This window comes from Danio aesculapii, chromosome 7 (genome assembly GCF_903798145.1).
Source record: "Danio aesculapii chromosome 7, fDanAes4.1, whole genome shotgun sequence".
Lineage (NCBI taxonomy): Eukaryota > Metazoa > Chordata > Actinopteri > Cypriniformes > Danionidae > Danio > Danio aesculapii.
This window is the reverse complement of record NC_079441.1, coordinates 52,086,759-52,158,847: the sequence shown is the minus strand read 5'-3', so window position 1 is coordinate 52,158,847 and position 72,089 is coordinate 52,086,759. Positions and strand designations below refer to the sequence as shown.

Here is a 72,089-nt window from a genome sequence, read left to right as displayed (position 1 = left end):
TTTATATAGATGTTATACATTGTTCTCTTTTCTGTATTATGTACATGCATATGTTGTATTGTTTAATGTTCACTTTACTGTAACACTTTTCATTCGTAATAGAAGTGTGCATTCTAATTGTTAAGGGCCATTTAATTTCAATATAATTATCCACAAATAGGCATCATTACATTACACATTACAATGCGCACTTTTACATGTTAGTGACCTTGTTTTGTACAAGGCAACCCAGCATCTAAGGAACTGACACGGGCCAGTAAGCAATCACCCAGAACAGTCTAACAACTCATTATATATACATCAATCATCCAGAACACCTTAGCCAATGTAGACACTCCCAAAAAATACTGAGAATATCACGGCAACTACTGTACCTACAAGCAGCATTGGTGATGAGTTTTACACAGGCATACATTTACTTCAAACTGTACTAATAAACTTGATTACTCTTTGAAGGTTATTTGTTGAAAGGACCAGGAAGAAAAGAAAACCTAGATGCTGAATGTAAGGAGACCCTGATGTCAAAGCACTTAATAAGGTTCTCCTGTTTCTCTCTGTAGACCCAGTTCATCTAGTTACAGGTAACCTGAGAGCTGGTTTAAGGACAGGTTGAACGTGACAAAAACAAAAACTTGATTACAGAAGAGTAAAGATTCTTCCAAACACCAGCTGTTCACCAAAACCCTGTAGATAACCGTGTTGTTGTTTATCCAATGTGGTAAGCATGGGTCGTCACTGGTTCAACTGTCCCAGCATGCTTACTGTTCAGGCACCATCATCTGTCTACAGGAGATTACAGCTAAGCCCCGATATTCATTAATCTGTGGATCAAGGGTTACAATCTCCCAATGTACATATTTGACTAAAGCAATGATTCATGCAGTGTCTTAGATTTTACCTCTGCAAAGCATGTTCTAGGTTCACATAAACACCCCTTTCCATATGGTTAATCAATTGTTTAATAACTTGTTAAATTTATTGATTCTAATTAATAACAATAATTAGAATAATTCTGTAAAATTTTGGAATATTTTATTCTAACTCAAGTATGTCTTATGCAATCCAACAAGTAAACGGAGTTATAATGCAATATTATATAATTATAAAAAGTTGATATGTAGTCATAGGTGAACATTGTGCATTCATTCAGAATGTATAGCTTGATCTATGTCCTCAATAACCTACAACAATTCATTGACAATTAAGCTTTATCAGTCAAATTTAATCTTACAATTAAACATTCGGTTAAATCTGTTGGGAAAGCAATTAAGTGAACACAACAGACATATTTTGACTCCTCCACTTTAAATAAACTTAATGTTTACAGTGATGACATGGTTCTAAAATATTTTATAGTTCTCCTTCTTTTGACGCATGCTGTTCCTCAAGTATAACTGGACGCGCGCGTGCGCGCACAACCGCTGGTGTTTAATATCCGAAAAGCACAGGGATAAACAACAGCGGGGTTCTGGAGGACATCAGTGTTAGATAATCGGCTTTATTCCCGAAAGCATTTTTTTTTTTTACTCAACCTTTTTTCCCCAAGCTGACTGTGATAGATATTCAGGTGATCTTTATGAGACAGCCAGATTATTCCTGTCCATCAGAGCAGTGTCCTGAAAGAGACGCGCAAGAGGAGCTCATGGCAGCGTTGCACTGCAGCAAACGAACTTCCAGGATGGGACGAGGAATATCTATTGACTTTTTAAACTTGGGTGATATTCCTTACTAATTGAACTATTTGAATAATATGACAAATGAGAAAAAATCTAATAGGATAAAAATGCAGGTAAGTCCTAAGACTTTTTGTTTGTTCTGTTTTATGAAATGGTTGCATTGACACATTTTAATCTATATTGCATAGTCATAAAGCACAAAACACTATAGAAAAAAAAAAAACACATTTATAAACCATAAAGGTGCTTAATTTGGTCATAGTTGAATTTTACATTTTCTCTTTACACATTTTCTTTCTGGTTATGCTAACTTATAGATTTTAAGGGATGAGGGTGTAGAAATTAAATATATAATTTATCCATATACAATATGTCATAATGTATTGTTTTTAATAAGCATAAAAGTAAATAGCTAAAAGTAAAAGATAAAAACAGGTTATAAAGGCATCTTACAGTGAATCCATATGAATGAAGTTGATACAGTCGTAAAATAAATATTACAAAACTGAATCAAAGTGATACCATAGAAGAAAAAAAATTCCCTTTAGAACCTTTCAGTGAACATTTCTTACAAGAAAATTTCTTTCTTAGTGTGAAGTATACATTTTAATAATCTAAAGAACCCCTTTTTGTTATGGAAAGTTTTTTTGGATTTTAATTTGAAAGTTTAATTTTGTATAATTAAAGTGTTGAGTAAACTGAATTCTTAGTTTGTGTTTATGTGCACACATTTTAGTTAAAAAAATTAGAAGTATTTTTAGAATAGAAGTTTATTGCATAATTTATGTTGCCCCATTTTCAGAATGTAACTTTTTAATAAAGAGGATGTGGACTTACATAACTGAAAACAGCTGAATGGAAAGTAATTTTTAAGGGTCAGATCACATAATCTGCTGCTATTTAAAAAGATTCATAGCCATGTATGGTGCCCTGTAGGCACAGATCTAAATGCCCATATGGTTTATTAATTCTTTAGATCATGTAGAAACTCAATAGCGCCTCCTTTAGAAAACGTGGCAGTAGAACAGTTTTCCATTCTATGGTATTACAGACTGATAACTTTGTATTGTATTGTATTATGTGCTAATTAGTTGTATTAGGTGTAAATGCACCGTAAGCAGTTTGGTAAATGACTGTATGACTGGTTTGTTTCCTATAAAATATAACTCAAAGGGATAGTTCACCACAAATGGAGGATTCTGTCATCATTTGATCACTCTTCTCTTGTCACAAACCAAGTTTCTTTCTTCAGTTGAACACAAAAGATATTTTGAAGATATTCTGGAAAAAAGGCTGGAAATCGGTAACCATGGACTTCCATAGTTTTCAGCTTTCGTCAAATGTCTTTTTTAGATGCAACAGGAAAAGGAAACACATAAATGTTTGCAACCACTTGAGAGTGCCTCAATTGTGTCAATTTTAAATGTGATCTAGTGTACAGTAAGAAGACAGAGTTATGAGGTCATCTGCAGGACAATCGGCAAATTACACCTTTGGTTGATTCAAGAGCACTGGATAACAATTTGTAATAGCAATTATCTCAGAAAATTCCATGATCAGTTTTGACTTCAGAGAAAATTGCACAAATTTCTGTCAGTACTCCACTTTTGTGACTTGGCTGTTGACTTGTTCTTGGCTGTAATGTATCCAGTTGATGAAGAATCCTCGCTCTCATTGGCCCTTGCCAATTCAATTGCCTTATATTGGAAAAAACAGATATCGCAATCTTTTATTTTTCTGTAATATATTGTGATATAACAACAAAAATAAATCAGCAGATAAAAAAAAAATTATTAAAAAATGTATATTAGGCATTTTGCATAAAATGTAATAAGCTAATAACAAGCATTGTTAAACATTGCATTCACGTACTTATATGTATTGATTTAATGTAAAAAGTATTCTGCATAATCTTCACTTTGTAAATTAATTATTGTTAATTGTTTTGTTAAAAATTATAAACATCACAATTTTGGCATCTTAACAGGCCATACAGCAGGCCATAAAAGCAAATGGAAATGAAAAACTCTCAATCTATTAAACTTAAAGTTCATTCATTTATTAATATTATTTTCACCTTAGTTCCTTTATTAACCAGGGGTTGCCACAGCGGAATGTACCGCCAACTTATCCAGCATATGTTTTACGCTGCAGATGCTCTTCCAGCCACAACCCAGTACTGGGAAACACCCATACTCTCTCTCATTCACACACATACACTACAGCCAACTTAGCTTATTCAATTAACCTATAACGCATGTCTTCAGACTGTGCGGGAAACCCACACAAACACAAGGAGAACATGCAAACTCCAGACAAAAATGCCATCTGGACCAGCAAGGGCTCAAACCAGCGATCTTCTTGCTGTGAGGTGACAGTGATACCCACTGAGCCACATTGCTGCCCTACAATTAATCTACTACTTGCTAGCAAGTCACTGCTAACATTATACATTGTACAGTCCTAATAGCAGGCAGCCTAATCAAGGATGTGTGGTGTTTTTTAGTATTGGATCAAGGAGTAGTAAAATAATAATGACTCCAAGTTGAAGATTTTTTTACCAAAATAATTGTTGCAGCAAACTTTAAAATGGACCCCTGGTCCGTTTGTTTGGAAGGGTGGGGTGGCTCTGGGGGGTTGTGGTGTCAAATAAGGCTCTAAATCTAGGATGACTGTTTTTTTATATAACCAATAATAGATTATAATAGTATTAAAAAAGTTTAAATAAATTTTTTTTTCACTGTTACGCTAGCCATGTGGCACCCACTGACAGGTAAAAGCTGCTGTTCTCTCTCTCTCTCTGCTATTGCCTTGATACTAAGGGATTGAGATGCACTTGCCAATGTTTGTGTATGTACAGTACATGACTGACCAATATGGAGAGAGATTAGACTCAATAATAATTCACGCAAAAGACACGATGTACACATGCGTAGCCAAATTCACGTACGTAAAATATTTATTTATACTTACAAAAACAATTCACATGCACAAAATAAAAATACATTTTCATAAAATACATTTCACAAATGCAAAACACCATTTGCAAATATATAAGAGTGCACAAAAAGTTTTGAATGTTTAAAATTCACGAGTTCATCCTGAATGAGAATGTGCAAATCCTCTCTCACGTACGACTCACCCTGAATACGAGTGTGTGCATTTTTGAGACTTTCCTGTCAGCACACACCTCCCACGTGAGTCAATCGTGCCCTGTAGCCAATAAGATGCGAGCTTACTGTTCAACCAATCACAACCAATCACAACTCACCATTTGCGCAGTCTGACTTAATTAACGGAGATGATCCTCTAAGAAGAAGAATACTCCTCTATTTAGCATGGCAGGTGAAGAGCGGGATGCGCGGGTAAGTGGTTACTTGATTTCTATAGTGGTTTATGCAAAGATTAAGTATCAAACGTTTGTTAAAGCAATGGCTGCTGTTGTTTATAATGTAAACTTTATAACGTAAATTAAGATCATCTCCGTTAATTAAGTCAGACTGCGCAAATGGTGAGTTGTGATTGGTTGTGATTGGTTGAACAGTAAGCTCGCATCTTATTGGCTACAGGGCACGAGTGACTCACGTGGGAGGTGTGTGCTGACAGGAAAGTCTCAAAAATGCACACACTCGTATTCAGGGTGAGTCGTACGTGAGAGAGGATTTGCACATTCTCATTCAGGATGAACTCGTGAATTTTAAACATTCAAAACTTTTTGTACACTCTTATATATTTGCAAATGGTGTTTTGCATTTGTGAAACGTATTTTATGAAAATGTATTTTTATTTTGTGCATGTGAATTGTTTTTGTAAGTAAAAATAAATATTTTACGTACGTGAATTTGGCTACGCATGTGTACATCGTGTCTTTTGCGTGAATTATTATTGCGTCTAATCTCTCTCCATAGACCAATGGTGTGCAACAAGGCATGGCTTAAAACGCAGGTAAACATAATCCAAAAACACATACAATTAATGATGACTGTAGAAAGCAAAACTGAATTCTGGACATTTTAGGAGATTTAAAAATTCTTAATTTTCTAAGTTTCAAAAAGAGGACACATGGTCACCCTATGAAATCTGGCTTTGAATTTTAAAAACTGTTGATAATGCTAATTCATTTCAGTACAATTGCATCTCTTTTTCTTTACAGTGTTCCTTCAACTCCGGTGCTCTGCTTCCTGTTTAAGCTACGTAAACTGCATACCCACATATACCACAGTAATTCAAATCCAACAGCCCAAATGCCACCATGCCCATCATCAGCAATGCTAACCACGACTTTAGCAATCTTTCGGTCAGCACAGACGACAGCAGTCTTGACTTGTTCTTCACTGAAATCCCAGAGACTGAAACCATCAAAGGCGTGTACTTTCAGCGGGCCCAGCGATTATGTGGGATCTCCACCCTGAGAGACGTAGATCACAGTAAACTAGCCCTCATTAATGTTGGAGGGGATCGCTACACGTTCCCCTGGAGCACACTGGATGAGTTCCCCCTCTCTCGGCTGGGACAGCTGCGTCACTGCAGCAGCCCGGATGATATCGCCCAGCTCTGTGACGACTATGACGAGGCCCGACGGGAGTTTTTCTTCGACCGCAGCTCAATAGCCTTCAGGGTCATCCTAAACTTTCTGGCCGCAGGGAAACTGAGACTGCTGCGGCAGGTCTGTGCTGTGTCGCTGTCGGATGAACTCACATACTGGGGCATCGACCCTGTTCATATGGAGCGCTGCTGCCGGCGTAAGCTGCTGTCTCGTGTGGAGGATGTGGCAGAGAAGAAGAGGAAGGAGGATGAGAGGAAGCAGAAGAGGCATGCCCTACAGAGGCCTCTAGCGCAGGACAAGGGCTACATCCGGCTCATGAATCGACTGCAGGAGATAGTGGAAAACCCTCATTCCGGCTGGCCCGGGAAGCTCTTTGCATGTTTCTCTGTGGTCATGATTGCAGTGACGGTTATCAGCTTGTGTATCAGCACCATGCCTGATCACGAAAGCAAGGCAAGTCTGGGGATCCAGGGATGGGAAAACTTGATCCTCAAGGGCCGGTGTCCCTGCATAGTTTTGCTCCAAGCCTAATCAAACACACTTTCTATTGATTTTCTAGTGTGTTTAGGTGTGTTTGATTAGTGTTTGAGCAAAACTATGCAGGGACACCTACCCTCAAGGATCAAGTTTGCCCATGCTTGGGGCCCATTTTAGAAAGGAGGTTAAGTGAAAATTTTAACCCTGAAATGAGAGAAACTCTGGGTTTTCCGTTTCAAAATGGCAGGTTTGTTAAACTCGAGAAAGCAGGGTAAGTCAAGCCTGTTACTGAAAGAGAGGTAACTTTAACTCAGAGTCAGTTACTGTGGTAACTTACTCTGTGAACCTAACCTGGTCAGGAGCAGGTTTTATTCTCTAAACTCTGAGTTTCTGTCAGTCTCCTCCCCTTTTTAAAGACCAAGCAGTATTTCTTGCTTTAGCCTTGCGTTTCCACCCACCTATTTAATGCTCATTTTGGAGATGCACATAAAACGGATTGATGGAAAAGTCATGATGCACATAACTTTTGAAAACACGCATAAAAACACGCGCATAACTGAGTAGGGTAAACTTTTATTCAATAGAAAAGATGCGCATAAACTACGATGTAAACACTTTTACTGAACAAATTACAGTGCATTAAAAAAGGTTTGTTATAAGAGATGTTCATGAAAATGTGTGTGAATGGACAAACCAGCAGGCTGAGCACACTGTAAAACATCTGAAATGTTGTTAATGTTAATATATTATTAATGACCTCCAGAGCGTCTGTTCTCCGCGTCTCATGGCTTCAAACGCCCCCACGTGTTCATTGTGAGTCAGCATTCTCTTCTGAGGTGCAAGTACATTTATTAAATAAAGAAACGATTGACGCAGTTTCTCCTACCGCAGTAAATTCTGTTTATACTGTTGATGTTTGGCGCTAGTTAATTAGGAAGTGTTGATTTTGTTCTCTTTGACTCGTTGGATGGAAACGCTGCTTTATTCACACATCTTTTATGCGTTATTCCAGTTTTGCACATAAATTTAATTCATATATTTGGATGGAAACATAGCTATTGCCTACATTTCAGTCACACAAAGAACACAGTCAGGTACAAGAATGGCTTGTCCTTTTTTAATAAATAATTAGCTTAAATTCACTGACCTTCGACAGGGACATGTACTGTTACTAGATTACTGGAATCATTATTCTTTCTAAAAACTATTGTTTAGTTCTGCTTACATTCTAAATGTCATATCAACCTCTATCACTAGTGCACTAAATCTATTAATACTGATCAACATGTATAAAAGTGGGACCGTATGTAAAACTTTTATAAACGTCACATATAACATTACTCATTTTATTATACTAAAAAATGTTTAAATACTTTAGATGTAAAATTAAGCATTAACTTGAGCAGCTATGTTTCCCCGCGCTAACTGTTTCCCTGATGCAGTGGTGTTGCTTTTTAAAATATATGGTCATATTTGCTATAACTCTGCACAAGCACATCAAGTTCAGCTGGAGAAAGAAATGGTGATCTCTGTTTTAAGATGTTGCCACGGTCACTCATAATATCTGCGCTCCATTGATAATGCCTTTTTATAGTTGCGGTGTGCGCGCTTAACTCTGAGTTGCTCTACTCAAAGTTGATTGACCTAACTCAGATCGGCCATTCTGAAACCAAAAACTCTGAGTATTTAATCTCTCGGTAAATCAACTCAAGAGTTCAAGTTTTAACTTTGAGTTGGTTGAACCAATCACATTCATAATCACTGTTGTATTGTGTTTGTGAGTTATATTTATATTGTGAAGAAGGGTCTGGCTGCAGACCAGATGTTTAATAATGTGTACACCTAACCTTACCCCTCAAAGTGACGTCACTAACTCTCTTGAGTACATGTGTCTGAGACTGCAGGTCTGAGCTTGCATGTGCAGGTCTGCAGCCAGGTTCTATTGTGTTTGTGGGCACTTTATGGTATATCATGATACAAAAGTAATGTCAAAAACATTGAATTTAATGACATGACGTAACTTTCTTGATTCCCTTAGTTTACTTTATACATTTATTCCAACAAATGGCACATTTTTTCAAATAATATCATACCATTCTAGGGTTTCAGTCTTCTTTCACAGAATTATATGCTGAACAGTTATAATAGTTCATTTATTCATTCCTTTTTCTTCAGCTCAGTCCCTTTATTCATCAGGGGTACCACAGCAGAGTGAATCGCCAACTTATAATGCATATGTTTTACACAGCAGATGCCCTTCCAGCTGTAATTCAGTACTGGAAAACACCCATGCACTCTCATATCCACGCTTGCATACACTACGGCCAATTTAATTTATTCAATTAAGTATAGAGCATGTATTTCGACTGGGGGGAAATCCAAGCCAACACGAGGAGAACATGCAAACCCCACACAGAAATGCCAACTGACCCAGCCAAGACTCGAACCAATGACCTTATTGCTGTGAGGCGACAGTGCTAAGCAGACTATAAGAACATGTCAGACTATAAGAAAATGAACTATTGTGAAGGCTTTTTCCTATTATTGATCAATTAAATGTTGCCTAATTGAACTAAATCACTTTCTAAATAAAATTATATGATTTAAAGGCATTTAGGATTTTTTCATTAAAATATATTCACACAAAAAACAATACAACATTTTTATATATTTTGCTGATTATATACTTTAACCCAGAGAAATAAGCAATTTTACTAATGATGCTAATGACGTCAAATACCCTTGATTTCCTGTTTGGTTTAATAGAAAACAGGGAAACACCAAAGAAGCTCTATTATGTTGAGCATTTTATTAGACTGCGCACAACAACAATATAACAGAATCTTAAAATGTATTTAGTCTAATAAAACAGTGCTGCGGTCGCTGGTTTGAGCCTCGGCTGGGTCAGTTGGTATTTCTGTGTGAAGAGTTTGCATGTTCTCCCCATGTTTGCATGGGTTTCCTCCGGGTGCTCTGGCTTCCCCCACAAGTCCAAAGACTTGCACTATAGGTGAATTGGGTAAGATAAAATTGTCCGTAGTGTATGTGTTTGAATGGGTGTGTACGTACGGATGTTTCCCAGTGATGGGTTGCAGCTGGAAGTGCATCCGCAGCACAGAACATGTGCTGGATGGGTTGGCGGTTCATTCCACTGTGGCGACCTATGACTAATAAAGGGACTAAGCCAAAAAGAAACTGAATGAATGAATGAAACAGTGCTGCTTCTTCCACACATGAACATGACTGGAAGACGTCCACTGTGGCATAATAAAAGCTCTACTGCATTTATGCCGCACTGCTTCATACTACCATAATAATAAGTTTTGAATACTTAAGCTCACCCATGAACATGATTTCTGCAGGAGCACACAGCTGGAAGCTCAGCCCTCATCCTCTAAGATTTCAGTGTTTTGATTGGGTGGACCAGCTGTCTTTTGATTTCCAGCATGGATATCCATAATTCCTAACTTTTCGTAAAGGCATTCCACCCCCCAAAAAAATTTTTTTGACGTAATTTACTTACCATTAAGTTGGTCCAAACTTGTATGAGTTTATTGGTAACACTTTATTTAGATGATCCATTTAAGTATTAGTAGACTGCTTAATATCTGTTGATATGCTCCTTCAACAGACATTTTAGTTTTAAAACGCCATTTTAGAATGAAAACGATCTGCGTCCACACTGGCGTTTCACGTAGCGTTTCTGAACAACTCTCTGTCTACATCACACCACTGAAAACGCACATCACGTGACCACACACACATTCTGGCATGCTCTGCAGCGTGCTTTGAGCACATCTACCCATATGAGAGGATCAAGGATCTACCACTGGATCTAATCTCACCATATTTGTTAACCGTGATATTAAATTCATCTTATTCTCTATATCTAATGACATATTCCCCAAATTTGGTCTTCTAAATCTATCACTTGTTTTCAGGTAATGTTTGTTGGCTGAGCACAAAGATAAGTTAGGTTAATATATTAAATAATGTAACAGCGGACACTGATTCGGCACATTGACTGATCTACTTGCCTTTATTTCCTATATTGTATACATTTATTGTACATTATACTTTTATAATGGCCATTATTGATTATTAAAACTGATATTTAGCAAAAGAGACAGGGTATATATGTTTTCGTATTTTCAATGAAAATGAAAGGAGGCAGTAATGTTATAGGCTCCGTTTTGTTATAAATATGCATGAAGATGACGGTCATATAAATATGCAGCTACACAACGCCTCAACATTTTTATTGTCTGTTAAGTTGCTAATATCCAAAATGAAAATAGGCAGTTCCTCATATCTTTATTGTTAAGAAAATGAAACAACGTAGCCAGGGTAATGTGAATGAGGTTATAAAGTAATCCCTTTGAAGATTTTCCTGACGTCTCCTCTGGAGGAAAGGATGCAAGGCTGAACTAAATGTAGGCTACTTAATATTGAGGAAAAATTCCATCCACACTGAGATGGAGCAGCAGCATTTTAAAATGAAAACGGCCTCTTCAGCGTTATCAAAATGCTCCGTTTTTGGCGGATACTATTTAGCCTTTTCACTGTCTTCCTGTATTTGTTTTTTTGCAGGGTGAATGCTCAGAAAAGTGCCGCAACATATTCATTGTGGAAACGGTGTGTGTGGCCTGGTTCTCCATGGAGTTTTTGTTGCGGTTCCTGCAGGCTGAAAGCAAAATGCAGTTTCTTCGAAATCCACTTAATGTTATCGATGTCATAGCCATTCTACCATACTACATTTCTTTGGTTGTCGATAGCGAAGATACTTCTGATGAAGCTGAGCTTAATGGTGCCGGGACAAGTCATGGATATTTAGATAAACTGGGTTTAATACTGCGGGTCATGCGGGCCCTGCGAATCCTCTATGTAATGCGACTGGCAAGACACTCATTGGGCCTTCAGACGCTTGGTCTTACAATGCAGCGAAGCATGCGAGAGTTTGGACTCCTGCTACTTTTCCTCCTCGTTGCTGTGGCTTTATTCTCACCTCTTGTCCACTTAGCAGAGAAGGAATTCAGCAAGGGCAAAGCCACTGGTCCCAATAGCTTTAGCAGCATCCCTGCGTCCTATTGGTGGGCAATCATATCCATGACCACGGTCGGCTATGGTGACATGGTGCCATACAGTATACCTGGCCAGGTTGTGGCCTTTAGCAGCATATTGAGTGGTATTCTCATTATGGCTTTTCCAGCAACATCCATCTTCCATGTTTTCTCTCGTTCATATCACGAACTGAAGCGTGAACAAGAAATGATTTATAAAGAAGAGCGAGTGGCCATCCTGGATGCCACTGCTAAAGAGGATGCCCAGAGACTCCTGAAGAGAGACTCTTTTTCTTGGGCCATTGCTAACAGAAATAGCCTACGTAAGGACAATGGCACAACTGCCATTCAGCCAACCCTCACTGCTGCTGCATGCTGCAATGACATCTGACATGTTACTTCCATTTGTCTTTCTGTTGGATTTCTGTATGTTATTATGAGTCTGTTGGAAAGAGTTTGTGTAATAAATATTAAGTTTATTGAAATTAAGTTTTCAGAGATTTTACCTACCTAAAGGGGCTCCTTCATTCACCATAGACAGCAATGGTTCCAATGTGTTCAAGAAGAGGAACCAAAAATATTGCGTAAACATTTCATGTGACCTCAGTGGTTCAACTGTAATCATATGAAGCTCCATGAACAGTTTTGTGCGTCAAACCCTGTAAATATGACTGTGCTCACCTACAGTTAGGTCCCTAAATATTTGGACATTGATACAATTCTAACATTTTTGGCTCTATACACCAACACAATAGATTTGAAATTAAACGAACAAGATGTGCTTTAACTGCATACTGTCAGCTTTAATTTGAGTATTTACATCCAAATCAGTTGAACGGTGTAGGAATTACAACAGTTTGCATATGTGCCTCCCACTTGTTAAGGGTCCAAAAGTAATTGGACAGAATAATAATCATAAATCAAACTTTCACCTTTTAATACTTGGTTTTTAAGTTTTAATAATGGCTTTTAAGCCATTGGCCAACAAATTTGTTTTTATTTTATATTTTTTTTTATATTTGTTTTAGCACATTGTGATTACAGTTGAACTATTAAAGTCACATTGAATATTTTGATAATGTTTTTAGTTCCTTTTCTGCTATTTAAATTTAATGGTCTCTGAACCATTCTGACATAAATGAAGGTCTTGGGGGGTCAGAATGACATGAAGGTGAGTAATTGTTAAGATCATTTTTATTTTTAGTGAACTAACCCTTTAATTATACTTACTTTCCCTACTAACTTGAATAATATTTAACTAACAAATCTTTGCTTTATTTATGTAGTAGCAAACCAGACTATTACACTTTAGAAAAATCTACTGCATGGCTCAATAATGTCATAAGATTATGTCCAAAAATTTTCTAAACTGTATCTTGCTTTTCCCAAGCCACATTAGTCTAATATTTATGTTAATAATTATATAGTTTGACAACAAACTGCGCTAGATAATTGCTTAATTTTTTTTGCCTGTTTTTATTATTAATTAAATTTGTTAAAAGAAAATGAATGAATGAATGAATGAATGAATGAATGAATGAATGAACGAACGAACGAACGAACGAACGAACGAATGAACGAATGAAAGAAAATCACATTTAACTTATACCTGTTAAGCATTGTTCCCCTATAACATTACATAATTACTATAATGTTTGTTAATAAATGGGAACAACCACAGAACTGCTTTTGAAACAAAACACAGAATACTTACCTATCTATTTTTTTAATTCAATTCATCTTTTTTTCTATGGTTTCTTTTGAAAAACAGAATACTCACCTATCTTTTTTTAAATTCAAGACATCTTTTTTTCTATGACGCTTCTGCAATGTAGATTGTTGTTTAAGCAGCTTAACATAGACGTTTTAGTAAATTGAAACTGTTTTCAGAGTTGAAGTTCAGTTTAGTTCAGTTCAGTTCAGTGTGGTTTAATTTTCACTGCTGAAAGTTCCAACACTGAAGAGCTTCGATGTGCTGCTCCACAAGTCTAAACTGTTTAATCAAGGGTAACGGTGAGGGTGGCTAACATTTTTGCTAAGTTTACCATTTCATTAGTTTTTTTTTTTTTTTGAAGTGTGATTTTTTTTTTAAATGACTATAATGTACAATTCCAAGCACCACAAAAATGCTTGTCCCCAAAGCCATGTATAGGAAAAGTGCTTTATTTTGAGGTCACAAAGAGTTTTTTGTATCATTTAAAATGCTATAATGCACTTGCAACAATAGTATATATATAATATACACATGTAAATGACATAAAAAGAAAAATTTATACATCTTTATAAAACATATAATAAAAATACTTTTTTTCTTGAAATTGTGTCACTGGTGATGCTGTCTAATAAAAATCTATTATTTTGAAATCACTCTGGTTACATAACTTGACTTTCTTCTTCCTAGACCCTGAAGATCTACGAAGAAAAACCCATTGTAACTCAACTTTCATTTTTCAGTTATCATAAATTTGTCATATTTACTTCATAATTTCATATGAAGCTTTTGGTTAGTGTCACTGGCGACCTCTTTTATTGTTCATTCATTCATTCATTTTCTTTTCGGCTTAGTCCCTTTATTAATCAGGGGTTGCCACAGCGGAACTGAACTGAACTTCTAACTTATCTAGCATATGTTTTATGCAGCGGATGCCCTTCCAGCCGCAACCCAACACTGGGAAACACCCATTCACACTTGCATCCACACACATACACTATGGCCGATTTAGTTTATTCAGTTCACCTATAGGGCATGTCTTTGGACTGTGGGGAAACCGGAGCACCCAGAGGAAACCCACGCCAACACGGGGAGAACATTCAAACTCCACACAGAAACGGCAACTGACTCAGCTGGGGCTCGAACCAGCGACCTTCTTTCTGTGAGGGATCTACCCACTGCGCCACAGAGTATATACCAGTATGTCAACATGTGGTTAGATACCCTGCACCACACATTTATAAAATCTAATTTTCATTGAACTTCACACTAGTATTACGGTCAGTGGCAATACTTATGTCCTAAGTAACATCACCGTAGATCATTTGTCATCATTTGATCATCATTTGTGTCTTTGGGGTTATTGTTGAACTCACTACACTACAACAGAGTCTAGTTTCCATGCTGTGGCAACACACACATACCTAGTTTCCAAAATAGCCTGAAGGGATTGTTTATGTGGAAGAAAGTCTGTGGACTGACATCCCATGTATCCTATATCCTTTGTATTCTGTTGGTATCCAAATGTCTTTCGCTTTGGAAATGAAAGCATTTTTGATTATGTAAAGCTACTGTAACTTGAACAATGACCTATGGAAGGCGATTAAGTCCAAAAATCTTTAGACACTGTAATGATTCTTAACCAACAGTGTTGTGTTGAATATTAAACTTTTACTGCATGCGTTTGTCACATTGTAGTAAACACTTACTTGGCCAGCTTTCTACACTGAGCATCCTGGGATCCTGGGAACCTCCCTTTCTAATATTTCTTGACACTTTAACTTAACACCTTACACTTTTAGGCTTTAATGTGCCACATTTTGCATAAGCTTTCTCTGCAACGACAAACATTAAACACAATTTCTCAATTCAACTGGGATCGTTTACTATTACCCCATGTAATTCAGTAGGAACAGCTTGATCATGGAGGTTTGCACTTTTCAACATCAGAAAAATCAGACCCTTCCTAATAGATCATGCACAACTTTTAGGGCAAGCTCTTGTCATTTGAACTTAGTAGATCTTAGGGATCTTAGGCTGAAAATATGGTGACCACTGACGTAAATTTACAAATCGCTCATATTCTCATTCAAAATGTAGTGGGGGTAATGTTATATGAGAGTATCTTTGATGACTGTCAGCTGTCTACTGATTTGTTTACAGCCGTTGCAGGGAAACCATACCTGCAGCTCTGTGTGCCTCTTGCTTGCACAGAATGAATCTACTTATCTACAGTTTTCATTCTGAAAACAGACATGGACACAAATATGGAGGAAACTAACTCAGTGAATGTTGTAACTGATAATCAAAATTGTGTAATCTGAGTGAGGCTTTAATGTGTCTGGTGCTTATACTGTAAGTGGGTGTGTTATAGTAGGGGGAGACTGGGGATGATTGTAACACTGGTCAGTTGTAACACATCCAGTCCCTACAATCAGAGACTAGTTACAAACTACTTGATTCATGTCACACATGCTCATATTAGTCCTCAAATTACACATGAGTACATAAGTATGTATCCTGTGACATACACAGCAGATGTTAGAGAGGAAAAACTACATTTGATCTAAGAAAGTTATATTTTTTATTTATCTTTTTTTGGTATAGTGATGCCTGATTTGTTAAACCATCTCACCCCAGTGGAAATTTTAATGTTACATCTCACCCAGGTTGTGGTGAAACTAACCCAGTCTATGGAGTGAATTGTAATATATCTCTCCTCCTGTTTGAAACACTTTCTGTTTGTGTTGCAAATTTAATATCTATGTAAATTTAATAGCCAACCACAGAGTCACCACAGCGGAATGAACCGCCAACTTATCCAGCATATGTTTTACACAGCAGATGCCCTTCCAACTGCAACTCATCGCTGGGAAATAAGTGAAGATTATGTATAAGCTAATTTCGAGAGAATCACGTGCTTATGATTGACCACAGCTGGTCCTGCATTAGCATCACATGATTCACCAATCGCATGATTCCTAACTCAGTATAAATAAGTAATTACTAACAAGTAATTACATGAACTCATGTGACTCATGTTGTAATTAAAGTTAGTACATGATTGGCGCATGTATAACTCATCATTAGTTCATAATAAAGTAATGTTTAGTTTACATATTAACACTATTACATTATTCATGCGCTGTTATTGTAAAGTGTTACCAAATACCAAATGTATAATAAATATTGCCTATCCCTCAACATTTTTCAACATTTTTGAAGATGAAAAGAAAGAGCTCCTTGCATGACTTGTCTTCAGATTGACTCGTTTATTGTTCACTAATCACTTCTCTCAGTGCTTGCAACCCACCAATCTGCATATTTTGCATTTTTCTCTGACCTTGCGCCCCACCAATCTGCATGCTTTGTATGTCTTTTTTATTTAAATGTCCTGATTTGACAACCAGTTAGTTAGAAGAGCTCCTTGCATGACCTGGCTTTGAACTAGCATGTCCCTACTCGGTGTGTATATAGTCACTTCTCCTTCATTGTTCTCTACCTGAGCATGAGAAACCTTTAATTCACTTTTGACATTTTATGCAACAGCATTGCCTGCAGCATGTTACTACAGAAGCATGACGTTTAAAATAATATACCTCGCTAAAGAAATAAAAAATAATTTTACATATCACACACTAAATTGCAATTTGAATGAAACATATAGGAAATGTTCTCTTCAAACTGAAATCATTGTAGAACATCCTGTCCACTTTGCAGGTTATGTATTGTGGAATTAGATCAAATGTCTGACGGGAAAAGAGAAACATATGAAATGTGAAGTGTGGTGAAGCATGAAAAAAAATCTGCACTATGGTTGGTGTCCTATTATAGCTGTGACATGGTATAGGGGAAAACAATCCTTCCCTCTTGATTATGAAATGAATAGCAGTAACTAGGGGTGTCCCAATTAGGTTTTTTTGCCTTCGAGTCCGAGTCATTTGATTTTGTATATCTACTGATATTGAACCCCAATCCGATGCTTCTTTAATACATAAAAAAAAAAATACAGAAGAGCGAAGAAACAGATCCTGGATGTCCCTTACTTTTTAAATTTACCTTATTTTAACTTTCAACAACTCTGTTAACAAATAGAGCACTTCTGTGAGGTACTGTAGCTTGAGCAATCAAGTAATAAATAATATCAATTCTTCACTTTTGGACTTTAGTGCAACAGTTAATATTTAAAAAAAAAATCAAATATAAAAACAAATAGCACCTCAACTTAAAATACCCAGCAGTCATGTAAACAAAAATTTTTAATAAAAGTGCCACAGTGTTTGCAAAGCCAGTAATGTGCTTTTAGGAACTGCACTCCTAACTCTTACTGTCATCTCTACCTTGTCAGGTTTGAGCCTGTTCCTGTTGTCATCAAGGACGTTTTCAACAGAACTAAAAATTCTCATCAACTTTATAATACCTCCAGACCGCAGACATACTCATGTGTCTCTGCAACAAAGTGATGTCATGCCACATGCTTTGCTGTTTCTGTGTAAAGTCAAGAAAGATGTCTAACACTGTGCCACCGCATAACTGTAGATCTGTTAAAAAATAATGAGAATATATTTAATAAGTTGTTTTTTATGAGTAAAAATTATTTAGAAATACCTTTAGAAATACAAAACTGCACTCGATGTGCTGGGGAAATCCCGTTCAGGAGCTGGTGAGGAAATTGTGATAGCATGTATAAATGTGCTGCCATGGCATACAGGTGTACACTAGCCCGCTTGTCACCCAAAGGGTTTACTGGGGCACAGCAAATTATTACTAGGACACATGCCTCAGTAAATAGGGTCTAGCAATGCCGCTGCTGACAGGTATGAATTTTTTTTTTGCTGTAAACCAACTTCTAGCATGACCATCACCAAATAAACAAAATAAAAGACAATTATTAAATGTGTGCTTTACAATGTGGGACCCAACTCTAAAACTTAAGCTCAAACTGTGAATAACTTAATAAAACCATTTGTATTCAGTCGTTCAGCTCATAAGATATTTAGTTCTGTGGACCCTTCCAGATAACACAATTACAACACTTTGAACGCCTTTATTTTACATGTAATTTAAATTCAGGGAATGTAGGGAATTGTCATGGTTCATGGATCAGTGCTCTCATTCTGTTGTTGTGTTTGTTGAGTGGGTGTGTTTGTTTATCTTTTACCCTGACAGCGTGCGGACAATCAGCTGACTCATTACAGCTACAGATGCAACTTGTTACGACTGACTATTTAAGGACTTCGTTTGCCAGTCTTTAGCATTCAGTCCGTTCATGGGTTTGTCCTGTTTCCTCAGGACTCGCCCTGCGGTCAAGTGCTGATTTTTTGTGAGATTCATACGCTGCTCATTCATCTGCTGTCATGTTGATTTGTTCTATGAACTTGTCAATAAACTTTTATTTGCAATTGAAACAAGTCTAATAGACATTGTGACAGAACGAACTGAATCATTATGGATCCAGCAAGTATGCCTGGTCTCTGAGAATTCCTCACCAATGCCAATGCTCGTTTGGATCAAGCAGAAGCACACATGCTCAGCACTAACCAAACGCTAACAACCCTTGTCAAGTAAGTGTCAGATCTCACCTCACATGTTCGACTCTTTCAAGTTGAAAACATTCCTTCGGCGGAATCCTCCACAGCCCGCTGGGTCAACTGTCGAGTCGAGTCTTTGTCGTTCATTTCTGGCTAAATGCTCACTTTATATGATACTGCAGCCCTCATCATTTCCTACGGAAACTTCTAAAGTGCCATTTGTCATTACACTGCTTAATGACAAAGCGGCTCTCTGGGGAACAGCGGTCTGGGTGAATAAACTCTCTTGTTGTTCATTGTTCATGGCATTTTTGGCGGAATTGAAGAGGGTTTTTGATCGAGCGGCGGTGGGCAGAGAAGTGGCTCTGTAACTAGCGGGGTTACGTCAGGAGGAGTCGAGTGTGGCGGACTACTCCATCAAGTTCCGAACGCTGGCGGCGGAGAGTCAATGGAACATGGTGGCTCAATGGGATATGTTCTTTTATGGCCTGGCAGATAACATCAAGGATGAAATTTTTGCACTTGAACTTCCCAAAACATTAGATGAGTTGATCGCACTAGCTGTGCGAGTCCATGCTCATCTTCAAAACAAGGCTCAACGCAACCGTCACATGGTGTTTGCCACGCTCTTCACTGGGGAATCCCAGCCGAAGACGTCACTCTTTACCTTTGAAGTGCCCGCCTCTGAGGAACAGCCCATGCAGATGGGTCGGTCCAGGCTGTCACAGGCAGAGAGGAATAAGCGCCACAGATTGGGTCTTTGCCTTTATTGTGGAGGTTCTGGACACCTGGCAGCCCATTGTCCGGTAAAAGAGCCAGCGCGTCAGTAGGATGCTGACGGGCAGGGTCACATTAACCAAAACCTCTCTTGCAGCAACATTTTTGGAGGTCGGGTTGGAGTATTTGGGTGAGACATTTAGAACTCAAGCACTCATTGATTCAGGAGCAGAGGGGAATTTTATTGACTCTGGATTAGCCAAAAAACTCAAACTGCCTTTGATTCCCCTTTCTAAACCTATTTCTGTTCACAATCCGTATATTGACCGGAGGAATAACTCTGTGCCATAGAGTTACTGCCAGGTACATCTGCGCCTAAAGGCAAACTTTATTCGCTTTTTGTTCCTGAGAGGGAGGCTATTGAAAAATATATTTCTGATTCTCTAGCAGCCAAGAACATTCGCCCCTCTTCATCACCGGTGGGGGCGGGGTTCTTTTTTGTGAAAAAAGAAAGATGGTTCACTCCGTCCCTGTATTGACTATCGAGGGTTGAACGAGGGTTGATCCTTTGCCGTTGATGTCATCTGCAGGAAGTGGCCTTTTTTACAAAACTGGATCTCCGCAACGCATATCATTTGGTCCGCATAAGAGTGGGGGATGAATGGAAAATTGCGTTTAACACCCAAGGGGGCATTTTGAATATTGCATCCTTTCCTTTTGGGCTGTCCAACACCCCTGCAGTTTTCCAAGCATTCGTCAATGACGTGTTGAGAGACATGATAGATCAGTTTATTTATGTTTACCTGGATGACATACTGATATTTTTCTCTTCTCTCCAGGAACATGTGCAACACGTCTGGCGAGTGCTTTAGAGGTTGCTAGAGAATGATCTTTATGTCAAGGCAGAGAAATGCATGTTTCATGCCCAGTCTGTCCCCTTCCTAGGGCATATCGTGTCGGTCGAGGGAATGCGCATGGATCCAGAGAAGACCCAGGCTGTGGTAAATTGGGCTATGCTAATTTTTACTGTCGTTTCATTCGCATTTTAAACAGCCAACTGGCCGCACCTCTGACCACTTTAATCTCTGCCAAAACACCGTTCAGGTGGTCTAGTGCTGCTCAAGCGGCATCTTCTAAATTGAAGAGCTGCTTCGTTTCAGCTCCCATCCTGATCCTTCCCGGCAGTTTGTGGTGGAGGTTGACGCATCAGAGGTGGGGTCGGTGCCATCCTGTCCAAGCACTCTCCCTCAGACAACAAGGTACATCCCTGCATGTATTTTTCTCATCGTCTCACTAATACCGAAAGTAATTATGATATTGGCAATGGAAGAGTGGCGACATTGGTTAGAGGGATTGGGGGTTCCCTTCATAGTTTGGACCGATCACAAAAATTTGGAATACATTAAGACCGCTAAAAGATTAAACTCGAGGCAGGCTCGGTGGGCATTGTTTTTTGGTCGTTTTGATTTTTCGATGTCGTACCGACCAGGCTCTAAAAACATCAAGCCTGATGCGCTCTCTCACATTTTTGACCATTCTGAGCGCACGCAGACTCCCGAGTCCATCATTCCCAGCAGAATGGTCATCTCTGCTGTTTCTTGGGAGATCGAGTCGAGTCCGACATTATGCGGTGGGATAATTCTTCCAGATTATCATGTCACCCAGGTGTGAATCGTACTATATCCCTGATTAAACAAGGATTCTGGTGGCCACTTATGGCTCGTGATGTACACGATTTTGTTTTGGCTTGTTCGGTTTGCGCTGTTTCTAAGACTTCTAATCATCCGCCCGCTGGACTCCTTCAACCGCTGTCACTGCCTTCGAGACCCTGGTCCCATATAGTGCTAGATTTTGTCACTGGACTCCCACCCTCCAGTGGTAATACGGTTATTTTGACCGTAGTGGACAGGTTCTCGAAAGCACCACATTTTATAGCTCTGCCCAAATTACTCTCAGCCAGAGAGACAGCGGTTGCTGACTTCGACCATGTCTTTCGCATTCATGGCCTCCCGAAAGATGTGGTTTCTGACAGGGGACCTCAGTTTATCTCCAAATTCTAGAGGGAGTTCTGTCATTTGTTGGGGGCAACGGTTAGTCTTTCTTCTGGTTTCCATCCTCAGAGTAATGGTCAAACGGAGAGAGCCAACCAGGACGTGGAGCGTACACTGCGATGTTTAGTCTCTCAGAATCCTTCCTCCTGGAGTCAGCAACTCTCTTGGGATAACTCATTGCCAGTATCTGCTATGGGCCTGTGTCCGTTTGAGTGAAGTTTAGGGTACCAGCCACCTGTTTTTACCAGTCTGAAATCTGAAGTCGCGGTTCCCTCTGCTCACGCCTTTGTCCAGAGGTGCCAACGCACTTGGGTATTCGGCTTTCATCCAAAAACATTACACTCCGTACCGTTTGTAATAAGCTTGCTCCTAAATTTATCGGCCCGTTTTTTGTCACTAAGATCATTAGTCCAGTGGTAGTCCGCCTTAAACTCCCTCTGGCGTACAGGAGAATACATCCCGTTTTTCATGTTTCCAACTTAAAGCCCGTTTTTCATATGGCCATTAATTTTTATATATTTTTTATTTTTAGATTTTTATATTTATCAGAGGTGTGAAACTTTACACAGCATTCATTCATTCTTTTTCTTCGGCTTAGTCCCTTTATTCATCAGGGGTTGCCACAGTGGAATGAACCACCAACTTATCCAGCATATGTTTGAAACAGCAGATGCCCTTACAAACAGCAACCCAGTATTGGGTTCTTGGGCTATTTTATTATAAACACTCATACACTCTCGAGTTCACATACACACACATGCACTACGGCCAATTTATTTTTACCCAATTCACCTATATTGCATGTCTTTGGAAACCCACACCAACATGGGGAGCACATGCAAACTCGACATTGAAACTCGAATCAGCAACCTTCTTGCTGTGAGGCAACAGTGCTGACCACTGAGCCACCGCGCCGCCTGTTGTCACAAACAAATTCTGTTATTGATGTGCGCATGTTGTGAGTTTCAGCAGCTGTATCCCTTCTAGACCAAAGGATCCATGTGCAGTTTTTTATTCATCATTCATTCATTTTCTTTTCGGCTTAGTCCCTTTATTAATCTGGGGTCAACTTATCCAGCACTGGGAAACACACACTCATTCACACCCTCATACACTACGGTCAGTTTTAGCATACCCAATTCACCTGTACCACATGTCTTTGGCCTTGTGAGGGAAACCGGACCCCCCAGGAAACCCACGCGAACACGGGGAGAACATGCAAACTCCACACAGAAATGCCAACTGACCCAGCTGAGGCTCAAACCAGTAACCTTCTTGCTGTGAGGCTACCCACTGTACCACCGCATCACCCTGTGCAGTTTTTTTATTAAATAAAAAGGCAATCTACATGACAGGAGAATAGACAAAAAGAAACAAGGCAGGGAACAGGTGATAAAGCAAAGACAGAATGCTAACAGGAAAACAACAAATCAAAATCACAAGGAGCAGACAAAGCAAACAAATAAAATCCCAATGCCAAAATAAATAAATAAATAAACAAATAACACCATAAGTATAGTACTGTGAAACTCGATTAGAATTTTGAACCAAGTGAGAAAAGTCTTGTCCCTACCAGAGACCTCTTTGTACACACCAATATGCGATATATAATTTTACCCCCACAATTTGATAGAACATTCTTTGTCTGGAAGGAGAAGGGTTTAAGTTCCATGTAGTACAGTGTCATTCAGTCAGTTGAGAGAAAAGTTTAATCTACCCCATTCACATTTTTTTCGTTACTTGCAAGTAAGGCATTATTTGAAATCTAAAATGTGTCATTTTTAGTGTGTGCCTGAAAAACGTATTTTTAATGTCTTCCTAAACCCTCCTCAGTCCGTTTATTTTATTTCAAATTTTGTTGGGTTGTTTGAAACCTTTGTCTCAACTTCTAGTGAGAAATTTAAACTGGCTTGGGAGAAAGAACTTGGAACTGAGATATCAGAGGAACTATAGGATAAGTACGGTCCTTTTCAATTAACAGTAGGCACCAGTTCATACAGTTCAAAGTCATTCATCGTTTGCACTATACCGAAACCGAATTACACATAAAAAAATTCTCTATTTTCTCTATCCTCTATTTCACCTATGTGTGAAATTACAGAGGATACTACAGCTCATGCCTTTTGATTTTGCCCTGCTTTGTTTGATTTTTGAATGCCTATTTCAAGGCATATACCATTTCCCTTCAACCGGACACAGAGCTTGCTATTTTTGGTGTTTCAGAACACTCCCTCACCCTTCCAAAACATCTCCAACAAGCCCTCACTCTAGGCTTAACTTTGGCCAAGCGGCTAATACTAAAAAAATGAAAATCTCCTTCACCTCCTTTCTTTCGAATCTGGTTAATGGATATGGCCTCTGTTATCCACTTGGAAAGGCTCCGATCTATGAGGTCCGATTCTAACGGAAAATTCTTTGCTACCAGGGAACCCTTTCTCGGATATTGAGCCCTGAAATTTGCTCAATCCAAATCCAGCACCCCCCATGAAAACTGACTGGTACACTACCTTGTAGGACTGTTTGATGACTACATACTTTGTAACACTACATTTTGTATCTCTAACAGCTGAACCAACATGTATGGCAATTCATATTATATTTACCTGCAAATTGTGTATATTCTTAGACAATGTTGTTTGTTTGTTCTGTTGTACTTAAAAAAAAACCTTAAAATAAAATTATTTTAAAAAATAACACCACAAGACACATAATAAGCCTTAGGGGGCACAACTTATGAGTAAACAGGGGATTGCTGCTATGGTGTGCATGGGAATATCAGGCCAGGAAAACACAACCAGAACACAGAAATAGAGACCTCTAGTGGCCATAAAGGGCATGACCACTGATGACTGTGACAATTATGTTCTTGCATTTAACACACATAATAGTTTATTAAAAGGATTTGGGAGGAGCATGTTCAGATAATTACGCTAACACAAATAAGGCACATGGGTATATAATTATAGTATTAAACAATCAACGACAATGACAAACTATGCATCTCAGTCAAATGAAGCCAGTCAATTTTAAACTAACATATACTGTGGTTTTCCCATAAATGAATGAGATTTTGAAAGCACACTATTTATACTGTCTAGTCATGCTATGTGTATGGACAGAAACACAACTTCTCTCTGGGTTGATTGTGATTATTTTTTGTCATTCTAAGAACAACCCCATGGTTACTGAAAACATTATCATCTCAGGGTATTGTACTGTAGTAATGAAAAGTAAAAAAAAAAAAAAAAAAACAGCTACTGGTGTTTAATTATACACACCTGCGTTGACGTGTACTGTATACAACATAATCTTCAAGGCAGAAGATGTTTGCTCTTTTGCTTTTGTTATATATCAGAATAGTGTTGGTCTCATTTTCTCCTGATGCGGTAGACGGGTGGAACTGGTTATGCAAAAAAGTAAAAGGTTTGGCTCACTACGTACTCAACACTCACACCGCAAGTTTACCATCATGTGTCTGAAACTCTAGTTACAGAGGAAATATGGTGCAGGACGGCGAAGATCTAAGGTAAAGTACCAGTACATCATAATACGCTTGATTTGTTTGATTGGTGTCTTCTGTTTGTATACTGAAGATAAAATAAATCTAAGTGGTGTAACAATAAGGGTTCAATTTGAATGAGAAGGATTTGCTTTAAAAATGTCATATAGAAATGATCGAGCACAGGATTTTGTTTCTATTGACAATTTTGGACAGATTTTAAACAGATTAAATCTTCCTGTCTATCTTTTTTTTATCTAATCAATTTATTGTATAGAACTGCTGTCTGAAAACACTCTACAAACATTTGACAACATTTATTAATTTATTAATGTTAGTTAAAATATAATTGTTCATTAGTGCCTGGGTTTTAATAACGTATTAGTAAATCTTAAAGGTGACTAAGATAATAAATGAATTTATGTTCAATTAATACAGATTTATTTATTGTTTTTACGTCATCTTAGATGTTTTGGAGCATCGAAAAAGATTCTTGAACATTTTTTATGCACTTTAAAACCTAATAAATTAAGGTAACTCAAACCATTTGAGGAAACCGATTGAATCAAAATAAAGCAATTTGAGCACAGTGAAACCCAATAAATGAAAAGAACTCAATCCAACTGTAAAACCCAATTAGTTAAGACAACTCAAACCATTTGAGGAAACCGATTGCAACAAACCATTTGAGTTAAAAAATATGAGTACTGTGAGCTTACTCCATTTAAGTCGAAGTACTGAGGTATTTAATTAGCTCATTACTTTCAACACTGAGTTCAAAACTCTTTTCAAATGAGTAGAATTAACTTTCAGTCAATTTTGAGTTAGCTACACTCATTTCATTTGATAAAGTTGACTCCTGGGTTTTACAATGTGTCCGTACTTATGAGTATTGTAATTCTGTCTGGTTTATGAGTCTGTCTGTGAGATTAAAAACAAAGTTGGATGAACCAGATTAAAATCTTCTTAAAGATTTTTAGGAAAGCCTCTTGAGAAATTATACGACCTTTTATATTACAAATACCTCACAGAGCTGGCAAGGAACATCATTTTGATTGTGCTCATTGTGTTAAATGATGAATTTACACCATTAAATTCTAACCATTGGCTTAAACCCCTATGCTTTAATAAAGTGAAATTAAAACATTCCTTGATACATCAGGCTGTATCTGAGTTGAATAAGATCTGTGTGTTTTTTATGTATGCCCTTTATAAAAGTCTATGTCTCTTTATAAGGAGTATTTAACATAAACATTTCAGATGTAAGTCTGACTATAAAGTTTTGTATTGTATTGTTGTATTAAAGTGTAAAGTTAATTTCATATACATTACAAACATATGTTCTTGTTTTAGCCATGGACAATCAATCTGGGGACGCAAATCTCTTCGCTCACTTGGCGTTTTTATGGTTCTGCTGGTCCTGTGCCTGTGTTACTACATCCTCCCCTATGAATTTTCAGATGCCTGGACATCGACAGTTAGATTATTTATTAAAGACAACAATGTTTCATTGACTACACCATCAGCAGTGACTACCCAAGAACCGTGGAAGCCTCCAGAACCCTATTGTGTGGCTTACCCAGCAAAGTATCATTTCATCGTGAATGAACCAGAGAAGTGCCAGAAGGAAAACCCATTTGTGGTGTTGTTAATACCAGTCGCTCCCAGCAACAAGGCTGCACGGGATGCCGTCCGTTCAACGTGGGGTACAGAGAGGTTAGTGGGGGACAAGGTGGTGACCTTATTATTCCTACTAGGTGTCTCCACTTCAGAAGATAGCCAAAAGCTTCATGAAGATCTGTGGAAGGAAAGCGAGCAGTATCATGACATTGTGCAAAGTGATTTCTGGGACAGTTACTACAATCTCACCATTAAGACAATGGTAATGATGGAATGGCTGACTGCTTACTGCCAGAACGCCTCGTACGTAATGAAGGTTGACTCTGATATTTTCCTCAATGTGAAAAACCTAGTGAGCCTGCTTCAGTCAGCACCAAAGCAGAACTATATGAGTGGACTCGTGGCTAGAGGAGCGGTGGTATTGAGAAACCCCGATTCTAAATGGTACCTTCCGAAAACAACATACGCCCCAGATTTTTATCCCCCCTATGCTCTGGGCTTAGGATATGTCTTCTCTATAGACCTGTCACAGAAACTTGTTGAAGCTGCCCAACTTGTTAAACCGGTTTACATAGAAGATGTATTCCTGGGGTTGTGCATGCAGCATTTAGGAATTGGTCTAACCAATCCACCCAATGGAGGTCTTTTCAATGTATTCCCTGTGGACTACAACCGATGTCACTATTCAAAACTCATTGCCACAACAACACGTAGCTTGAATGACCAAGTTGAGTTTTGGAAAAAATTACAGAAGCCTGGTCCATACTGCTAACTACAAAAAGCGGTGTAAGGGTCAGAAGATGTACAATAACTACGACTGAGTCGTGTAAAGAAACAAAGGCAAAACATGTATTAATGAAGTGTCTGCTAAGATGGGGAACAGATAAATAAATGTTTGAAGACCAAGTAAAAAGTAGATAACTTGAACTTGACAAACAACAGTTACTTTTTCAGTGTTTCTCCCCTATTTTTTCTGTGATGTTATAAATGTGTTAGTTCATGATAATGGATGTTTTGTATACTTTATGCTTTATGCAATGTACTTTACGCAAAGAGGGAATAGATTAAGAAATTTTTTAAACAAAATTTATTGATATGGTTTTGAAATTATCAGTAATCCAAAGCTTTCAATGACTGCAGTACCTCGAAAGTGACTTCATTTCTATTCGTTAGGCTAATTAATAAACCCCCAGTTAATGCTAGTTGTTAAATAACATATTTTCACAGACTTACACATATAGTAAAGTAGATATTACCACATAATGAAAGGCTTTTTTATTTTATTTTATTTTGTTTAATTTTATTTTAGTTTATTTTAATAATTGCTCATGGCTAACAAGCTGAAGGATGACTTCAGTCAGTTATGTTTACAGTATATTGTTCCAAAATCATTTAAAGTAAACAATGAACAAAATTTGGTATTTATTGTAGATGTGAGTCTACTGTAGCACACCAGCCTAACAGTTGTATGCAAGATCTATGCTGTAAAAAAAATGCTGGATTCCACACAAATTATTTGTGTTAGGACAACTTCAGTGTGTAAAAACATGAACACATAATCTCCAGGAAATACATATCTTTTTGCTCACAGAACCTGAACAAACTGGAACTGCAGCTCCTTCATTCTAACAGAAAATCTCCCAAAGGGCATTTCATCCATTATTTAGAAACACAATCAGTTGTGCATTGGTGAATATTATGAAATTGTTGACTCTGATTTATTGTTTGCTGAAATTCTTTGTGGGCAGATTGTGTTTTTCTGGACCACCATGTCAATAATGACTTATTCTATTGACCTGACAGCACTTCTGAAGATTTAGGACAAATAGGACATATCAATGGAGCCATTTTTTAAGTAACAATATTTGACATCCATTTGTTTTTTATTCACAGAATGAACCCTACTCAGTCTCACTTCCAGCTTCTTCCAACCAAAAGTGAATAATTGTATGCAAAATATCTAATTTCATTTTATAATGGTATACAAAGCGATCTTGTCTATGTGAAACAACGGAGAGTAAGCCTGCAATACTTGAATAATTAATTTATGGTAATTAAATATTTATGCACGAAATATTGATTTCAGCCTATCATTTTATTAGATAATCAAACACTAAGATTCTATGAAAAAACACTGCTCACTTCAGTTCAGATTGTATGAGCATGTTTTCAGTCTTACCAGTTGCTATCAGGAAATAACACACCTTGAAATGCTGTTACTGACCAATCACAATCTAGCACTGCTGAGAGCTGTGAAATTATGGTTGATATTAACTTTTCATATTCAAATATTGCTATGAGGAAAAACAGAATATTCTTTCTTAAAACAGGTTTTATGGTAATAAACTGGTGAAACCAGCATAGGGGAAACTATGCTGAGCATAAAAATCTTAAATTTTTAAAGCACTTAATTGTTTATGAATGGTTTCATGAATCACTTGACCAATAAGAAAAGAAACACTCAGAATCATTTGCCACATTTGAAAAAATTATCTAATTTAGAATCTGATCCAGATTTTGTATTGTCAAAATGAAAGATGTATGTCACTTTGTTTCTTCTTCAGTAGAACATTAAAGATTTCTAGCTGAATCATTGGTCATTGGTGATATAATGCAGTTCAATGTTTGTTTATTAATTTATTTATTTAATTTAATTTTTTAGTTTTTGAGGAGATTATACAAATCACGAAGGACCACTGATTCAGCTAAAATCTTCTTTAATATTCAACTGATTAAAAAAAGAGTTACCTACATTTTGGATGCCCTGATGTGTAAATTTAGAGCATATTTTCAATTTTGGGTGAGCTATCCTATTAATGTTTCAATATTTTAACCTACCTGTTAATATTTTATTAAGTGAAATTTGCTTCAGATATTTCAGTTTGTCAGTAATTGTTTGTCCTAATACTGATTTTTGGGATGATACATGCAGTAGTTACTATAAGGTGAAACCAATAGATCATATGAGGTTTGTATCATAGTTGCATCACCATTTAAAAGTGTGGAAGATTTCTGGAAGAAAAACAGAAATACAGTGAAATATTATTTCAGTTCAGAATTACTGTATTCTGTATTAATACATTTTGACATTTGAAATGACTAAATGATTTAGTGCTGAATTTTCTTGACATGAATTACTGCTTCATGGTCATAAATACAGCACCCCTACTTTCCACAACACCAGCAAAATTACAGCGTCTTGTGCCTGTGTAGAATTCCAATATTTCCACACAATTTAACTTGACAAATTAACATTGTTACTTCTTGCTAATTCATTAAAGTGAAATTAAATCACGTAAACACAGATTAGTTTGGATTAATTTAAATGGATATTAATTCCTGTTATAGAGAGCATACGCACAAGAACAAACCTTTACCTGCCAGACAAATGTATAGGCTGTATGTAAGACATAAGCAAAGCATTGCAAGTTTATTTATATAGCACATTTCATACACAATGGTGCTTTACATAAACAAGAATAAAAGAAACAAGATAATAACAATGATTAAAATAATTAAAAATGGTTAAAACAGATAAAAACTTATTAAAAATGTGTTCAAACAGGTTATAAATGAGTGAAAAAGAAAATAAAGACATAATAGTGCAATATGTCGGACGTAGCACAGTGTTCAAGTCTTGTTTTAAATAGTAGTTTGATATATTTACGTCTATGCGATCCTTGTTTTTAACTTTTCTTTTCTCTCTTTTTCTTAAATAATCAGTACAATAGTTGGGTAGCACATAAAAATACATGAAAAAAAGAAAAAATGTATCAAATGTTTTAGCCCATTTTCTGATGTGGTAATATATTAGGCTGCTTCTCATTTTCTACTTCCTATTTTCTTTATATTTTCTCTCACTTTTAACTGCTGCTGGTATAACATGTGTTCACCAAGCCTCACACATACACTTTTTGTCACACTAGACTCTGTACGGGCATGAACACCTTATATGGCAGAGTCTTTGAAACAACACACATTCATACATGTTTTTATGCAAGTAACTCAACATTAGCACGTTTTTGTAAAGATTCTATCATTTAATAACAATCACATCCAAGTTTACCTAAGGAATACTTTTATAATTATAAGAATGCAATTTAATTAGAAAACTCTCTTCTCTGATTGTTACACTTAAGAACTGCATTGTATTACGCATTGTATTATTAATGGCCTCACATAACCCCACCCTAACCCTACCCTCACGGTGATGTCACTAGCTCCATTGAGTGAATTGTGTCTGACATTGCATCACTGCGAGATCATAAAGGCTGTATCCAGATAGTATGGAGTCAATGCTTGGAGTATGGATGGAAATTATGGCTAAAGAAGGTAACAAACAAATGGTGAGGGTATATTCAGGAGCAAGTCAACGACCATTGAAAATAGTAGACTGAGCAATGCGAAGACCTTAAATATATAATGGCTTTATAATGTACAATTCGGCATGCTTGATTAAGAAATGAGACGGAATGAAATCTCAGTCCTAAAGAACAGGATGTGGGGCCTTCAGAACATCATCATGCAGGTGGAATATGATGTACTGGTTTTTATTAAGAAGGTAAACCGAGAGTTTATAACCCAACATTAAAAGTCCTACACTGGTGATAGAAAATGTCAGAAGCTGATCTGCAGGTGCACTGTATAGTTAATTAATAAAGATAAAAGATGAAATATGAAACACAAATATTTAATAATACTCCAGTCTATACAGACAGATCAAAAACCCCAGCACGGCAGCAGCAGGATATATATGAGTTTATTTACAAAAGCACATATTTTTGTAATTTTGAGATATCAGATTTTTATATTGTGGAGTTTTTAGTAGTTTTCAGAAATCATGTTTTTACAATGAGTATAGAAGAGTTTAACTGCAGAAAATTAGATTTATGAAAAATTCTGTGAACAAAACACAAATTGAACTCTTTATATAGGCCTGTCATCCTTTTAAAATATAAGACTGTTAAGACGTTGAATAATAACTGAACAGAGATAATGGCAATTTTGCGGACACGCAATGGGTGGAAACATAATCAACATATTGTACTATGTTCTGACTCATTATCTGCATTAAATTATTTACGTATTTTTTTCACACGATTAGCAGTGCGATATGGCTGTATATCGGCACTGGTGGGAGGTGTGCATTAGCTCGAGGCCGCATGACGATATAAAGCCAAAGAGCACTGCTAAGAGTGTGATATTGCATTTATACAATAGTTTGATGGCATAATGGTGTATAAAAAAAAGAAAATCAAACAGTCTGAAAAATCTGTTTGTATGAGGAACTACTTTCTTACTTTCTACTTCACATCTGCAGCTGACCTTCAGAAAAGCAGAAACATTTGCTAATCCACAAACGTCATTTTAGAGCTAGTATTTGAATGATTCTCTTGCGTAATGTCTAGAGTGATGACAAAACGGGTGATTTTGCTGACATTTTATCATTATAAGGCTGAACGACATGAAATGCCATCAGTCTACAGAGATTTCCCAGTATTTCTGTTGCAGGCGGGAGATCACAATAATTAACCATCCTTATAAATAAACTGTGCAGTTGCAATCTAAACAACTACATTCTTGTCTAAAAAAGGCCTCAAAAGTCCATTTTGTTGTCCAACAGCTGCAGTATTTGTCAAACTGTAGTGATGTATTGATCTGCTGTCACTCTATGTGGGCGGAGTAATACACAAGGGTGAGGAGGCTGTATGAGTGCTGTTACTGCAAAATATTGCAAGGCTATCAGCCAATCAGATTTGAGAACCAGACAGAAGTGTTGTATACATATATACATTTAGAATTTTTTTTCCCCTCCTGGAGAAAGTCTTATTTGTTTTATTTCGGCTAGAATAAAAGCAGGTTTTAATTTTTTAAAAACCATTTAAAGGTCAAAATTATTAGCCTCTTTAAGCTAATTTTATTTTCGATACTCTATAGAACAAACCATCATTATACAATAACTTGCCTAATTACCCTAACCTGCCTAGTTGACCTAATTAGCCTAGTTAAACCTTTAAATGTCACTTTAAGCTGTATAGAAGTGTTTATTATTAGAAACTAAATTAATTACATTTGCATATTAAAATAAAGCATGAACTCATAAATTGTGAATACATTTTTAATGTGTGATGAGAACTTTTTAAATATTTTTAAAAATGTGTGTGGTGATGGAAATGACTGAGTGTTGTTGAAATGAAAATGAATCAATATTAATGTTGAGAAACATTAGATGTTTATTAGAAAAAAATATTAAACTCTTAAACTCACACGTATTAAACTCAATTTACAAAATTACTAAGCATAACCACACATTTTTTGCATGTGTAAAGCTGGGATTGATCTAAAAAACTGATTTGTCTCACAGATGAACAGTATAGTGCATACTGTGAATAATGTTATTCAAATATTATATAAATAAATAAAACAATAAAAAGTATTACACATCTACAAGGATTGGACAATGAAACTGATAGGGCTGGTTTTAAAGCATTTCATTAATTCATTAGTGCGGTGGCGCAGTGGGTAGCGATGTCATCTCACAGCAAGAAGGTCGTTGGTTTGAGCCCTGGCTGGGTCAGTTGGAGTTTCTGCGTAGAGTTTGCATGTTCTCCCCATGTTGGCATGATTTTTGTTTTGTGCTATTACTTTATCAAGCAATATTTATCTTGATTTTTCTTCATGTGTTGTTGATGAAAATTTTATTTCCGTCTATCTTGAACGTGCTCTGATGTCGCTATTCATTTTCATAAAAACCAACTAAATAATCTTTCACATAAACTTTAATAGGAGTGGCGCAGTGGGTAGTGCTGTCGCCTCACATGCAAGAAGGTCACTGGTTCAAACCTTGGCTAGATCCGTTGGAATTTTTGTGTGGAGTTTGCATGTTCACCCATGTTGCATGTTGCCGTGGGTTTTTTCCATGTGCTTCGGTTTCCCTCACAAGTCCAAAGACATGCACTATAGGTGAATTGAGTAAGCTAAAATTGTCCATAGTGTACGAGTGTGTATGGATGTTTCCCAGTGATGGGTTGCATCTGGAAGGGCATCCATATGCTGGATAAGTTGGTAGTTTATTCCACTGTGGCGACCCCAAATTGATAAAGGGACCAAGCCGAAAAGAAAATGAATGAATGACAAACTTTTTTTTTATTTTTTATTTTTTTATTAGAATCTACAAAAGGTACACAATTTGAGATAATGCAAATACAAAGACAATGAAACAATAACAAAAATACAAAAAACAACAACAATACAATCAAGTACCGGCAGGTGCGTGTGTTTGTGTGTGTGTGTGTGTGTGTGTGTGTGTGTGTGTGTGTGTGTGTGTGTGTGTGTGCGCGTGTGTGCATGTAAAGGTAACTTGGTAAACAGGTCAGAGCACATACAAAAGGAACAATAACAGTCGCTAAATGAAGCAAGTAACTTCTATAAGGAGTGACAACAATGCTAGTGATATAATGATAGTAATAATGACAGTAAACAAGCAAGAAAGGACAACAGTAATAATCATTAACAACCACTACAATAATAAAAAATAATAATAAAAATAAATCCCAAGTACTACACCAACTACTACTACTACTACTACAGAGAGTTTCTAATGCTACAACTATTACTACTGCTACTACAGCCACAACCACTACTACTCCTACAATGTGTATTACTACTGAACCTATTACCATGACTACTAGCACTGATACTACTACTACATCTACTACTGATACTACTACAGGAATGACTGCTACTACAACATCTACATCAACAACGTCTACTGCTTCTGATACTACTACACAGACAACGACAACGACTACTACTACTACTACACATCCACTACTTCTGATACCACTATACCAACGACATCTACTACTACAGATACTACTTCAGCTACTACTTCAAAAACCCAAACTACAACTTCAACCACTACTACTACTACTACCATGACTACTACTACAACTACAGCAACCTGAATAATGACAATGGTAGAGATACTTATAATAATGATAATAAAGAGATAACAGGACAAGTCAGGACAGTACTAATAATAATGATAACAAAAGTAGAAGTAATAGTATTGATGATAATAGTGAGGAGGTGATGGGGGGTTGGGATTTCAGGAAGAGAACAAATAATAATAATAATAATAATAATAATAATAATAATAATAATAATAATAATAATAATAATAATAATAATAATAATAATCATAATAATAATAATAAGTAGAAAAAGGAAAGAGAAGAAATAGAAGATTAGAGAATTAAAAAAGGAGAGAAAAAAAAAGAAAAGGAAGGAAAAGAAAGAGTAGAAGAAGAAAAAGGAAGTGGAAACAATTTGCAGCAGACAAGACAATGAGAATATTGAGAGAAAAAAAAAACATTACTATGATAATATACAGACAGTAAAAACTCAAAGTAAAGAATAATATTGAAAAGAAGAATTTAGGTAATACTAGGATTTGTTATTAATAATAGTAATAATAATAATAAGAAGAAGAAAAAAAATGAAAGATCAAGAGGAGGAACAATAAACGTGATAACTATGATATACTAACATCGATAATAATAATGATAATAATAATGATAATAATAATAAAACAACAACAGCTTTTACAATAATTTGAGGTGGTGGAAGGTATAAAATCTGCATTAAAGTGTATACTGTTTGTCAGTTGCTATGTGATGCATTAAAAAAGTATGACGTGTGGCATGGATCAGTCCAGTGCAGTGCACAGGCTGCCATGCCCACGCCACACTTACCCTGTGAGTGTAGTATATGTAAGTATATGCAAGGAGTTTTTTATTTTTTTATTTATTTTTTTCTTTTCTCTTTCTTCTTTCCATTAAATCAAATAATTATTATTATTGTTACCTTTGAAGTTATATGGAACTTGGTTGTGGAAAAAAAGGAGAGGAAAAACTAAATAAACAAAAAAAATAAAAAATTTAAAAAATAAATAAATTTAAAAAATAAATAAAATAGAAAAATACATTTGATAGAAACAGAAAAGGAGAATAAATAGAACAAAAGGGGAAATAAAGAAAATTGTAAATAACGAATTATAATGTGGGGAAGTATTAATAAGATTAATATGAAAAACTTTTTGTTTTTTCCTTTTAATTTATTTATTTTTAATTAGATTTGATATTAAAGACATTTATTTATTTTTTATTATTATTTATTTTTTTATTTATTTTTTATTTTTTCTCTTACCTCTACCTGACCCCCTCTCCCCCTCCCCTCTTGTTTATGTACTGATGAAGGTGTTGTTGGGGAATGGCTTCAGGCAAAGAGAATCTTCTATGGAGATGAATTCTGTTAATATATTTTTCCAGGATGAGATGTGAATGGTATTTCTTGATTTCCAGTTCATGAGGATAGTTTTCTTGGCAATAGTTAGCACCACCAGAAATAATTGACCATTTTTATTATTTATATCTATTGTGGATATGTCACCTAATATGCAGAGGGAAGGAGACAATGGGATGTTGCATCCCATTAAGTTGGAGAGTGAGTCAGTAACCTTTTCCCAAAATGTTTTAATTGAAGTGCAATGCCATAAGGCATGAAGATAAGTGTCTGGGGTGTTTAGTGTGCAATGTGAACATATTTGTGAAAACCCACATATGTGAAACCCATTTGAAATAATTTCTGCCCAGTTAGATGTGATCTGTGAAGTACTTTATACTGTATAAGTTGTAAATTAGCATTTTTAGTCATGGAAAATGTGTTTTTGCAAATTTGAGTCCAGAGTGGAGCATTGGGAGTAATGGATAAGTCCTTTTCCCATTTAGCAGTTGGTAGAACTAATGCATTGTCTGATTTTGATATCATTTTGTATACTTGGGAGAGCAATTTTTTGTAGTAAGATATATTAATAAACTCTGAGATTTGAGGGGGAAGGTCTTGATTGATTGATTGGTTAAGTAATTTTGGTTTAATTGACGATTTGATTTGTAAATATTCCAAGAAGCAATTACTCCCAATGCTGAATGTCTGGGCTTTATGCGAAAATTGTGCCAGGTTATTATTATGAAAGATATGCTGAAGTTGTGTGATTCCCTTATCTGCCCATGTGCGGAAGTGTGGTTTCTTGTTAGCTACAAAATCAGGGTTATTCCAGATTGGGGTGTATTTAGATGGAGTGAGTGGGGAATTTGTGACCTGATGGAATTTCCACCAGGCTGTCAGAGTTGCTTCTATTGTCTGCATTTTAAAGCAGTGATGTTTCTTGATTGTTTGACTGTGAAAAGGTAATTCTGAAATGTTAATGTCTTTGCAGATTGATTGTTCAATATCTTGCCAGGTGTATTCTGATGAGTTAGGTTTAATCCACTTGTGTATGATTTGAAGCTGATTTGCCAAAAAATAGTAAAAATGTGGTGCTTCTAATCCTCCTTGTGATTTTGGTTTTTGTAGGGTTGTCAATTTAATACTTGGGGTCTTGTTTTTCCAGTAAAATTTTGTGATAATTGAATCTAGAGTTTTGAACCATGTACGAGTAGGCTGTGTTGGAATCATTGAAAATAAATAGTTTATTTTTGGGAGTATGGACATTTTGGTTACTGATATTCTGCCCATGATGGATAGTGGTAAGTTCATCCAGCGTTGAAGGTCGTCATCTATTTTTTTAAGTAGTGGGGTATAGTGGAGACCAAACAACTCTGTCAGCCTGGGGGAAACATTGATACCCAAATATGTGATGTAGTAGGTGCACAGAGGGATTTGTGATGTTTGGGATGTCACATCCACACTATCGGAATGTACCGGAAGTATAGCAGATTTATTCCAGTTAATTGAGTATTCAGAAATATTTGAGAAAGTGTCAATAAGTTTTATTGTTTCTTGTAATGATGTTCGGGGATTTTGTAAGTATAATAATTTGTCATCAGCGTAAAGACTTATTTTGTTGTTTATGCTTAATGTTTGAATTCCTTTGATGAGGTTGTTTTGACGGATAGCTGCTGCAAGTGGTTCGATGAATATGGTGAATAGGGAGGGATAGAGTGGTCATCCTTGTCTAGTTCCCTGGTGTAGTGTGAAGCTGCGTGATGTTAGTCCATTAGTAATGACGGTAGCTAATGGTGATGTGTAGAGAGTTTTAATCCAGTTGATAAATGACTCCCCAAAACCAAACCTCTCTAATGTGGAAAACAGGAATATCCAGCTTACTTTATCAAAAGCTTTTTCTGCATCAAGGGTGACTATGATAGATTTGTTTTTGTTTATTGATGAGTGGTGTATTAGGTCAACGAGTCTGCGTGTATTATTTGATGATTGTCTACCTTTAATGAAACAGGTTTGATCTGGATGAATTATGGATGGCATGATTTTTTCTATTCTATAGGAAAGTGCTTTAGCAATTATTTTAGTGTCTACATTGATTAATGAAATTGGACGATAGCTTGATGGTAATGTTGGGTCTTTATTGGGTTTGAGGAGGAGTACAATTGTGGCTGTGTTCATGGTATCTGGAAGTTTTGATTTTTGTTTTGATTCATTAAATAAACGGATGTAAAGTGGTGATAAAATAGACCAAAAGTGTTTATAGAACTCAGCAGGGAAACCATCAGGACCTGGTGATTTATTATTGGGCATAAGTTTAAGTGCATTAAAAATGTCTTGATCTGATAAAGGGGATTCAAGAGTATTTATTTGCTGTTCATTTAGTTGAGGTAAGTTGATATTGCTAAGAAATGAATTTATGTCATCCTGGGATGGGTCTTTTTCAGTGGAATATAAGTTGCTGTAAAACTTTTGAAAGATCTGATTTATTTCTTCTGGTGAGTTGGTGGGTTTCCCTGCTGAGTCCTTAATGACTGATAATGTTGTTTTTTCTTTGTTGTGTTTGATTAGATTAGCCAGATATTTACCAGATTTGTTACTATGATGGAAGTGTTATTGTCGTAGTCTGTGAATAAGGAATTGAGTGTGTGCATCAAGTAGTTTATTTAATTGTGATTTACATTTTCTCAGTGTATCTTGTGTTTCTTCTGTTGGATTATTTATGTTAATGTCTTCTAGTTCTTTAATTTTCTGTTCCAGTTCAGCTTGTGGTTCTTTTTCTTTATTTTTTTTTGTAAACCGAATATGAAATTATTTTTCCACTTATTACTGCCTTTCCTGTTTCCCACAGAAGAGATGGAGATATTTCAGGAGAGTCAATCATCTCTAGAAAGCATGCCCACTCTCTCTTAAAATAGCTGTCAAAATCATGGTCTTGGAGAAGAGAAGTATTAAATCGCCATCTAGAAATGGGTTTATGTGCGGTGGTTATATTTAGTTTTAATGTTACTGGAGCGTGATCACTAATGATTATTGGGTGGATCTTTGATTCAGAAATATTTGATATAATAGAATTACTGTTGAGAAGAAGTCAATGCGGGAGTACGAATGATGAACTGGTGAATAAAATGAGAATGCTTTGATGTCTGGATGCTGGAGGCGCCAACCATCACCAAGACCAAGATCACTCATGAACTGTTTTATAGTATCTGCAGATTTCCAGGTGCGTTTATTGCCGATGTTGTTAAATCTGGAATGACAAACTTTTTAATGCGACATTACAGTGTTGTGGTGGAAATGACACTGATACTGTGCGACAGCTACTGTAAATTTTGTATAAACATTTATATTGATAATAGTCTCACATTAATAACTCTAAAATATTTAACTTAATTAAAATACATTAATAGTTACCCGAAAAAATAGATTAATAAAGGGACTAAGCCAAAAAGAAAATGAATGAATGAATTTTCTCAGTACTTGGCCCAATTTGTTTTTATTCTACATAGCATCGCATGATAATTCATTTATTTATTGGATAAACACATTTGGATTTATTTGCATTATTTTCCATTTATCCATTATTTTCCATTGCATTTATTTGCATTATTAGCAATAAAATAATTTTTTTCTATTAAAAAACATTTTTATATAAAAAGCTCTCAACATTACACTCAAAATTCAACAATTATTTTGTTCGTTTAATTGGTGTCCAGTGGTGTGTGGCTTATTTGTAACAACCTGTTACAACCAACCCCGATGTGTTGTGTTTTTCTCACTGTTTTTCTTTCAAAATGGTTCCATCTTTTAGCCTAGAACAGTGTTTCCCAACCCTGTTCCTGAAGGCACACCAACAGTACACATTTTCAAGCTCTCCCTAATCCAACACACCTGAATCAACTGACCAGAATTTTAAAAGAGACTCCAAAACCTGAAGTGAATGGGTGAGGTAAGGGAGACATCCAAAATATGTTCTGTTGGTGTGCCTCCAGGAACAGGGTTGGGTAACACTGGCCTAGAAGACGGTATAAGACAACAATTTGAGATTTTACGGTAACACTTTATTTTGATGCTCCATTTGAGTATAGGCTGTCTGCTTAATATCTGTTGATGCTGATGCTTCAACAGACATTTAACTGACTATAAGAATCTTTGCAAGTACATGTCAACTTACACTGACCATAACATTAACCCCAACCATAACCCTAATCAAACTGTCTGCTTATAATCTAATGAGAATTAGTTGCAATGTAACTTAAATTCAACAAACGGACCATCAAAAATTAAGTTCACCCACAGTACAAAGACATGCGCTAAAAGTAAGGTTGGGTATCGTTTGGGATTATTTCGATACCGGTGCAAAATTGATACTTTTAAAACGGTACCAGTGCCAAAACGGTGCCTGAACCGATACTTTTGAGCCACAAAATTATGGTGGATGACTCTAGAAAAATGTTTTATTTGACAAAATCTTTTAAGAAATAATTTTAATAGAAGAATATAATTAAAGTTTAAAGTAAACATCAATTTATATTTTATATATTTGAGTTACATTAATATAATTCCATTGATCATTTGTTGGTTAGCATGAATTTAAAATTTGCATTATGAAAATACATTATCTTACTACTAACCTGTGGAAAGGCTGTCAGCAAAATACTGAACTCCTTTTTTCCGGGGTTGGGGCTTGTGACTATGTTTACATGGTTATCAGTAATTTAATGATTTGTCTTAATCTGAATAAGACAATAATATGATCATGGTGTTTACATGAGTTGCTTTTTTTTGCCCTCTCATTCATTTTAAATAATGTTTCTGAAAATTTTCAGTGTTTCCTAAAAAAAAAAAATTATTCTGGAGTCATAATAAGTCGTATATCTTATTGTTTATTACTTGAATAAAAGCAGTTTCTAAATAAAAAAATGAAGGTCAGTATTATTAGCCTCCTTAAGAAATATTTACTGTATATTTTTTGATATACACAACAAATCAGTTACAAAATAATTTGACTAATTATTTCAACTGATGTAGTTAACTTATTAAGTCTTTAAAATACACTTTAATCTGAATAAAAGACACTTATAGGTACTTTGTCTGACAACTGTCTTGCAAAATAACTAGTAAAATGTTATGCACTGACTGTCATCATGGGGAAGATAAAAAAGTAGATATTAGAAATTAGTTAGTTAAACTATTATGTTTAAAAATGTGTTGTAAATAAATCATGTGTTGAAGACAGAAATCAAAAATGAATGAAAGCAAAACTGAACGAGTTGAATATGACTTACAGGAGTGTGATTGATAACAACATTTGATTGTGTTACATCTGTTCTTTGGTACTTGCCAACTGTTTGTAAATTCAATACTGCATTTCCGAAAACTATGTACACTAGATTTCTGATTAATAATGGTCTCTGCATAGCCGAGCACTTCCTATATTAAAAGTGTTAAAATCGCTATTACCTGTCTTTTGGGCGTCAACCTCTGACGAATGCCGGGAACTAGGCTAATAACCGCATCACCGTAATGACATAGAGAGCGAGTACAAGTGTCACCTAGAGCGCGCAGGAAGAGGCCTCAGTCATTTCTCCACAGTTTGCCATCGATGGCTGATCTCGCTTCTCCATGGCATTTTGACACAAAAAAACGCGTTCAAATTTCTGGGGGCCTGAGGGGGGCCAAGCTTGTTGACACGGGGACTGATGGAAGAGTGCTCTTTTTAATAGAATTTGATACCACACGCTAAATGGAAAGAAAAACCTCCACATTTCGTGATGCTGGTGTCTGTGGTCCTTTTAATGTTATTAAAAAATCACTGTTTACATGGTAGTCTAGACTCTAAATCAGAGTATTGTCTGAATCATATTAAAATCGGAGCACTGGTGTCCATGTACATACTCATTGAAAGTGCAATATGATGTCAGAGACAGTGCATTCCTCTGCCTTTGAGCCCTCAAATGTGTCATTAAGTTTGACGTGTTTCCCCCTTACACACAACTTTTGTAAATCATCTGCTTCACGTTGTTGTGTTAGAATCCTTGCTTGTAAAATACGCTTTAAAACGCTTAAAAGCAAATTTGATGAACATGCGTGTTGATCTGAAGAGAGTCGCTCTCACTCACCGAATGCGCTGTACTGCGTGCGTCCGTTCCCTATAAGCAACAAGAACAAACGACTGACATCGCCTGTCCGTATTCCTCAAAGTTGTTTAGAATTAAATGTTTAGAGATGGTGTGATAACGCGTACTTATGTGTGCCTTTGATGCACCCCTTTCTTACGTCCTTGTCGCAGCACCAGTGGCACCGAAATTAGGCACTGAAATTCATATGCTGATTTGATCCGGTACATACCGGTTACAAAGGAACCGGTGCTATAATGGCACCGGGTTTTGGTACCTAACCCTAGCTAAAAGTGAATTGGGTAAGCTAAATTGTCTGTAGTGTATGGATGTTTCCCAGTGATGGATTGTAGCTGGAAGGGCATCGGCTGAGTAAAACATATGCTAGATAAGTTGATGGTTCATTCCGCTGTGGTGACCCCAGATTAATAAAGGGACTAAGCTGAAAAGAAAATGAATAAATGAATGAACTAATTGGCACAATCAATGTTTACAGTGGATAATTTAAGACTATACCTCATTTTTAAAGACATTAACTGGGGTGCTTCTTTTCAACACTTTACATTTGTGAGTGAAGTATTTTAAAATGTTTTAAAATTACACTATATCTACATTTTTCTACAAAAGTAGAAGTTTCCTGTTTTATTTAACTATACTTTAAATCAAAATCATTTGTTAGTTTTTTTTACATCAGAATTACAGACTTTTCAAACATTATAATGCATATTAAATCATAATCTCAGAAATTAATTCCTTGTCAAGCTAAATTTATACATAGTTTTAAGATGTACTTCTTTACATTTTGGGTGTGTTTGATTAGGGAGACATTGAAAATGTGTACTGTTGGTGTGCCTTCAGGAACAGGGTTGGGAAACACTGTCTTATACTATATAATTTTTCCTAATAATTAGGCTGGCTTGTGAAAGCCAGACTACTGTTATCCTTTCTAAACTTATTATTTTCATTTATTTATTCTTCTTCTTCCGAGACTAAATTTGCAATTCTATCTCCTCCTAGAGCTGTCACACAAACTTCTAACTGGGCTCATTTAACTCAGACTACCAAACTGCCAATAACTGATGAGCTTTTAACTTTCTGGCCACGCCCTAGCAACCACTTTTGGACCCTAGAAACTGTCCCACAGACTTTCATTCAAAAGACTGTCATTGACTTAACATTGGATCAAACTTTGTGAGCTCATAACTCTGCATCACACTGTCCTACAGACTAATGGCTGAGCTCATTTAACTCAGACTACCAAACAGCCAATAACTGATGAGCTTTCAACTTTCTAACCACACCCTAACTACAGATACTGCACCCTAGCAACTGTCCCATAGATCTCCATTGAAAGAGACTGTCATTGACTTGGATTAAACTTTGTAACCTGATAGCTTTCCATCAGACTGTAATACAGATTTATGGCTGAGCTTTAACTTTTATCTATCTATCTATCTATCTATCTATCTATCTATCTATCTATCTATCTATCTATCTATCTATCTATCTATCTATCTATCTATCTATCTATCTATCTATCTATCTATCTATCTATCTAGTCCGTCCGTCCGTCCGTCTGTCTGTCATACTTTTTAAAAACTGTTTTAAACAAAAAAAAAAAACTATTACAAACAGGCTTTCTCAAGCCAGTCTCAAAGTTTGTCTCGACGAACTTTAATAATCTAGTTATACTATATTAGATGGAATCAAAATTAAGTATGTGCTTTTATTTTATGTTATTTATTTTTTTATTCTTATTATTATTTTGTAACTTTTTAACATTTCAATGACCTCTTCATCTTTTGAATATACCTAAACATTTTACCTAAAAAGCCACAGTTGGTTCCGGATTTCCTGATGGACTTTATTCTTTCTTGCTCGTCTCCGCCCATTATGAAAACACTGCGCCGACCAATCAGTGTCGAGACCGGTCGCACGAGATTGTCCCTGCGGGTCTGCAGAAAGAGTACAGTACAGAATACAGATGTGGTAGCAGAGAGTTTGTCGATTCACCATTCGACTGCAAAGTGTCACAGTAAGTGTTAATCATGGTTTTTAGATGGCAATATGTGTTACGTTATGTTTACGTTAATAATAATGCGTGTTAAAGTGCACATGAGATAAGTATAGGACGTTTTGCTATATGTTACTTGTTTATAGCCCTTTTACTATTGTTTGCTAAAATTACCGTAACTGTACAGTTTGTGATGTTGTAGTTGTTGTTGGGAGTTTATGAAAGCTGTAACTTTACAGCTGTAAACAACATATTTGCGCATGCTCATAGTTCAAGTTGCATTTACAGTGCAGACAACCGGTGTGTTGACAATATACAAGTTATTCCTGTCTGTCATCCAGTTCGTTACTACAGTAAAGGAATTATGAATTATAATGTATTGTGTTGTTTTGGTGTAAATAAATATGAATGAATAAAATTAATATATGTGAATATGAATAAATACGAACATGGCTTACCTAAAACTACATATTCAGAAGAAAGTTGTGTATGACTAGTGTACAATCTTGAATTCTCAGAAATTCAGGAGACAGGTAAATAAAAAAGCCAAATATTTTAGGTGTTTTAAAATATGTTTGTTGTCTTTTAAATGTTCTAAATGGCTTTTATTGTACATTATTACAAATTTTAAATAGTTAAAGATCTCCACTAAAATAATAAACATACAATTCTTCAAACACTGACTTTGACACTCACTTATGATGCTAACGCCATTTAACTGCAAATGCTTAACTACAAATATTTATTCATTTTCCTTCGGCTTAGCCCCTTTATTTATCAGGGGTCACCACAGCGGAATGAACCACCAACTTATCCAGCATATGTTTTACACACTCACACATTCACACACATACATTACAGAAAATTTAGCTTATTCAATTCACCTATAGCGTGATAGACTCCTATAGACTCACCTATAGACTGTGGGGGAAACCGGAGCACCCGGAGGAAACGCACATGAACACGGGGAGAACATGCAAACTCCACACAGAAATGCCAACTGACTCACCTTCTTGCTGTAGGGCAACAATGCTAACCAAAATGGCACCGTGCCACCAACTATAAACAGTACTTCATGTTATTATACATACACTTTTAAATGCCTCTTTTGGAGTTTTTATTTTAGCAGTAGTCTCATATTGTTTTAACCTTATTCTTTAAAATGTATTATTATCTCAAACAAGACAAGTATAAGCAGTCCTCTTACATTTGGCTCTGCTTAAGTTTAGGCCTGCACAGTATAGCAATTGCAATAGTCAAATCGCAGGATCTTCAATGTCAAGTTTATAAATTAAATATTTTAAATTAACCAGGAATCACAGTTCAGAACGTGATTTGTGAAGTCATTGTAACGTTTAACACTATATAGTGAATTTCTTTCTTTTGGATGTGTTTTTAATGCTTGTGAATGTGTACTATTTCAAAAAATGTAAACCATTTGGGCACTAGAATTTATATAGTAGCTTTAGCAAAGATTAATTTCATTTTATTTAATTACAGTGTTGGGTATGTTACTTTTAAAAAGTAATCGATTATAAATTACTGGTTACTACTCGAAAATCGTAATCTGATTACATTACTAATTACTTAATGTAAAAAGTAATCCGATTACTAATTACTTTACTTTAATACTCAATTACTTAATATTCACTGAAAAACATTACAATGGGTTAATCGCAGCAGCTTAATATATTTAAAAGACTCAAAGAGTTCACCCAAAGCTTAAAATTCTCTCATCATTCATTCTCAGTCTACCGAAATGTGTATATTCCTTACAAAGTGTGAAGCTGATTGTCAGTTTCTGAAGCGTAAAAATAAAGTAAAAAGTAAAAATACTGATTTGTTTTTCCCTTCAGAAGAAATAAGTCACAATTAAGAATTTGTCCTTAAAACTAGCTAAATTATCTGCCAATGTGGTAAAGTAAAATAATCTTGTTTTCGCTTTGAAATGTAGATATTTGGACTATAAACAAGATAAAAATTCAAAAGTAAGAAAAACTTTCTTACAGCAAAAAGGTCGCTGGTTCGAGCCTCGACTGGGTCGGTTGGCATTTCTGTGTGGAGTTTGCATGTTCTCCCCCTGTTCGTGTGGGTTTCCTCTAGGTGCTCTATAGGTGAATTGAATAAACTAAATTGGCCGTAGTGTATGTGCATCCGTTGTGTAAAACATTTGATGGATAAGTTGGTGGTTCATTTCTCTGTGATCAAAAAAAGGTACTAAGCTGAAGGAAAATGAACGAATGAATGGATAATCTTTGTTACACCTCCAAACATAATTTTTTGTGCACAAATCCTTAAACTGTCTTGAAATGCTAAATCACAGGCTTTAAAAACACATGCAAATGATATACTCACTCTATTATGGTTAAACTTTGCAGTGATTCCACAGTCACATGTGTTCTGTGGCTCCTGGTCAACTATAATTTTAGACTTAACATTTTATATCCTGCAGTGTGACTATTGCTGATGTACACATTGCGATATCAATGCTGAAATGATACATTGTGCAGCCCTACTTAATGCAGATGCACAAAATCATCCAAATCCTTTGTAAAATTATGAATTATTTTAAAAAAATGTTACCACCTCATTAACATATATTCATATTGCAATATATATTGCAGAACAATAAAATATCCCAATGTAAGTTTTTTCAATATTGTGCAGGTTTATTGTTTAGATTGTCTTTATTATTATTTTATAAAATATTCATAAATTGAATTCAAGAAGAACCTGACCACCAGATTAGGGGCTTAAATAGAAGTCTGCGTCTAAATGTTTTAAATGCTATTCTCTTTTGTTGAAGTAGTCTATAAATAGTAAACCGGTTGCCAAAGAGATAGTCATGACAACAGAACCCTCTTACCATACCTGTGATGATGCTCGGTCTCATATGACACTCATTGTTTCCCTTTGTAGGACTGGCTTCAGTTGCATTTACAGTTGAGGCTCGATTACACTAAGCACTAACGGCCTACGCCTCACCTTTCCCCAGGTGTTTTTCAAGCTTTTCCTGATTGTCAGATTCATTGAACTCAAGCCAACTGGACTTGCTGCCAAACCAGTTTTAGTGTCACCATAGATGCCAGCAGGTCTTTTTTGGTACAGCTTTTATTATGAATATGCTGATAGACATCCGTGCATATTTCCAACAACATGATTTTTAAAATTAGGATCTAAAATTTAATGCATAATTCTTTTTTTTTCTCTGTGCAGTTCATATTGAGAGACATCGATGCCCTTGTTTTTGACTTTAATTGTCTAAAACACCTTATACATGACATTTAATACATATAAATAGCAGCATATGCACAATTAAAATTTAAAGCTACTGAAAGCAAAGCCATTTCAAATGTTCAAAACAATGCATTTGATGTAATCTTTGGCATTGAATATTGGCATATTTTTGGTTTATTTTATAAGTTTATTTTATACCTCTTTTGTGTCCTTTTTATTTATTAATATTGTTTTAGCAATTTTTTTACGCTTTTAAAATTGTATTTATATTATATGATGTTAGTCTACATAGTTTTTATTGCCTTGGTGTATGTATTTTTACTTTTTGAATTTTGTTTAATACATTAATTCATTCATTTTTCTTCGGCTTAGTCCCTTTATTTATCAGTGTTCGCCAAGTGGAATGAACTGCCAACTTATCCATGTTTTACACAGCAGATACCTTTCCAGCTGCAACACTGTACTTGCTAACATCCATACACACTCATTCACTATGGACAATTTAATGTACCCAATTCACATATAGCGCATGTCTTTGGATTGTGGGGGAAACCGGATCACCTGGAGGAAATCCACATGAACACGGGGAGATCATTCAAACTCCACACAGAAATGCCAACTGATTCAGCCAGGACTCGAACCAGCGACCTTCTTGCTGTGAGGTGACAGTGCTAACCACTGAGCCACCGTGTCGCCCTTGTTTAATAGATGATATACAATAAAAGTTTTCTTTTAATAGAATCAGATGTGCTCTTATGACACTGTTGACTGTAAATTTAAAATGCTTTGTGTTTGCACTAAAAACTAAGCTCTTTGCATTTTATTAGCCTCTCTAAGTAAAGTATTTTAATCACAATTATTTGACTATTATCTCCTTCAGTATTCAGTGTGGACTTTTGTTTTATTTTGTTTTGCTAGAAAGAACACCAAATACCTGCATGCTGCATTCCTAGAACACATATTTAACTAGATTGTCTCCAAGATGTCTTGAAGTTTTTTTTTTTCAAATGATCTAGAGCTGGGGTCACCAATCTCGAGGTTCGGTGTCCCTGCAGGGTTTAGCTCCAACTTGCCTTAACACACCTGCCTGGGTGCTTCAATTATACCTAGTAAGACCTTGATTAGCTTGTTCAGGTGTGTTTGATTAGGGTTGAAGGTAAAATCTACAGGACACCGGCCCTGCAGGAACGAGTTTGGTGACCCCTGATCTAGAGTAACCAATCAATTACTTCACACCCCTACAGGTTACACAATAACAGATACTGAAACCTGAGACGGAATCAGACACCGCTTCACACGCGAGGGTTTGCACTGTTATAGAGGCAGTTCATTGAGAAGCGTTCACTCATTCATTCTGGTGCAGAATTTCAGATTGCAAACAGCAAGAAATGGGTGAGTAATATTAGATTTTTTTTTTTCATATTATTTAATCAGTTTGATACCCAGCAGGCAATTTGATGTCAAATCAACTACAAAAACACCTAAAAAATGCAAATCGATTTGATTTCAATTTACAGCCTTGATGTCTAAATTATGTCAAATTGACATCTAACATTGGCCTGAAGAAACATGTCAAATAATGGATTACACCACTGTTAGATGTCAATTGGATGTTGTTTAGACATCAAGCCAGTTTACATATTAGGGATAATAAATCCAGTGTACATTGATAATCTGGAATTGAAGCTTTCAGATGAATACAACTTTTCTTACACTCATGATGCCTGCTGTTTGTTCAAACTACATATTTAAAATGAGCTGAAATAACACAATTATTGAGTTTTTTGGGACAGTTTAATTGTTCATTAATTATGTTCAATCCACTTACATTTGTAAAAATTCATAAGTTAACTTAATTTGTTCATGTTGTTTAAACACATATCGATTGTGTGGAACCCAGCAGTTTTACACTGTGTATTATACTTTTGTATTGTTATTTTGATGGTCAAAAGGGCTTCAATGTGTGGATGTCAAATAGAGGTCAGTTTTTTTTTTTTTTTACATGAAATCTGTTTGCATTTTTAGTGTGTTTTTGATGTCATTTTGATGTAAAGCTACCAGATGGATAGTGTTTAATTGTGAAGAATTAATTGTACTTTTTCATATCAACCACACACAGCTGCACAAGAAATAAAGCACATGACAGTTCTGTCAGTTACTTAATCAAACTTGTATGACTTGTTCAGCAGTATGCAGTAAAAACAAACCAAAAGGTTTTGGTGACTGTCAACTTCATAAACAAACGAACAATTAAATAGCAAAACATTTAACAAAATAACTTCTTTTATGTTCCACAAAAGAAAGAAAATCATACAGGTTTGGAAAGACATGGGAGGATTTTTTAGCAGACAAAGCATAGGTTAGTCCGTGCAAATGCTTTTCTCCAGTAATAATCTCACAAGGCAAATCTAATGTAACTGATGTAACAAAATCATGCGCCACATCTTAACCAAGTTTTTAAAATTCCTTGCCCATATTTGGAATTAAATACTTGCATGCAGCTTACTGTACATTATGCACAAGGCTATACTGTACGTTGTCCAAGTTTTTGGTTTAGTTTAGTATTTGCGCTTCATTTTATTCTTTAATTCATGACATTTAAGTTTTAAAGTGCTACAGCGCTCAGCATATATAAGTTCACCCCTCACAAATCTCTCGTTTAAGTTAATATTTTCAATAGGAAGCTTTACAATATTATATTTGTGCATATACATTAGATTAGTCAGTACTGAAGCCAAATCTGGAGTTAATGTAACAAAATAATTTATAACAGTCCAAAATTAGTACACACAAATTTATGTTATAGAAAAATATTAAATAAAACATTTTAAAAAAGGGCAAAAATCAATAAAAGCAAAACATGTATACAATTTTGTTGAAGAATTATGTTTTCCCCCAATATTTTGCTTGAAGTTAAATTTATTATCTTTCTATTTCTAAAGATATTCGATGACTAAAATATTATTTTAATAAATATATCCGTGTAATAAATCTGTTTTGTTCAAATTCATCGAAATATATTACCTATATTCACTGAGAAATGGATAAAAATATTCATTTTAAAAATTGGTTGTACTCATTTTTGCTGAGCACTGCTTGTTTAAGGTTTTTTTTTTTTCAAAATAACATCATCATCTCCATGTAAACAACAAAGTCTATAGTCTCTATATGTCTCTGTTCAGTCTAGAGGCATGAACACATACTTAAAAACCCAAACCACATTGGCAGACTGCAGGTCTATGTACCAGCAATCACACAGTGTTTCTTTACAAAGTGACATCAGCACTACATCTTACATCTCAGGTTGATCTACTAGAGTTTTCTGTGCATGTGCAGAGCAGTATTGCATTATGTTTTTCAAGCTGAACAATGCACACAAATGGTTGCTCCTGGTGCATGGATTTCTTAAGAAACAGGCAGCAGCAGCCCCTCACTCATGACTCCTGCGAAACAGAAAACCAAACCAAACATAAAGGGCCCTATTATACACTCTACACAATCTGGCATCATGTGTTTTTGCTACCTCCACCCATGCTTTCTTCAGCACAGGGGGCTTTGTTGGAATCCAGCTCTGTTGTAGCCAGTTTATTCATTAATTTTTATCTTTAGCTTAGTCTCTATTTCCGAGATTGTCACAGCGGAATGAATCGCCAACTATTCTAGCATATGCTTTACACAGTGGATGCCCTTCCGGCTGCAACCCAGGGGAAGCACCCATACACACCTCCTTTTCCAGAATCCACAGTCGAAAGGAAGAGGCTGATTAGAATAGGCTTGTTCCATAGATGGTCTTTAACCTTGCACATACTGTATGATACTGTATGTTTTCTCACTAGCAAAGCTTTCAAATTTTTTACTTACAAAGTCAGCCATGTAAATGTAAAAGCAACTACTCTTAAAAGAAATGGGAAATGAGTCTTTGATTGGTTTAATGCAGATTTTGCCCGAAAACACCCATAACTTATTAAAAGAATTAGAACATCCCTGTTAGACAATGCACCTGGCTCACAGACTGTTTTTCCCACCCTTAAAATGGCAAAAGTGGATTTAAGCACACTCTAAGTGCTTTTACGCCATGTGCTTTCAACTTAAACCTTAGATCGTTAAAATAGAGCTCAAAGTGTCCCAGGCCCCCATCACTTTTTTTACTTCCACGCTCCTCCATGAGACTCAAGAATGGTGTGGCCCACAGATGACACTCAATAAGGGATATTCACCCAAAAATGTAAAATGAATCACTATTGCTCATCCTCAAGTGGTTTCAAACCTTTATGAGTTTTTCTTTTGAACACAAAAGAAGATATTTTGATGATGAGGGAAGGGGAAACTGATCCGCTGTAACTTTGATATGAATCTGTTTCTGTTATTGTTGGTCTCAAATCAAATCCCCAGTCTCAAATTAAACACTAACGAGCTGTTTGTCTCTTTTCCTCTGTGTGTGTGTTTTGATGTGAACAGCACAGAAGACTGCACTGATAGTTTATGCTCATCAGAGTCCTTCCTCCTTCAATGCCGCTGCTCGAGATGTAGCCGTTCAGGCTCTGACAAAGCAAGGCTACAAAGTCCTTGTGTCAGATCTCTATGCTATGAAATTCAAAGCTTCAGCTACTGCGGAGGATATTAAGGGTAAGCATTTGCTGACATGTAACAGGGAATTTCTGAAACTCTAATAAGGTCCCATTGATGAGCATTTAATTTGCCAAGTATTTATTGTCATTGTTGATACTATTTTATAAAAGTAAATATTAAAATATGCTTAAATATGTTTTTATTAAACATACATATTGACAGATTTTAAGTGTCTTTATTACTATGTATTCACTTTTTAATATTAAATTAATAATTCCATCAACTTGTTGTGAATATAAGTTTTAAGATTGCACCTAAAATAACTTGCAATGACTTCATGTGATTACATATACAATTACATTGTTGACCTTAGACCTACTGTATGCCCTGACCAACCTTTAAAACCAACCAAACCTGCTCACAACCTTAACCGTATCAACACCTCCATAGCACCAAAAGTGTTTTAAAATTCTGCATAATTATTATTAAATTATTTTAAGTACACAGTAGTTAAAACTCCTAATCACCTAGTAATTTTAACATGGAGACTGTTATTATATTGATTATGTTGCAGATTTGGTAAACAGTTAAACTTTAAAAGGACAGAAAATTAGAAAAAAAGTCTAAGGAATTTTGTTGTATTTTTACTATTTTTATTATTCTTTTTAAAAATATCTATCTATCTATCTATCTATCTATCTATCTATCTATCTATCTATCTATCTATCTATCTATCTATCTATCTATCTATCTATCTATCTATCTATCTATCTATCTATCTATCTATCTATCTATCTATCTATCTATCTATCTATCTATCTGTCTGTCTGTCTGTCTGTCTGTCTGTCTGTCTGTCTGTCTGTCTGTCTGTCTGTCTGTCTGTCTGTCTGTCTATCTATAAGTAAGCCTTTTGGGTAGTTAATACATTTTCTGTAGGTTAATGTTCTTTTTAACTATCAAAAATTGTTTTAGTTCTATGATTATAGTTTTAAATATATTGACCTTGTAAAGTTGTAAATTGTAACACAAATGTCAGTAGCATGTTCATTTGCTGTCATGTACATGTACAGTTGAAGGCAAACTTATTAGCCCTCCTGTGATGTTCAAGTGATATTTAACAAGGCAAGAAAATGTTCACATTAATTCCTGTTATATTATTTTTCTTCTGGACAAAGTCTTATTTCTTTTAGTTGGCTGGAGCTAAAAGTTTTTAAATTTAAAAACCTTTTAAAAAATTATTAATAAGGTCAATATTATATGCCCTTTTAAGATTTTTTTTTCTCAATTTGCTACAGAACAAACCACTGTTATTCAATGACTTGCCTAGTTAACCAAACTTGTGAAGTTAACCTAATAACCCAGTTAAGCCTTTAAAATGCACTTTAAGCTGAATACTAGTATCTTGCTAAATAAGTAGAAAAATATATATTTGGTCATCATGGCCATAGAAAAAGAAATAGGAAATAAGATATTGGAAATTAGTTATTAACAATATTATGATTAAAAATCTTCTCTCCCTTAAACATGACTTGGCAAATATTTTTAAAAGAATTCAGATTTCCCTAGAGGGCTAATATTTTGGCTTCAATCCACTGTAAATACAATGTACTGAGCATAGTTATACATGAACTGGATAAGAACTACTATTACTACTGTGCTATTCCTAAACCTACCTCTGAACCTAACCTTAACCCATGTATTTACCTCATGTAATCCATTGCTTTCTTAAGTACACTGTAAGTACAGATTAAGTGTACTATATTTACTATATTACTATATGTACTATAAAGTAAAGTTCAGCCAAAAATTCACTTCTAAAATATCTTCCTGCTGTAAGTCTTTAAAAAAGCAAAATGCTACAACTAGGTGCTTAAAATAGTGAACACAAGACCACTATTTGGTTACACATTATTTTAAGGTGTCTTTGTGTCTTGAGTGTTACTATTCTTTTAACTACTGAGTAATATTAAATAATTACATGTACTTAATATATTGTTAGGGTTATAATGGAGTCGGATGACAAAAGAGGTGAGGGTTCAAATGCAGTTTATTTAAAGATGACTCAGGCAAAGCCTAAAATAGGTGCAAACAGGCGTGGTCACAGGCGAAGAGATCGATGCAGGCGGTAAAACTACATAAACAGTAAATAAAACACTGGGTCAAAACACAGCAGGACAACACAGGGAAACCACTTTGTAACATTCACTCTGGAAGCAAGACTCAGTAAAGATTTGTGTGGAATTGGAGTGTTTATAGTGTATAGAGCCAGATCAGTCTCAAAAATAAGACAAATAAAAAATATAATTCATACATCCACAAACCAATTCATATTTACAAAATCTAATTTGTAAGTTCAAAACACAATTCATAAACACACAAATCCAATTCGTCAATTCAAAACACAATTCATAAAAACACAAATCAAATTTGTCAATTCAAAACACAATTCATAGACACACAAATCCAATTCGTCAATTCAAAAAACAATTCATAAACACACAAATCCAATTTGTAAATTCAAAGCACGATTAAAAAAATACACAAATGTAATTTGTTAATGCAAAACTTGATTAAAAACACACAAATCCAGTTCGTAAATTTAAAACACAATTCATAAACACACAAATCCAATTTGTAAATTTAAAGCACATTTAAAAAATACACAAATCTAATTTGTTAATTCAAAACATGATTCATAAATATACATATCCAATTCGTAAATACAAAACACAATTCATAAACACGCAAATCCAATTCGTAAATTCAAAACATGATTTAAAAACACACAAATACAGTTCGTAAATTCAACACACGATTCAAAAATACACAAATCCAATTCATTTGGCAAAAATATTTATGATTGTTACATAAATACAAATTGAATTTTGTAAGTGTGAATTGTGCTGTGCATGTATGAATTTTATTTCATAAATGTATTATTTTTGAGGCTGATCTGGCTCCATAATTGTCCATGTAATTAGTTCTGAATAGCTTCAGCTGTTTGAGTGTAATCAGTGAGGGAATTGGGACTGTGAGCGAAGTGCATGATGAGATATTTAGTTCAGTTCATTAGCAGATGTGTAGTTCGGGTGAATGATACACTCTCAGAAATAAAGGTACAGGAGCTGTCACTGGGGCAGTACCTTTTTAAAAGGTACATATTTGTACCTGAAGGGTCCATAATGGTACCTCAAAGGTACTTTTTAGGTACATTTGGACACTGATATGCACCTTAGAGGTACCACTGTGGACCCTTTGGGTACAAATATGTATCTTTTGAAAAGGTACTGCCCCAGTGACAGCTCCTGTACCTTTATTTCTGAGAGTGTAGGAAGTCTTCTCCAGCAATCTACAAGAGCTAGATTGCTGGTAATCATAACAGTAAGAATGTGGGTTAGGTTTTGAGTTAGTTGCGTGAAATTAATTATTTAATTATAACTATAATAAGTAAATGGTATGTGTGTAACAAGGAAACCTTAAAATAAAGTATTACCTCACTGTTTTACTGTAACCTTTGCAGGTGATTTGCAGAATCCTGAGCACTTTGTGTACAATAATGAGATGATGGTTGCATGGAAAGATGGTCGATTAAGTGATGATATTGCAGAGGAGCAGCACAAGGTGGAGCAGGCGGATCTGATTATCTTTCAGGTAACAGTTTCCTTGTGCTCCTTAGCAGTGGTTGAAAGAATACTGAAAAATCATACTCAATAAAGTACTGTAACATTACTCTCCATAAAAATGTGGAGCAATTAGAATAAAAGTATTGTAAATACTACTCAAAGTGTGAGTAAAAATTTGCCCTTTGAAAAGTACTCAAGAGAAGTGAGCTTTATGCTGTGAAAGGTTGATGTGTTAATATGCAGAGCGATATCTGTGTAACCTGCACTTTTAACCCTGACCAACAAGCTACGGGTCTTCAGCAGTTGGTGCCGCAAACAGAGAATACATTCAATTTGTGCATGTGATTGAAAACGTAACAATCTGTAGTGCATTTTGTTATTATTTAAGGCATTTCATCCCCTTAGAATTATTTTTAGAAGAATTAAGTTTCTATCTGACATTTTTGTCAAAATTGAGTTATTCACATATTCTTATTAAATGACATCTTATTTACATGATGTGATGTTTTTGTATAAGTTGTTTACATTTTAAGACTTTTTATTTAAAAAACAAAAACGGTTTATCTACAAAGTTGAACTTAGCTCTATAGGTTCTTTCTGTGAGCCAATCTGCATTTTGAATGCACGCACGAGGACCAATCAGGATCAGCTCTCTTTACTGTTTCGCCAGACTGCTCCATTGACAGCGGGAAAGACCAGAAAGACCAAAATCACACAAAATCAGAGTCGACTAAATAATGCCGCACCACACAAAATTGAGAAGTGTGTAAATGTGATGATTTGAAAGCTTTTTTTGACATTGAGATGAAATGTACCATTTGACATTGTTGAAAAAGAAACACATTTTTTTTAATTTCTATATTAAATGAGAAATATTTTTAATTGTGTGTATATATGGTTAAGTGAAACATTTTTCAGTGTTCATTAAACTCATTTGCTTATTGTCTGTTTTCTTTTAAAGTTTAAATTTATTATTAAGCCTTGAAGGGTAAATACTTAATTTAATTCATGGGGCATATAATTCAATAAATATAATTCAATAACTCATATAAAGCATAACATGTTTTACTTATTAATTAGATCAAATTGACATCATACTGGACAAAATATTTAGCACAGCCTTGTATGCTTAATTTGAACAAGAAAAAAATATTCATCCTAAAACATGAAATAAATGTTATAGAAAGAAAAAATGTAACTTTCTCAAGCATCAACATATTGTTACAACACCATATTATATATTTTTTGATTGTATTTCTTGAAAATAATTCTTCAATGAATGATCTGCCATGTTCACCATGTTTTTTTTTTACTCCAATTTGCAAATGTAAGAGAACTTTGATAATTTACATTTAGAGAGCAATTAGGGTCTCTGTCATGTTAATGTATGAAAGAGAACTGTTACACACATACTGTTTGCTTTATGGAATGCAAAAACTTTGAAGCTCAATATCTCAAAGTCATGTAGAATGCAGATAGAACCTTATAATTCCAAGGTGACGATTTGTCAATTTCAGTCATCATAGAGTAGGTATCCTTCATCTTCTCATCAGTGACATGCAGTCTAAACACTCTCTCAGTCATTGCTTGTAAATATCTAGCGTCTTCTTTGTAATTTTTAATGCTTTCTGTACATGTTTGCCGTATTTTTTAAGCATCCACGTTGGTCTGTCTGATGTGATTTTACAATGTGGGATTTGATTGGACAGGAATCACAGTACTCATGCTAATTCATGCTAGAAACATGCTAATAACATGCTAATTCATGCTAGAAACATGCTAGTAACATGCTAATTAATGCTAGAAACATGCTAGTAACATGCTAATTCATGCTAGAATCATGCTAGTAACATACTAATTCATGCTAGAATCATGCTAGTAACATGCTAATTCATGCTAGAATCATGCAAGTAACATGCTAATTCATGCTAGAATCATGCTAATAACATGCTAATTCATGCTAGAAACATGCTAGTAACATGCTAATTCATGCTAGAATCATGCTAGTTACATGCTAATCCATGCTAGAATCATGCTAGTAACATGCTAATTCATGCTAGAATCATGCTAGTAACAGGCTAATTCATGCTAGAATCATGCTAGTAACATGCTAATTCATGCTAGAAATTATGCTAATAACATGCTAATTCATGCTAGAATCATGCTAGTAACATGCTAATTCATAATAGAATCATGCTAGTAACATGCTAATTCATGCTAGAAACATGCTAGTAACATGCTAATTCATGCTAGAATCATGCTAGTACCATGCTAATTCATGCTAGAATCATGCTAATTCATGCTAGAATCATGCTAGTAACATGCTAATTCATGCTAGAATCATGCTAGTAACATGCTAATTCATGCTAGAAACATGCTAGTAACATGCTAATTCATGCTAGAATCATGCTAGTAACATGCTAATTCATGCTAGAATCATGCTAATAACATGCTAATTCATGCCAGAAACATGCTAATTCATGCTAGAATCATGCTAATAACATGCTAAATCATGCTAGAAACATGCTAGTAACATGCTAATTCATGCTAGAAACATGCTAGTAACATGCTAATTCATGCTAGAATTATGCTAATTCATGCTAGAATTATGCTAATTCATGCTAGAAACATGCTAGTAAAATGCTAATTCATGCTAGAATCATGCTAGTTACATGCTAATTCATGCTAGAATTATGCTAATTCATGCTAGAAACATGCTAGTAACATGCTAATTCATGCTAGAATCATGCTAGTTACATGCTAATTTATGTTAGAATCATGCTAGTTACTTGCTAATTCATGCTAGTAACATGCTAATTCAGACTCGGCTTTTCAAGCCACCATAAAGTTTGTCCTCAAACTTTAATATCTAGTTAAACTTAGCCTATCACCCTAAACAAGAAAAAATAAAGTAGTGACTGCAGGTTAAGGAAAAATAACAGAAGAAAAATACTTATACAGAACTAAAAAAGTACTCAAATAAAAGTGAACGTTTTTAAAACTACATAGTACAGTACAATTCCTGAAGAGAAATGACTCCATTACAGTCATTTGAGTATTGGTAATTCATTACTTTGCACCACTGCTACATACACATGCCAGACTATACATTTCAGCTTGATCGCAGAAGAATGATATGCTTTGTAATATATTTGCAGTACCCTCTCTACTGGTTTACCGTCCCTGCCATCATGAAGGGCTGGATCGACCGAGTCTTAACTCAAGGATTTGCCTTCAGCATGCAGAACATGTATGACAACGGCATTTTCAAGGTCTGAATCTTTAGAGAGAAAGCTCCTTATTGTGCGCCTGACAGCTCTGATTCCTATTTGTGTGACTAATGATGATCAGATTTAGCTTACATGTCATACACCTTTCAAACCAGAATAAGAGGGCCATGCTTTCCTTCACCACTGGAGGAACGGAGTCCATGTATCGGGATGATAGCCTTCATGGAGACATCAACGTTCTCCTCTGGCCCTTACAGGTGAGATACCATGTCAATGCGATGCATATGTGAAATCAATCAACCTTTGTACTCTTTTCAGAATCTAAGGGTGTGGTTAGACTTGGCAGGTTTGGTAGTAAAGCAAACTCTTAGGGTGTGTAATGTAATCAGTTTAAAGGAACACTTTTTTTTTTTAACGGGTTAATTTTATAAGTCTCTTAGAGTTAAACAGTTTACAATTTTTTTAACCCATCCAGCCGATCTCCAGGTCTGGCAGGAGCACTTTTAGCTTGGCTTAGCATAAATCAATGAATCAGATTAGACCAGTAGCATCTTGTTTTTATATATTTTTAATAATTTGCATATTTGAAGCTTAACTCTTCTGTAGTTTCTCTTTGTGTACTAAGACAGACATAAAACGAAATGTTGCTATTTGCTAGGCTGATATGGCTATAGGATCTATACTCTCATTCCAACGTAATAATCAGGGAACTTTGCTGCCGTATCATGGCTGCAGCAGGTGCAATGATATTATGCATCACCTGAAAATAGTCCTCAGCAAGGTAACTAGTTAACAGCACTGTAATATCATTGTGCAAAGTTCATTGCTTATTAAACCAGAATTAGAGTATAGTTTCCAGTCATGCTTTCCTTTCCATATTGTCCCTGAATGGAGTATATGCCGAAGCATGCTAATAAGACTTTTAATTAACCTGGGTTACTACTGTTTTCTTTAAAAATCAGCGATCTCCACTGGCTAATTGATATCCAATATAAAGTGGGTCTCAGATTGTACAAGATTGATTTAGGATGATTCTGTAGGGAAGTGAATCATGCTTAAAATTAACAAACAAATTAAAAGCATAGATAATTACAATAGAACAAAGAAAAAAATAAATAAAATAATAATTTATAAAAAATTAAACTCTCTTGAAATGCTCGGACAGCCAAAGGCCTTAGAACCAGTGTTGGGGAGTAACTAGTTACATGTAAAGGCATTACGTAATTCAATTACAAAATAAAAGTAACAGTAATTCATTACAGTTACTGAGAAAAAAATGGGTAACTAAATTACAGTTACTTATGAAGATGTTAAAGACTACAAATGGGGTTACATCTAAAATGTTGAATAATATTAATCTGTTGCTTTGCCTGTTTTTGATATGCACGATGCTTTCTGCTAAGGCCATTTATTAATGCGGTGCGGGTTTGATTGTGGCTGACCACGTCTTCCAGTTCTGTTAATCCTCTCTGCAGCTGAAAGCATTAGGCTACTACAATCAGTCTGAGAGCTGCAAGTAGTGACGCTACTAGCTTAACTACATTTCTCAGTAGTGTGGCGGTAGCATCTCTACTTTTTTACATCAAAAAGCTTTTCTTTTTTTAATTTATTATTATTATTTTATATTTTTTATTAAAAAATGCAAATATACAGCCACAATCAGGCGATCGATATAAGAGAGATACAAAAGAGGAAAAATACAAACTACATGAGCTGCAGAAAGAAAAAAAAGACTAACAAAACAAAGGAAGGGGTAAGTAAATTACACTGTATAAAAGTGTATAAAATAAATAAATTAAGAGCATTAGGAAAGCTATCTAACTCAAATCAGAGTCAATAGACAACAGTTCTTCATATAGAACCAGGAATCTGAGACATTTTTTGTTTTTACACATACGGAAAGATTTGAGCAGTGAGTCAACTTCAATCAGAAAATGTCGAAAAGTAGGGACTGAAGCCATGCATTTTTGCTTATGTAAAAAAATTTTTTCCAAACAAGATATCAAAAAGCTTTTCAGTAGCGAAGCTATTTTATTAGTGACATAGCGCAGTAGCGTCAACACAAGCTACATTTACCGATCGCAGATAAATAAGTGATGGCACCGACATTCATGTGAGGCCGGTGCCTAGCCGATGAAAGTAAATCCATATTATGGTGAGACTGACGATTTCTTCTTGTTCCTGTTTTTCGGTGGTCGGTGGAACTTTTTAGTGCGTTACTGCCACCTCTCGCTCTGGTCGGTGACGTCGCCAACCAATTAGGCTAACATGAGAAATTTCCTTGATGGAAAGATGACAGAGGGAGAGTGTGTGTATATATATATATATATATATATATATATATATATATATATATATATATATATATATATATATATATATATATATATATATATATATATATATATATATATAATTAAATTTTATTATATATTAAATTTGTCATTAAATTTATTTTAGCAGAAAAGCAACTGTCAGTCATTTTCACATTCGTTTTTAAGTTAGGGGATATGTAACCTAATAAAATATGTTTAGTTGGACACAGCACAGTCCCACAGGAATCTACACTATAATTAATATTATAATTTATTATATTCATTGTTATTATTAATATTATTAAAGTGAACCTATAAGAAATTGACAAAACGCAGAAACATATTGAATGTTTGCTTTCATTTTCAAATCGCTAAAGCCAATTTTACAGTTGTGAAAAGAAACATCCCATTATGCAGCAGCAGTCTCAAGTTAGGACACTTAAAAATACCTTTTGAGTTTAAGGATGATTAGATCAGCCTGTGAAGTCAAGTTTACAGTGTTACAAATGAAAAAGGTATGTGGTGCCTTAATTTAGGCTCTACTGCTATTTGCTCTTGCAAAATAAAACACCAGAAAATATACCCTAGGCCTTTTTTAACGGCTAAAATACTGTTAGCATATCGATTTTATTTTGACTTGTAGCTCATGGGCCTAAAAATGAAAATGTAATCTGAAAACATTATTAAAAAGGTTAAATAAATAAATTTACGGGTTGGCCTAATAGCCTAATGGCTTTTGATAATTTTTTTACAAATGCCAACCGGACAATATCACAAAAAAGACACTCATGATAGCCTAACATAAATCTTTATTTTTTACTTTTAAAATTATGAAAAAAAGTTTTATAGCCTATTGATTTCTGTGTTATCCATGTCAAAATGTAACCAATTTTCACGGTAATAACTTTTTTTAGGTATTTTTCTGGCTACACTATTGCCTTAAAATGTAACTAAGTAACACATTCAGCTAAAATTTTTTTATATGACATTAGATTGTAACATTTAACTTTTCCCTAACACTGATAGATGATTAGTTAGGCAGTAGGCAACGTGAAGCGTGATGACTCGGTTATGCTGATTTTCTTTATATTTACTTACTGGTTATACGAATAGTCTAACATTGGGTTGGCTTGCATGTGCGGGCATAGTTTGAAGTCTTTACCTAAAACTTTAAACATTTATACTATTTGAAAAAAGTATAAAATATAATTTAAAGCACTCGTTTGGCGCTGAAGCCATGTCCATCTGCGTTAATAAACAGTATCGTTGCATTAACCTTCATTGATAAAATCAATAATAGTGAAACTGTACATTATTATTATTATTATTATTATTATTATTATTATTATTATTATTATTATTATTACTATTATTATTATTATTACTATAAAAAGTATATTACTGCCTTAAGTCAGTAAGTTAGGCAGTAATGCAAAGTAATAATAAATAAGTAAATAAATAGCCTTAGTGAAAGGAACAAGAGGGACCAAAATCAGCAGGTCTAGTGCCCCCTATGGGATTAAGATGCCCCCTCAGTTATGACATCCTGGTGCCGGGCCTGACGTACAGTCAAACCAAACAGATACTTATTCAGATACCTTAAAGGGACAATTCATCCTTAAATGAAACATTTATTTCCCCTCATGTGGTTTTATATCTTTTATGGGTTTCCTTCTTCTGTTGAACACAGAAGTAGATATTTTGAAGAATGTCAATTGCTGGAACACATCTATTTGCATGGCAGGAAAAAAATACTATGGAAGTCAGTGAGTCAGAGCAAACAGCATTTTTCAAAATATCTTTTGTGTTCACACTCAAATTGGTTTTGTACAAGTAAAAGGTTGAGTAAATGATGACAAGAGTTTAGATTTTTGGGTGAACTATACCCTCAAACATTTCTCACATTATTAGTTTATTCACAGTTTAGAAAATAGTAAAAAAGAAACGTGACAATAACTTGGTTCTTTGCAGTTAAACTGTGTATGCATGTCATGGATTACAAATCAACCTGAAATAGATCAGACAACCGTGAGTTTTGTAATATGTACACAGCTACCAGTGCTTTGTTGGTCACCTTTCGCCTGTATCTCCTGATACTGTGAACCAAGTTTATAACCTGAACTTCAGTATTTCCCAGATTCATTGCAGCAGCTTGTTCAATTTGTGTTGGTTTTAAATTCCAGTGTATGAGGCTTTTTGTGTAATAATTTAGCTATTCTCAATTACACATGAACACATGCAAACTGATCCAGTCTGCATACACATCTAAATTAAAGAAAATAAAACAAATGATCTAATAATAATCAAATAATCGAATTATAATTTTAAATAATCTAAGTTAATATTAATATCTTGATGTGTTACATGTGCTGTACGAAATACTTTAAATTGAACTTAATTGTTGCATTATATACCAGTCTATTTTGCACTTACGTTATCAAAGATTTAAATAACAAAGCCTTTGTTCAATTCCTTTTTTATTTTTGTCTGATGCTGTGTTTCCAGATTCCTTATTGAATAAAACCAAACATGACATGGTCACTTTTTTTTTTCTTATCACCTGAAAGTTTTAGTCTGTAGCACAATGTTGTTTTGTCAAGTAGTTTAAGTCTTTTTAGTCTGAGTTGTAATGCCTTGTAAACAAGTGAAATGTCATAAAATGCATATTATATATTACGGTTCAGAACATGTTCAGAAACTCCGTGCAAAAGATATTCATTTGTGTGTATAATACAGAAATCCCGGCACTGATTTAAACACTCTTTAAAGATTTTATAAACTGTTTGTGAGTTCTGAGCTGTTAAAGAAGTTTGTTCTTGTTTTGGATGCAAGTTCTATTGCAAAATATACACCATGAAAGTATTTTTAACTTAAATTCTTTCTTAAAAAACGACTGTATGAACAATTAGAAAAATTTGATTTTTTAGTCTGAACTACTGAACTATAATTGCAAATACATCCTAATATATATTAGTGAAAAGACATTGTGCCCCTCTATGAGAATTTGTCTGGTATCCATCAGACATTTATTACTGCCACCTGCTGGAGAGAAGAAGAAAAAAGGATGGGATAGATCACCCAAAACTGTCATCATTTGCTCATATTTAATGTCACATTTTTTTTCTTCTGTTGAACACAAAAGAAGATATTTTGAAAAATTCTGAAAGCCTGGCAACCATTGACTTCTATAGTATATTTTTTTCATATTATGGAAGTCAGTGTATACTGATTTCAGCTTTCTTCAAAATATCTTCTTTTGCATTCAGCAGAAGGTAGAAAATTATAAAGGTTTGGAACCAATTGAAGGTGAATAAACAGTGAGTAAATTTGTATTTTTTTGGGTGGATTGTCACTTTAAATATGTAGTCTATATGGGTTTTTTAATCTGTATGATATTGTATGTTATATCTTTGAGAAATACAAATTTTAAACTTTTATTAATAACATTTACACCAGTTAAAATGCAGCTTAGACATATGCCAGTATTCAATAAATTAGTATATATCATAATAATAAACATTCACATTATTGGTATGGATAGTGAGCTCTTTAAAAAAAAAAAAAAAAACTGTGCATACTTTTCTTTACTATTTAAACTTTTAGAATATTCAGATTTTGTTGTGGTGTTCAGAACAGTGTCAAATGCTTGAAGGTTTAATTGGTTAATTATCTTAAATTTTTTAAACATGAACATTTCCACATGCTAATCTGGCCTGAAAACTTGATTGAAAATTCTGTGTGTATTTATAGACACATTATTATTAAATGTAAACATTATTCAATGAGGCTCCAATAGTTAATAATAAACGTTAATTTACTTAGACTCATAATGAAAAGCTTTAATTAACTCTTAAGATAATTTCTTAGTTAATAACCTATTAAAATTATAGTCAAAATCTGATTGTAAGTCATAATTATTTTATTAAGTGGACATATTAACATATATTCTGTTGTATTTTTAAACTAATATTAACAAAGTAACTAATAAAACTTTATTGTATTGTAATAATAACAAGGATTCAAAAAGAATATCACAACTTTGAAAATCTGTATTTAATCAAAGAAACATGGTGGAACCTAATTATTCAATGTGAAGTGTACTTAACAAAGTTTGTCTTAAAAACTTCAGAGTTTCATTAAGGCCCAATCCAAGTTTTATTTTTGTACCCCTTCCCCTTGGCCCTTGAAACAGAGTGTGAAGAGGAAAATTTTCCCTTAATAAATGGGACAGCACCTGCACACGTCATCATATGTCATCGCGATCTCTTGCTTCGTATGAGATTAATGATGGCGACTGCTGTAATTATTCCAGTTGTGTTATATTTTGGTATTTATATTCAGGAAATCACTGAAGGCATATATCATGTTATCATAACGATCTAATGCGGCAATAAGACAGTAAATGTACTGTGTATTTACACAATGGCCATATTCATCTATGTAAACACACATAAACAACACTAACATTATAGCAGATACTGTAAACAGCTAATTCCCAGCCACTAGACTTTTCTGACAGGGTATTCGAGTGTCATCGAGTGTCTGAATGATGTGGACTGCTATACAGGAATTACGATTATGCATAATAGATCGTGAAATTTAGCGTTTTTTATTTTAGCATTTTTTAAAAGCATGACTAAAACACAAATGCGGTTATCAATGTATTACAACATGTGCTTGTTTGTTGTAAAAATTTGTAATAATGACAAGAAATACTCATTTGTGGATCTCCTTACTTCCGAGTACAGCTATGCTGCCTTTGTAGCTGGTGTATTCTGGGAATTTTTCTTTCCCCTTGGTTTCGAGTGTGGTCCTGAAAAATCTCAGTTTCAAGGGATATCTAGCCCTTCCCCTTAGCCCTACGCCTCCAAGCTAAAGATAATTGGGACACCCCTACCCCTTCATGATAAAGGGAAGGGGTAGAATTGGGATTGGGCCTAAATCTGGTTTATACTTCTGCGTCGAGTGATCGGCGTGACCTACAGCACCTACCTTGCCACGTTGTCGTGCATTTATACTTCTGCATGCTGTTTGTGTTGTTCTGCAATAACACTTCCGAAATGCTAGCTGGCAGTGAGGTTTTCATGTTCCTCTGTGTCGAGTTTCTTTGCAAATGTTTTGTTTTTTCTAAATGCTACCTTAATGTACAAGTAGCTCAAACGAGCTCCAACAGGTTTGCGCGGCTCTCGGTCCCGCCCATGCTTGTCATAGCTACCAAGCCGACCAATCACAGTGCTTGCGACGTGTAGTTACAATATTGTTACATTTTTTTACACCTATTTTAAAAAAGCCTGGCAGTGACTCCTCTGATCTGACTAATTATCGCCCGATTTCTAATCTACCTTTTCTGGCGAAAGTTCTTGAGCGGGTGGTCGTGGGGCAACTGCAAGAACACCTGCAAACAAACGCTTTGTTTGATGCATTTCAGTCGGGTTTTAGATCAGGACATAGCACAGAAATTCCGGGGCTTGTGGTATTTTAGTGCTTTTAGACTTAACCGCAGCTTTTGATACACTTTCTCATATCATACTTTTAGACAGACTTCATAACTGGGTTGGTGTGGATGGGATTGTGCTAAATTGGTTTAAATCCCATCTTTCCGGACGTTCACAGTTTATCTATGTGGGAGTCACAGATCGCGTACTGTTCCTTTACATCACAGTGTCCCCCAAGGGTCAGTACTTGGTCCACTTCTTTTTAGTATTTATATGTTGCCTCTTGGTCAAATCCTGCAAAAATTTGGGATTAGATATCATTGTTATGCTGATGACACACAGATCTATATTAACACTTTTCCCAATTCATCAGCTTCAATGTCATCGCTTAACGCTTGCCTAACTGAAATTAAAGCTTGGATGCAACATAATTATCTTAAACTCAATAGTTCAACAGAGATTTTATTGGTTGGCACTTCTAACATCAAGAGGTGTAGGGAATTTGAGTTAACGGTTGATGGCTCTGTCTTATCACCATCTCCGCAGGTGCGTAATCTTGGTGTTCTCCTGGACTCCTTAGTCTGAAGCCTCATTTTAAACACGTAACTAAAACTGCCTTTTATCATCTTCGAAACGTAGCCCGCTTACGTCCTTTCCTCTCGAGGGCTGATGCTGAGAGACTCCTTCATGCTTTTATCACATCTCGCTTGGATTTTTGCAATTCTCTGTTCGGAGGGTTACCAGCTAATTCTCTTAAGATTTTACAATACATCCAAAATTCTGCAGCACGTGTGTTGCCACATATATCGTCTCGATCTCACATCACTCCTGTACTCCAACAGCTTCACCGGCTGCCCGTCAAGTCTCGTATTGATTTTAAGACATTGATTTTAACATATAAAGCGGTTCATGGTTCTGCTCCAGGTTACATTTGTGACCTGATAACCACTTCCTCTACCTCTCGCTGTCTACGCTCTGCCTCTGGTCCTACGCTGTTTCAGCCTAGCTGCAAACTCAGCACCATGGGAGGTAGGGCATTCTCTTTCCGTGCCCCCAAATTGTGGAATGCTCTTCCCACTACACTAACATTAGGAATGCTGGTTCATTGGACTGTTTTAAAAAGCTACTTAAAACTCATCATTTTAGGACTGTTTTTAATTTGTGATATCTTTTATTCTTACTGTGTTTTTTACTCTATTTTCTTATTGTTTTACTGTGCTTTGTTGTTTTTACTTTCTTGTAAGTGCTTTGGGTTTCAGAAAAGCACATTATAAATAAAATATATTCTTCTTCTTTATCTTCTTCTTCTTCTTCTTCTTCTTATTATTATTATTATTGAGAGGTGCGCATCTGTGTCGGCGATGGCCATGGTGAAGGCTATGCGTCCACGCGCAGGCTGCGCCAGAGCATACACGTGCGCTTGATGTAGAAGTATAAATCAGCCTTAAATCGATGACAGAAAGAGCTTGTCCTTGCAGAGTTCTCGCTTTTCAAAGTTGTGCTATTCTTTTTAAATAACCCTGTACTTAAAAAAAGTATTGTACTTGATCATCTTTTTTGCAATTTGATTTGGTTGAATATTTGAAGAGTTCATGTGCAAAAAACTCTAAATGTTGTCCGAAGATTTCTTTTAAAATGAGCATTTTTCTCAGCCTCTTGTGTTTATGTTCCATTATTTCACTTTAAAGTCAATAAAAGAACCTGTTCAGTTAAGAACCTGTTAATAATTTTTCAAATGCTTTCTACACTCAAAAAAAAAATGACTTCTGCTATTTGTTCAAACCGCTTATTTCAAATGAGCTGAATCAACACAATTTTTAGGTTTTTTTTAGGACAACTTAATTGTTTTAAGTTCAATCAACTTAAATTTGTAAAAAGAAAGTAATAAGTAACCTAATTCTTTCATGTTGTTCCCTAAGCAAATCAATTGTGTGGAATATTTTTTACAGCGTAGACAGAATAGGTTTTATGAGTTCCACAATTCATTCATGTTGCCTCAAAACAAATCTATTAAGTTAACTTTAAAAAGAATTAAGTGGATTGAACTTAAAACAGGGGCGACACAGTGGCTCAGTGGTTAGCACTGTTGCCTCACAGCAAGAAGAACGCTGGTTTGAGCCTCGGCTGGGTCAGTTGGCATTTGTGTTTGCGTTGGTTTTCTCAGGGTGCTCCGGTTTCCCCAACAGTCACTATAGGTGAATTGAATAAGCTAAATTGGCCGTAGTGTATGAGTGTGTATGGGTGTTTCCCAGTACTGGGTTGCAGCTGTAAGGGCACTGTGTAAAACATATGCTGGATAAGTTGGCAGTTCCTTCAGCTTTGGTGACCCCTGATGAATAAAGGGACTAAGCCGAAGGAAAATGAATATTTTTTTTGAGTGGAAGAGCTGAAGTTAATAAAAGCAGGATTTGACCACTGTTAATCGGATTTCAGACCATGATTTTCACTTATTATTAAGTACTTCTTGTTATGCTGTTACTGTTAAAGTAACTTTTTGTAGCGTAAGTCAATGATAATACTGTATACCGTGATAAAAGCTTCAGTGATTCATTGCAACAGGAAACTATGATACCTGCAGAAGTCTAATGCAGCTTTCAATGAAACCATATCCTTTTACTGCATACAGAATGGAGTGCTGCGTTTCTGCGGGTTCCAAGTCCTCGCCCCTCAGATCTTCTGGTGTCCCGCATACACGCCTCCAGAGGGAAGAGCCGCCATGCTGGATGGATGGCGGGAGAGGCTGGGTGGTGTGTTGGAAGAAAAGCCTCTGTCTTTTGCTCCGTCTGAATATTTTGACCTCAGCTTCCAAGGAGGATTTTGTCTCCGGCCTGAGGTTAAAGAGAAGTTGGCTTCTGAACCCTACGGCATTACCACAGCACATCATTTAGGAAAGCCTCTCCCTCCGAACAACCAGACCAAACCTAAACAAAACTAAAGGATTCAGCTTAGCTACCGATACATCACTCATTACTTCATAGCAGAATTATAAAGCTTTAGGTGAAATGTGCTCCAGATCAAAAATAATCTATACTGTCAATAATCTAAACTATACTGTCAACCTGTCATTTATGCCTAATAACTCACATTATCTACCAGCAAATAAGCAATATGACCGCTGGGAAAATCAGCTAAATGTAATTTTTCTGATGTCTCTTGTTATTTTGGTAGATAGTTTTACTAATATTGGTGTCTTGATGAAGTAACTTGTCAAATAAAGATTCTAATGCTGTTGTGACTTGAATGTTGTTTTAATATATCATATATTATCTTAAATTGTCATGGTTTTACTGATGCTTGGCATGCTTTTTTTAGATTCTGGTTATGCAAATACAAATAAATAAATAACTATATCTGAAACTGCTGTTTTATTTTAGTCTTTCCTTTAAAAACACGTTACATAATGTGAATTTCAACTATTTATCATTATAATAATTTATATGATTTATTGTATATTGTATAGTATAGACTATTTTAAGAACGCATCTCCTGCTAGACTGTTCATACTACAACCACCAAACTAACCCCAAACCTCCAATCTATACTGAATTAAGTTGCTATATCTTTTTCAACTGATCCGACTTACGGTTTTCTGAAAACTGTCCCAGAAAATTCTGAAAAGTCCCATTGACTTAACATTGGACCAAACTTTGTGACCTCATAACTCTGCACCAGACTGTCATACGGTCATTTAACTCTAAGACTAACAATCTGCCAATCACTGATCACCTTTTAACTTACTAGCCACACCCTAGCAACCACTTACGGCACCCTAGCCACTGTCCCATAGACTTCCATTATAAAAAAACTGGCCTTGACTTTACATTGAACATACTAACAACAAACAAATTCATACTAGCAATGTACTAATCCATACTAGAAACATAGTAACGACATACTAATCCATACTAAATTCATGCTAACATACTAATCCATACTAAGTGCATGCTAACATACTAATTCATACTAAATTCATGCTAACATACTAATTCATGCTAAATTCATGCTAACATACTAATTCATACTAAATGTATGCTAACATACTAATCCATACTAAATTCATGCTAACATACTCATTCATGCAACACCTTCGCATTGACCTAGAACACCTGAGCAACCGCTTAGCAACACCTTAGCAACCACCTAGCAATGACTTAGCAACCACATAGCAACGCCTTAGCAACCACCTAGCAATGCCTTAGCAACTGCCTAGCAACCAGTCAGAACACCCTAGCAACCACCTAGCAACACCTTAGCGACCACTAAGCAACACCATAGCAACCGCCTAGCAATGCCTTAACAACCAGTCAAAACATGCTAGCAACGCCTTAGCAACTGCCTAGCAACCACTCAGAACATCCTAGCAACTATTCAGAATACCCTAGCAACTGCTTAGCAACACCTTAGCAACCACTCAGAACACTCTAGCAACCACTCAGAACACCTTAGCAACTGCTAAGCAATGCCTTAACAACCAGCCAAAACACGCTAACAATGCCTTAGGAACTGCCTAGCAACCACTCAGAACACCCTCGCAACCATTCAGAATACCCTAGCAACCACTTAGCAACACCTTTGCAACCACTCAGAACCCCCTATCAACAACCTAGCAAGAAACATGGCAATCCATACTAGAAACATGCTAACCTATATGTAGTTATGACTTTCAAACTTCTTAAAAACCGCTTCATTCATTTTCTTTTCGGCTTAGTCCCTGTATTAATCCGGGGTCACCACAGCAGAATGATCCGCCAACTTATCCAGCATGTTTTACGCAGCGGATGCCCTTCCAACTGCAACCCATCTCTGGGAAACATCCATGCACACTCATTTACACACATACACTACAGCTAATGTAGCCTACCCAATTCACCTGTACCGCATGTCTTTGCACTCTGGACGAAACCGGAGTACCCGGAGGAAACCCACACGAACACGGGAGGAACATGCAAACTCCACACAGAAATGCCAACTGACCCGGCTGAGGCTCGAACCAGCAACATTCTTGCTGTGAGGCGACAGCACTAGCTACTGCGCCACCACGTCACCCTAAAAACCACTTGGTGGACATGGTGGAACAGTGGGTATCACTGTCGCCTCACAGCAAGAAGGTCGCTGGTTCGAGCCTCGGCTGGGTCGGTTGGCATTTCTGTGTGGAGTTTGCATGTTCTCACATGTTCGCGTGGGTTTCCTCCAGGTGCTCCGGTTTCCCCCACAGATCCAAAGACATGTGATACAGGTGAATTGGGTATGCTAAAAATTGGCCGTAGTGTATGAGTGTGTGAATAAGTGTGTATGGGTGTTTCCCAGTGATGGGTTGCAGCTGGAAAGACATCCACTGTGTAAAAATATATGCTGAATAAGTTGGCGGTTCATTCCG

The 72,089-nt window shown here is 35.6% G+C and overlaps 3 protein-coding genes across 4 annotated transcripts; all 3 read left to right on the top strand.

Annotated features, from left to right (window-relative positions):
• The first annotated feature begins 5,928 nt into the window (after positions 1 to 5,928).
• On the top strand, positions 5,929 to 12,150 carry kcng4b (potassium voltage-gated channel, subfamily G, member 4b). Its single transcript, XM_056462937.1, has 2 exons — positions 5,929 to 6,675; positions 11,290 to 12,150. Exons 1-2 carry the CDS (start codon positions 5,929 to 5,931, stop codon positions 12,148 to 12,150), a joined length of 1,608 nt encoding a protein of 535 aa, XP_056318912.1.
• Positions 12,151 to 25,214: 13,064 nt separating this feature from the next.
• LOC130232951 (beta-1,3-galactosyltransferase 2) lies at positions 25,215 to 28,956 on the top strand. The gene is made up of 2 exons (XM_056462936.1): positions 25,215 to 25,295; positions 26,622 to 28,956. The coding sequence occupies exons 1-2, from the start codon at positions 25,270 to 25,272 to the stop codon at positions 27,658 to 27,660; spliced, it is 1,065 nt and encodes a 354-aa protein (XP_056318911.1). The 5' UTR covers positions 25,215 to 25,269; the 3' UTR covers positions 27,661 to 28,956.
• Positions 28,957 to 44,215: 15,259 nt separating this feature from the next.
• Positions 44,216 to 69,947, top strand: nqo1 (NAD(P)H dehydrogenase, quinone 1). Of its 2 annotated transcripts, XM_056462146.1 has the most exons (8): positions 44,220 to 44,324; positions 47,223 to 47,298; positions 48,785 to 48,932; positions 51,999 to 52,166; positions 55,630 to 55,760; positions 58,891 to 59,004; positions 59,118 to 59,219; positions 69,339 to 69,947. In XM_056462146.1, the coding sequence occupies exons 3-8, from the start codon at positions 48,929 to 48,931 to the stop codon at positions 69,645 to 69,647; spliced, it is 828 nt and encodes a 275-aa protein (XP_056318121.1). In that variant the 5' UTR covers positions 44,220 to 44,324; positions 47,223 to 47,298; positions 48,785 to 48,928; the 3' UTR covers positions 69,648 to 69,947. The 2 variants fall into 2 exon arrangements, with proteins under 2 accessions (XP_056318120.1, XP_056318121.1); XM_056462145.1 differs by lacking the exon at positions 47,223 to 47,298 and having other exon boundaries at positions 44,216 to 44,324.
• Positions 69,948 to 72,089: the final 2,142 nt, after the last annotated feature.

What these genes read in the sequence shown, in the direction of transcription:
- LOC130232951 (XM_056462936.1), top strand. Translation starts at nt 25,270, where the DNA reads ATGGTGCAGGACGGCGAAGATCTAAG. An exon ending in CAGGACGGCGAAGATCTAAG is followed by an intron (nt 25,296 to 26,621) that starts GTAAAGTACCAG and finishes TTCTTGTTTTAG; the next exon opens with CCATGGACAATCAATCTGGG.
- nqo1 (XM_056462145.1), top strand. An exon ending in TACTGCGGAGGATATTAAGG is followed by an intron (nt 52,167 to 55,629) that starts GTAAGCATTTGC and finishes TAACCTTTGCAG; the next exon opens with GTGATTTGCAGAATCCTGAG. An exon ending in ATGACAACGGCATTTTCAAG is followed by an intron (nt 59,005 to 59,117) that starts GTCTGAATCTTT and finishes CTTTCAAACCAG; the next exon opens with AATAAGAGGGCCATGCTTTC.
- kcng4b (XM_056462937.1), top strand. Translation starts at nt 5,929, where the DNA reads ATGCCCATCATCAGCAATGCTAACCACGACTTTAGCAATCTTTCGGTC. An exon ending in TGCCTGATCACGAAAGCAAG is followed by an intron (nt 6,676 to 11,289) that starts GCAAGTCTGGGG and finishes GTTTTTTTGCAG; the next exon opens with GGTGAATGCTCAGAAAAGTG.